General features: G+C 36.4%; 5 protein-coding genes and 1 long non-coding RNA gene across 11 annotated transcripts in view; 2 read left to right on the top strand and 4 right to left on the bottom strand.

Annotated features, from left to right (window-relative positions):
* Positions 1–20,863: 20,863 nt before the first annotated feature.
* LOC113335171 (classical arabinogalactan protein 5-like) lies at positions 20,864–21,648 on the top strand. The gene is made up of 2 exons (XM_026581302.1): positions 20,864–21,109; positions 21,146–21,648. The coding sequence occupies exons 1-2, from the start codon at positions 21,022–21,024 to the stop codon at positions 21,445–21,447; spliced, it is 390 nt and encodes a 129-aa protein (XP_026437087.1). The 5' UTR covers positions 20,864–21,021; the 3' UTR covers positions 21,448–21,648.
* A 6,493-nt stretch (positions 21,649–28,141) lies between these two features.
* Positions 28,142–29,118, bottom strand: LOC113311842 (blue copper protein-like). Its single transcript, XM_026560643.1, has 2 exons — positions 28,828–29,118; positions 28,142–28,707 (listed from the first exon to the last, which is right to left on the bottom strand). Exons 1-2 carry the CDS (start codon positions 28,994–28,996, stop codon positions 28,337–28,339), a joined length of 540 nt encoding a protein of 179 aa, XP_026416428.1. The 5' UTR covers positions 28,997–29,118; the 3' UTR covers positions 28,142–28,336.
* A 1,562-nt stretch (positions 29,119–30,680) lies between these two features.
* On the bottom strand, positions 30,681–32,888 carry LOC113311820. Of its 5 annotated transcripts, none has more exons than XM_026560626.1 (3): positions 31,596–32,066; positions 31,051–31,507; positions 30,681–30,925 (listed from the first exon to the last, which is right to left on the bottom strand). In XM_026560626.1, the coding sequence occupies exons 1-2, from the start codon at positions 31,730–31,732 to the stop codon at positions 31,054–31,056; spliced, it is 591 nt and encodes a 196-aa protein (XP_026416411.1). In that variant the 5' UTR covers positions 31,733–32,066; the 3' UTR covers positions 30,681–30,925; positions 31,051–31,053. The 5 variants fall into 5 exon arrangements, with proteins under 5 accessions (XP_026416411.1, XP_026416426.1, XP_026416421.1 ...); XM_026560641.1 differs by lacking the exon at positions 30,681–30,925 and adding an exon at positions 32,344–32,888 and having other exon boundaries at positions 30,952–31,507; positions 31,596–31,766; XM_026560636.1 differs by lacking the exon at positions 30,681–30,925 and having other exon boundaries at positions 30,952–31,507; positions 31,596–31,766; positions 32,056–32,324.
* Positions 32,889–33,961: 1,073 nt separating this feature from the next.
* On the bottom strand, positions 33,962–35,457 carry LOC113311807 (multiple RNA-binding domain-containing protein 1-like). Of its 2 annotated transcripts, none has more exons than XM_026560610.1 (4): positions 34,996–35,456; positions 34,737–34,835; positions 34,330–34,617; positions 33,962–34,249 (listed from the first exon to the last, which is right to left on the bottom strand). In XM_026560610.1, exons 1-4 carry the CDS (start codon positions 35,344–35,346, stop codon positions 34,139–34,141), a joined length of 849 nt encoding a protein of 282 aa, XP_026416395.1. In that variant the 5' UTR covers positions 35,347–35,456; the 3' UTR covers positions 33,962–34,138. The 2 variants fall into 2 exon arrangements, with proteins under 2 accessions (XP_026416395.1, XP_026416400.1); XM_026560615.1 differs by having other exon boundaries at positions 33,969–34,235; positions 34,996–35,457.
* Positions 35,458–47,293: 11,836 nt separating this feature from the next.
* LOC113335170 lies at positions 47,294–48,717 on the bottom strand. The gene is made up of 3 exons (XR_003353207.1): positions 48,689–48,717; positions 48,473–48,562; positions 47,294–47,505 (listed from the first exon to the last, which is right to left on the bottom strand). It is a non-coding gene; the product is annotated as an uncharacterized LOC113335170 (long non-coding RNA).
* A 22,493-nt stretch (positions 48,718–71,210) lies between these two features.
* Positions 71,211–72,089, top strand: part of LOC113335162 — a 3,522-nt gene continuing 2,643 nt past the window's right edge. The window contains exon 1 of the mRNA XM_026581286.1: positions 71,211–71,430. Coding sequence (XP_026437071.1) covers positions 71,236–71,430 — 195 coding nt within the window. The 5' untranslated portion in view covers positions 71,211–71,235. The remainder of the gene's footprint in view (positions 71,431–72,089) is intronic.

The raw sequence follows: 72,089 nt of genomic DNA, 5'->3' as shown, positions 1-72,089 counted from the left end.
CGAACTCGCAAGCTTTGCTATCTCAAGCTTGTTGCCAAGTTTAGTTTCCCAAACTATAAGTCTTGATTTCTAGTCTACTTTTAGCTAAGTCTCAGATTAGGATAGTAAGTGTAGTTTAGCATTAGACTTCACGGCGTTCATCGATTAAAGGCGAAGAACTACTAAGGGGAGCTTGTGTAACTTCATCAACAAAAGGTATGTGGAGACTTGAACTTATCTATCACTCAAAAGTATATCTACTCTATCTCCTATTCTGAGACAAAAGTCGTATAGCTATATAGACATCTATTATACACATTTGATATTTCGAGTTGAATTTAACTCGCTTACATATTTCTCGAAATATGTGTCGGTAAGCTTTGTCTTTAACCAATTTCATCTTATATTCTTGACAAAAGTCAAAAGATGATCATGTGAAAATCGCCTTGTAACATCTTACATGATTTCTGTGAGACAATAATTTGATGTAGACTCGGAATGTTTCGTATTGATCATTCGATCACTTGAAAATTGCTTTGAAGCTAATAGTTTGTGTGAGACAGTTGTTGTCGTCTTCTAAGAATGTTTAAATGATTGAAATGAGAGTTTAGAACAATTAACCATGATTGGATATATCACATTATGCGTACTTGTATGCCAATTATTGCAAGTTATTCCAAGTCCGGGAACCATAGTATGCATACTCGTATGCGTACTGGTTGGTTTAATGGAAGTCCGGGAACTTAGTATGCATACCCGTATGCAACTGGGTAAAGTTCCTGTCCAGAAATTCAACTGAGTTTGGAGGTATGCGTACCCGTTCGTACACTAGCGGACCCAAACTAAGTAGGTTATGTTCTAAAATAGGTTTGTTCATGAACTAATACATTTATATATTAAGGAATGCAAACTTTTTTTGCAAACCTTGGCTATAATGTTCATGAATTGATTCGAGTGAATAAAAATCGATTTTGCTTCAATTGTGTCTTGTATACTTCTATGAGAATATAAACAATTGAACAACTCTAGAACTAGTTTCATTTGAGTCATTTGAACTAGTTATGGTTAAGATGAGTAAGGTTGATATGAAAGTGTTCATATGGCTAACTTCGGTTAATTATTGTTGAGACAACAAGGTGTACACGTTTAGGTACGGTTACTCATATCTAAATTAAGTCACTTTTCATCTAACAGTGAATATTGAATGCTTAATTTGTTACAAGCTAAGTTCGATCTAACTCGGTTGAAAGATATTAGCTTGAGTCTAATCAGGTTTTCATATAACGGTGAATATTGAATGCTTAATTTGTTACCAAGGTAACATTGATTGCAAACCCTGATTTGAAGACTATATAAGGGAGAACACTAGCAACTGGGAAACTTAATCCCCACACCTCATGTGTGATACTAGTTGCGACTATAGTCGATTCTCCTTTAACCTTAGGTTATTTCCAAAACCCTGTAGGTTAGCCACTTGAAGACTTCATTGGGATTGTGAAGCCAGGCCCAACTATTTTCTCTATATTTTTATGTTCTGATCTTGTTGTATTCTATCGTAATGAGTACTATCTTCTCTAAGATTTGCTCGATATTTAATCTCCAATAGTCAAGATAAAAAGTAGTCACAAACATCTTCGTCTCATCGTTTGTGATTCCACAATATCTTGTTTCGCTACCATACAATTAAGATTATTCTGAGGTGATTGATATTACTAGGCTGTTCTTCGGGAATATAAGTCTGGTGTATCAATTGGTTCTTGTTCACCTTGATTTATCAAAAGATGAAACAAAACTTGTAGGTATTTCTGTGGGAGACAGATTTATCTATTCAACATACTTTTCAGTACGAGACAGATTGGTTTACCAAGTCTTCGACTTTGGGTCGTAGTAACTCTTAGTTGTGGGTGAAATCATCTAAGGGAATCAAGTGCGCAGAGTCTTGATGGGATTCATAGGCGTAAGGAACGCGACTGTACCTTGATCAATGTGAGATTGGTTATTGCTAAACTACATTCCAGTCCGAAGTTAACTTGGAGTAGGCTAGTGTCTGTAGCGGCTTAATACAGTGTGGTGTTCAAATTTGGACTAGGTCCGGGGGTTTTTATGCATTTGCGGTTTCCTCGTTAACAATACTTCTGGTGTCTGTGTTATTTCTTTTTCGCATTATATTTTCTATAAAATTGAAATATCACAGGTTTTGCATAAGCTCAATCAATTGTGAATCCACCCTTTGGTTGTTGATTAAAGTATTGATACTTGGATATTGGTTTTTGATACCGTCCAAGTTGTTTCTTATAATAATCAAGCTCACGGATCTTTATCTATTTAATTTGCTGATTATATTAAGAAACATAGATATAACTCCTGGATATATTTTTTGATTGAGATCGGTTTATTAATTGGTGCTCTCAGAATTATATTGGAGTTAGTCCTTACAGATTTCCTAAACGAAATATTGGTTGTGGTTGTTAGACCCCCGCCTTTTCAGTTGGTATCAAAGCAGGAAACACACGTTTAAGACCTCATAAGTCTGTGTTTGTAGAGATCTGACTTTATGGACAGTAGTGTTATCTCTGATAAATGCATCACCTGAGACAAAAGTTATGTTTCGATGAAATCTATTAAAGAGAAAGACTTGTCGATCTCACATATAGATGAACATTCTGTTCCTACGAAACAGACAAGTATTGATATGTGTTACCCTGATATTCTTACTGATGAATCTGATTCTGAAGTAAAAAGGGAAACCGCCCGAGAAAGTGCAGCGATTCTACATCTTGTTGGAATCCATGCAAGTGAAATCAATAGGCTGAAACACAAGGTTAATACAATGGTTGGTATGGTAAAAGATCGTGATTACCAACTAAAGGCTCTTCGTGAGGAAAATGTTGTAGTTTGTTCATCACGAACCTTACTCGAGGGTAAACTCAAAGAAGATGCCTGTGAAATTGAACGACTATTGAGTAGTCTCTCTATTCAAGATAAAAGTCGTTCTTGGGAGTCTGTCATACCAACTACTTCTGACTATGTTGTGAATACAGCTTCAGAAGCTAAACTGCAAACCCTTCCTACTGATAAAGAAGTGTGTGGTTCTTCCACTAATCATGGATTTACCACGTCTTACAGAAGGAAGAAATCTTGTAACGATTTTTCTAATGCTACACACTCTATTCACTTCGGTGATCAGAAATTATGTCTTTTTTGTGATTCAAGAGGACATGTTCAACAGAAGATCAAACTGAAGCCAAATGACAATTACTCTTTTCGACTTCAGCACACCTGTTAGAGAATAGCTCGGTTGAACCCACCAAGCGTTGGTATGTCAAGTTTGGTTGTCATATTTTAGTGAATCAAAACTCATTTAAAGAGTCGCTTGATTATATACTATAGTCAACTTCATATAGGTTAGCTTGAAAGTGTTAGGATATGAGACTTACAAGTATTACATGAAGACTTGAAGAATATGAAAAGTATGGAGATACAATGACAACATCATCCTTCCTCTTGAGGTTAGTAATATTTGACTTGAACTGTTTCATTCCCTAACGTATCTTTCAATTCGTGCGTATTAAAAACATAACTGCGAACCTGTGTATGATACTCTAGTTAAACATAATATTAAGGAATACAATACGAGGTTTATTGCTTAACCATTAAACTTTGTATATAAGACATCGACATGATCATATGAATGCTATTATGATTGTGTATGGGTATGAGTGAAGATTTAATCCTAGGAAACAATGTTTTGCATTCGTTTAAAGGAAGTAAGTTCATAAACTCGTTTTGTGAATCGAAAGGGAAATCACTAGGCTTATTGGTATTGTTATTCATTGCAAATCTACTTTGAATTACCAATATGTGTTTAGTATAACCGCTCATAAACTTGTTTATGTATCTTGGTAAAACTATTCACAAGGCCTGACTTATGTATTGGTATGACTTTTATTAGTGAAACCGATCTTAAGTAATCACTCAAGATGGTACGATCGATACCTTGTAAATAGAAACTTTTATCTAGTCATTGGGGAACCGATCCTAGTAAGAGGTGCAACAAATTTACAAGAGGGACCCGATCCTTGTAAGAGGTTCAACACGTTTTTAGTAGATGGGGAAACCGATCCTATGAACATGTGCAATAAGTTTGTAGTTTTGGGGGAACCGATCATATGGACATGTGCAACCGAATACAGGTAGTTACCATAAGTTGTGGGGAACCGATCCTTGGGAAAAAAGAAAAGACTCAACCGTGAACACCATTCATTTAATAAGCTTAGGGCTCATACTTGTGCTAATTAATCACAAGGTTAAAATCTCACTCACAAAAAAAATCCTGGTTGAGCGAGATATGGACAAGGTAACTTATTGGTAAAATTCTTTCTAATTAGTCGAGTTATTTTCTTAGTGTCCATAGCTAAACTATTTTCTACAGACAGCTTTGCCTAAGTATTGTTTGTGTCTCATGAATCTCTTCGTTGTTTGAAAAGTTTGTTGTTGTTTGTTTTTGCAACCAAGTTGCCTGCTACTCTTGTGCTCTGAATTTTCCTCTTTGTGGAAATATAAAATTTATTGAGCTAAATATTGTGAAAGAAAATCTTCACGTAGAAAAATTATACTGTTTTGTTTTACCTTGTAAAAAGGGTACCTTACGGGTTTTGTTTTGTTTTTATTTTAGGTTCGGGTTGTGTTCGTACGGGTATCCATGACTTACTTGTCACGAACTGTCTTTAGAAACCCTAAATGTTACCGTCACGCATACTGTAGGTTCTTTTTTTTGTCAAGAATGTCTTCACCTTCTCGCTTGTGTGATTTTGCAAAAGGTTTTCTTGATAAAGGTATTGGTTTCGAGTCCAAATGGAGGAAGAAAAGAACCTTAGTAGATGTTTATGGTCAAAATCCTGATGCCTCATGCTATTATGCCTATTCTCATCAAGATGTTGAGAATGGGGAGATGGTTTCGGCCGAAGTGGTTCATGATTTTATTAAATACTTTGAGGAAGCAAAACTGCTATGAAGGTTCTCGATGTGTTAAGAACTGAGTTGAAAAAGGTTAACTCTGACACATTTCTCATGAAAACACATGTTAAAGATCTTATCAATGAGAATATCTTATCTGAAGAAGAATTGGATGATGTCAATCACAAGCTCAAAAGTCTCAAGACTCGTGAGGGTTCCGGAAAAGCTCTTTGATTTCAGTTCATGAACGGTTTTGCTGGCTTAATTTTTTGATTTTTTTAGCTTGTTGATTTTTATTTTGTCTAGGAAACTTCTTATGAGAATTTATTCTTGTGTTTTAAGAAGAATACCTAGGGTCAATTACTGTGAGTACACATAGCTATTGCCAACGTTTTTCATCTTGCAATGTTTTTAGATTTAGTTATTTAGATTCTAAAGTTTATTTGGAAGATGATTTTGTAGTATAAATCTTTATTAGTTTCATATATTGCAAAAATTGTTATGGGATATGTGTGTTTGTGTTCGTGAACTATGAATATCACACACACATATACATATACATATATTGCAAAAATTGTTATGGGATATGTGTGTTTGCGTCCGTGAACTATGACTGTCACATATATATATATATATGTCAAAAGTTAAGCCTATTATGTCATTTTGAAAAAATTTATGGAAGATAGGATTAACCTTCTGATTACAAAGATTAAGTCTATGATATCAGTATGCAAATATTGATAAAAATAGAATGAATCTTTGAATATTCCGCAGTATTGATCTTTCCCTGATCCACTTCTATGAGAAAGTATTGTGCGGCTCCGTAAGTTCTCTTATGTTGAGCATTTCCGATTAAATTGATCATGGGTTCTCTTCTGGTTAATTTAATTGAGTTTTCTGGATATAAATTCATGTTTCATGTAATTTGTTAATGTCCAAAGTAATCCTTTTTTTCTTACAAAAGTAAGGTCGCTCTTGTTGTTCTTTCGGGAATGACATTTTATGGGGGAGAGTTCTTATTTGAACTTGTGCTTAATTGATAAATCCTTGCGGGGAGTGCGGCTTTGGAATATTGTAGGAGTTTTCTTGTATCTTTATAAACTTCTTGATGAATACACTAAGTTTAGACTATGTGTAATCATCGAACAAAGTTGATATGTTTTCTTTTAGTCATGAAGAATCTCTATGAGAATTTCATTGTGATCCCACTAGTTTTCGTACCTTTGCCAATTTATATTGACAAAAAAGGGGAGAATTAATGTGTAGTTCACACTACAAATACATATGGTTTACGGATCATTATGTAAGGGGGAGTGGTTTTCATGTGAGATGAAGTATTGACTAAAGGGGAGTGACACATATCACCATAGTATCATTGTCAAAGTTGTGATACAATTGAACTTTGACGTTGTGTAATAATACTATGACAGTGTATAATAATAATTGAGAATAATGGTTTTCTTATAGTTATGGATACGGATCTTGAACAACTATGATGTTGAGTTGAACACGTTCAGAATCACTGGAGTACTTGGAAGTGACGAAGATTTCGAGTAATGTTGAAGAACCAAGGAAATCTTGCATATTTCTCGAAGTATGTATTGGTAATCTTTCGCTTTAACCAAGTTCATCGTATATTCTTGACAAAAATAAAAAGATGATCATGTGAAAGTCGCCTGGTAACATCTTACATGATTTGTCTGAGACAGTCATTTGATGTAGACACAGAATGTTTCATATTGATCATTCGATCACTTGAAAATTTCTTTGAATCTAATAGTTTATGTGAGACAGCTGATGTCGTCTTCTAAGAATGTTTCAATGATGTAAATGAGAGTTTAGAACAATTAACCATGATTGGATATAACATAGTATGCGTACTTGTACGCTAACTGTTGCAAGTTATTCCAAGTCCGGGAACCATAGTATGCATACCCGTATGCGTACTGGTTGGTTTAATGAAAGTCCGGGAACTTAGTATGCATACCTGTATGCGTACTGGCGTAAAGTTCATGTCTGGAAATTCAACTGAGTTTGTAGGTATGCGTACCCGTTCGCATACTGGCGAACCCGAACTAAGTCCGGTCACTTAGGTATGCTTACCTGTTTGCATCCTTGAGTAGGTTATGTTCTAAAATCGGTTGTTGATGAACTAATACATTTATATATTAAGGAATGCAATCTTTTTCAAACCGTGGCTATAATGTTCATGAATTGATTCGAGTGAATCAAAATCGATTTTGCTTCAATTGTGTCTTGTATACTTCTATGAGAATATAAACAATTGAACAACTCTAGAACTAGTTTCATTTGAGTCATTTGAACTAGTTATGGTTAAGATGAGTAAGGTTGATATGAAAGTTTTCATATAGATAACTTCGGTTAACTATTGTGGATCCAACAAGGTGTACTCGATTAGGTAAGATTACTCATATCTAAATGAAGTCACTTTTCATTTGTGCGTAACAAGCTAAGTTCGATCCAACGGTTGAAAGTGTTAGAGCACTGCTCGGTCGAACTCGCAAGCGTTGTTATCTCAAGCTTGCTTGTCAAGTTTAGTTGCCAAAACTATAAGTCTTGATTTCTAATATACTTATAACTAAGTCTCGGACTAGGATCGAAAGTGTAGTTGAGCTCTAGACTCCACGGCGTTCATCACGCAAATACGAAGAACTACTTAACGAACTGGTGGATCTTCATCGACTAAAAGGTATGTGGAGACTTGAAATTATCTATCACTCAAAAGTCTATCTACTCTATCTCCTATCTTGAGACAAAAGTCGTATTTCTATATAGACTTCGATTATACACGTTTGATATTTCGAGCCGAGTTTATCTCACTTATTTATTTCTCGAAATATGTATTAGTAAGCTTTCGCTTTGGCCAAGTTCATCTTTACAAGTGACGAAAGTCATGTTGATTGTTTCAATCTCTTGAAAATCGCTTTGATGAAAAATGGAGTGTGAATAACCTCTATATAACATCCTCTAAGAATGTTTCAATGATTGAAATAAAGAGTTTAGAACATGTAACCATCTTTGCATATAAGCATATAGTGTGTTCGTACATTAGTGTATAAGTCCAAAACCGGGAACCAAATGTATGCATACTTGTGTGTGTACTAAATGGCTGATGGAGACTGGGTAAGTATGCGTACCCGTACGCATACTACTGGAAGTTCACGACCGTGAATTTTTGCTGAGTTTGGAAATGAAAACCAACTCAATCTGGTTACCTAAGTATGCGTACCCGTACTAGAGGAAAGTTCACGTCCTTGAATTTCTGCTGAGTTTAAAAACCAAAACAAACTCAAATCCGGTTACTTAAGACGCATACCCGTACACATACTTAAGTGTGTTAAAATCTAAAATTGGTTTGTTCATGAACTAAAACATTTATATAATAAGGAATGCAATTTGCAAACCGTGGCTATAATGTTCATGAATCGATTCGAGTGAATCAAAACCAATTTTGCTTCGATTGTTTCTTGTATACTTCTATAAGATCTAAGCAATTGAACAACTCTCGAACTAGTTCATTTGAGTCATTTGGACTAGTTATGGTGAAGATGAATAAGGTTGATATGTAAGTGCTCATATGGCTAACCATTTGGTTAACTACTGTTGAACCAACTAGGTGTACACATTTAGGTATGGTTACACAAACCTAAATGAACGTGCATTTTATTTGTGTATAACAAGCTAAGAGTCGATCTAACGGTTGAAATATATTAGCTTGAACCTAATCAGGTTTTAATCTAACGGTTGAAAGATATTGAATGCTTTGTTAGCAAGGTAGCATTGATTGCAAACCCTGATTTGAAAACTATATAAAGGAGAACTCTAGCAACTGGGAATCCTCATCCCCACACCTTTTGTGTGATACTAGTTGTATAAACTAGAGTCGATTCTCCTTTAACCTTAGGTTTCTATCCAGACCCTGTAGGTTAACGACTTGAAGACTTCATTGGGATTGTGAAGCCAGGCCCAACTATTATCTCTGTAGTTGCGTGATCTGATCTTGTTGTTTCTATCGTATTGAGTACAATTATAAAATTGGCTCGAGATTAATTTCTCTGATAGAAAATATGGAAAAGTAGTCACAAACGTCTTCGTCTCATCGTTTGTGATTCCACAATATCTTGTTTCACTAGTCGATTAAGATAATTGTGAGGTGATTGATATTTCTAGGTTATTCTTCGGGAATATAAGTCCGGTATATCAATTGGTTCCTGTTCACCTTGATATATCAAAAGACGGAACAAAACTCGTAGGTATTTCAGTGGGAGACAGATTTATCTATTCCTGTAGACTTTTATGTGTGATACAGATTTGTTTATTTAAGTCTTCGACTTTGGGTCGTATCAACTCTTAGTTGTGGGTGAGATCAGCTAAGGGAATCAAATGTGTAGTATTCTACTGGGATCAGAGACGTAAGGAGCGCAACTGTACCTTGGATCAGTGTGAGATTGATTGGGTTCAACTACAGTCCAAATCGAAGTTAGTTTGTAGTAGGCTAGTATCTGTAGAGGCTTAATACATTGTGTGTTCAATCTGGACTAGGTCCCGGGGCTTTTCTGCATTTGTGGTTTCCTCGTTAACAAAACTTCTAGTGTCTGTGTTATTTCTTTTCCGTATTATATTTTTTATATAATTGAAATATGACAGGTTGTGCGTTGTATCGATCAATTGGTAAATCCAACCTTTGGTTGTTGATTAAAATTGATTGATCCTTGAACATTGGTCTTTGGTACCGTTCAAGTGATTTCTCTTGTATTCAATTAGACTCGCAGATTGCTATTTTCTTGAGTAAGTATTGAATCGAGAAATTGAGATATAACTCATTGATGTACTTTTCTTAAGATTGAGTCTGACTGACTAGTTGATTCTCTTGAAAGTCTATTGGAGTTAGTCCATACAAATTGCTAAGCGAAATATTGGGTGAGGTTTTTAGACCCCCACTTTTTCAATTGGTATCAGAGCAGGAAAACACGTTTAAAGACCTTATAAGTCTGTGTTTGTAGCGATATGACTCTATGGACAGAAATTTTATTCCATAAACGTACCACCAGTCTTCGATGGCTCAAACTACTTATGGTGGAAAATCGCTATGCGTGCTTTTCTTCAAGCTCGTGATTTTCAAAAATGGGTACGTGTTGTTAATGGCTATGATCCTCCGGTTAATACATAAGGCGATGTATCTATACCTAAGGATATTGGTAGATATGGTCCAGAAGAAATCCTTGTTGCAAAGCAAAATTCTGACGGCTTAAATGCTATCATACATACCATTACCCCAGATCTTCAGCACCATGTGACTACGTGCACAAAGTCTAAAGAAGCCTGGGATATCTTAGAAACCGTATTTGAAGGGAATACCTGTGAAAAGGAAGCTAGGCTTCAAAACCTAAATTCTGATTGGGAAAACCTTTGTATGAAAGATGAAGATTCATTTGATGAGTTTAATCACAAAGTGTCTGAAATTGTTAATGCATCTTTTGCATTGGGTAAGACCATTCCTGAAAAGGACATTGTGATTCTCAGATCTCTGCCATCTAGATACGATTCTAAGAAGCATGCCATCGTTGAAGGAAATAACCTTGATGAGCTTTCCAGAAATACTCTAATTGGAAAGTTAAAAATTCTTGATCTTAATAAAAACACAGTCATGACATCTGCGTTCAATGTTGTGACCAACGCAAGTGAATCTTCTAACTTGTCTTGGGCTGATGAATGTTGTTCCAATCACGTTGATTTTGATAAATCACTGATAACAGAAAAGATCAAGGATTTTGTAAAAAAAAGTAAAGGATGTGATAAACATCTTTCTCCAGTAAATGCTTCAGATGATTCAATACCAGAAAAATCCTCCTTGGGTGTCAACATCTTGGATGCGTCTGATGTGTGCAATGAACTCTCAACTCTTGCAGCAGAAACCTCCATCTACTCAATTTCAGATTCAGAACTTGAGTCTGACACAGAGATTTGTGAATTATTGAATAAAAGTAGAGAGATTCACCAAGAACATCTTCAACTAAAGGCTTTGTTGAAGAAACTTGAATCATCGCTCTAGGTGAAAAATCTTGAGATAGATTTTCTTAATGATGAATTCACCAGAACTGTGTCTCTAAAGGAAAAAGAGATTTATATTCTTAAGAATGACCTGCAAAGGTTATCCGGAAGTTCCGACGAAATCTCAGCAATGTTGTTTGGTCAGAAGTCCTGTGGAAACACAAATGGTTTTGGGTTTAAAAGCAAAATTGTAAACACAAACAACACTCTTGTTCCGACTAATGCTGGAACAGTGTACGAAGAATGTTGTGATAAACATAAGTCAATTCAACAAAACAAAAAATCTTAATTGATTTGTTCGTTTTGTGGAAATGCAAATCATGTTCAAAGTATGTGTTGGAGATTCAAAAGGAACAACAAAAGAATTGCCAAACTTCAGGAGAATATGCAGAGGATGAATCTGGCACTGGATGATCAACAAGGATTTCATAAAAAATCCAGAAATTCCAAATTCAGACGAGGTAAGAAATCTGTTTATACAACAAACCTTGGTATGCCACTAGTTGGTAAAAGATATGAGCGTTTGACTCACTCCGTTACTGTCTAATACCAGTGACGTCTGCATCCTCATCTTTAGCTTGAGAAAATGAGGCTTGCATCAAAAGTGGCTCAAGTCCTTGTATTTTTGTATTCCTTTCTTATTTTTGTTAAGAAAATATTCTCCTAATGACTTAGATAAACCATGAAAGACTTTTTCAAAGTTCTTCTAGCTAGGGTTTTGGTGGCCATAAGTCTATTCGTATTGTTTGTGATCAAGTCCTTCATCTCCTTTCCCCTTGAAAGATACAGTTTCATGGCTCCTGTAACTAGAGGTACCACAAAAAGGGATGCAGTCGAAGCAGTTAATGTGTAAATGTGTGAAGGAATCACTTCCTCAAGGAAGAAGAAAGTGAGATCTACAAATGATGGAGAAGGTTCTTCCTCTAACTGCCTCTTGTCTGTTTGTCATTTTGATAAGGATTTTAGAGGTATGGTGAAAGACTTCATCAACAAAAGAAATAATTTAAAATCTCAAATTGTTTCGTATTTAGAAAAGATAACACACTATGAGCAAATGTTGTCTCTAACAAAGAAAACCTTGGGTGAGCTAAAAAGAGAACTTAGTGAGTTGACTGATATTTCTGAAGATTTACAGGAATTGAACGATCCCATAATCAATGGGTTCTTCAATAATGAGAAGGAATTCTCAGTAGATGCTCCGAGAAAGCTCTATAATGTCTAGGAAATCTTCTTATGAGAATTTTATTCTTGTGTTTTTAGGAAGAATAACTAGAGTTTGGAATAGCCATTATTGTGATTACACATAGCTATGTCCAACGATGTTCATTTTCAATGTTTTTACATTTATTTGTTTATATTATAAAGTTTGTTTGGAAAATGATTTTTGCAATATTAATATTTATGGTTTTATATATTGCAAATTGTTATGGGATATGTATGTTTGCATCCGTGAACTATGACTGTCCCATACATACTCAAAATTTAAGTCTGTCGTATGTCGATATGCAAGTATTGATAAAAGATTGCATGAACTTTTGACAAACAAAAGTTAAGCCTTTTATGTCATTATGCAAATATTGATGGAAGAAAGGATGAGATTTTTTTTACAAAGATTAAATCTATTGTATGTCATTGTGCAAATAGTGATGAAGGATAGAATAAATCTTTGTTTATTCCACAGTATTGATCTTCCCTAATCCATATTTTATGTATATATTGTGCGGCTCCGTAAGTTTTCTTTTGTTGAGCATTTCCGATTAAATTAATTATGGGTTCTCTTGTGATTATTATAATTAAGTACTTTGGATAAAAATTCATGTTTCATGTGATTTGTAATGTCCAAAGAAATCCTTCTTTTCTTGTGAAAGTAAGGTCGCTCTTGTTGTTCTTTCGGGAATGACATTTTATGGGGGGGAGTTCTTAATTAAACTTGTTCTTAATTGCCAAATCTCTGTGGGGGGTGCGACTGTGGAATATTAAAGGGGTTATCTTGTATCTTTATAAACTCCTTGATGAATGCATTTAGTTTCGGCTATATGATTGCATCTAAAAAGTTGATATGTGCTTCCTTTTGGTCATGAAGTGTCTCTATGGAAATTTCATTAGGATCCCACTAGTTTTCGTACCTTTGCTAATTTTATTGACAAAAAGGGGGAGAATTAATGTGTAGTTCACACTACAAATACATATGGTTTTCGGATCATTATGTAAGGGGGAGTGGTTTCCATGTGAGATGAAGTATTGACTACGGGGGAGTGATACATATCACCATAGTATTGTTGTCAAAGTTGTGATACAATTGAACTTTGATGTTGTGTAATAATACTACGACACTGTGTAACAATGATTGAGAGCTTTTGTTTTCTCATTGTTATGGCTACGGATCTTCAACAACGATGATGCTGCATTGAATATATTTGGAATCATTGGAGTACTTGGAAGTGACGAAGATTTCGAGTAATGTTGAAGAACCAAGGAAATCATGGATGTGGAAGAGAAGCTGCAAAGTTTTGTTTTTTTTGTTTTCCATATGTATTGATAGTTTTGTCACTAAAATTGAAAAAGGGGGAGATTGTTAGAGAACTGCTCGGTCGAACTCGCAACGTTGCTATCTCAAGCTTTTTTGTCAATTTAGTTGCCAAAACTATAAGTCTTAATTTCTAGTCTACTTATAGCTAAGTTTCGGACTAGGATAGAAAGTTTAGTTGAGCTCTTGACTCCACGGCGTTCATCATGCAAAGACGAAGAACTACTTAACGAACTGGTGGATCTTCATCGACTAAAAGGTATGTGGAGACTTGAACTTATCTATCACTCAAAACTCTATCTACTTTATCTCTTATCTTGAGACAAAAGTCGTATTGCTATATAGACTTCGATTATACACGTTTGATATTTCGAGCCGAGTTTATCTCACTTATCTATTTCTCGAAATATGTGTTAGTAAGCTTTCGCTTTGGCCAAGTTCATCTTTACAAGTGACGAAAGTCATGTTGATTGTTTCAATCTCTTGAAAATCGCTTTGATGAAAAATGGAGTGTGAATAACCTCTATATAACATCCTCTAAGAATGTTTCAATGATTGAAATAAAGAGTTTAGAACATGTAACCATCTTTGGATATAAGCATATAGTGTGTTCGTACATTAGTGTATAAGTCCAATACCGGGAACCAAATGTATGCATACTTATGTGTGTACTAAATGGTTGATGGAGACTGGGTAAGTAGCGTACCCGTACGCATATTGGCGGAAGTTCACGACCGTGAATTTCTGCTGAGTTTGGAAATCAAAACCAACTCAATCCGGTTACCTAAGTATGCGTAACCGTACACATACTAGCGGAAAGTTCACGTTCGTGAATTTCTGCTGAGTTTGAAAACCAAAACAAACTCAAATCCGGTTAATTAAGTACGCATACCCGTACGCATACTTAAGTGTGTTACTTTCTAAAATTGGTTTGTTCATGAACTAAAACATTTATATAATAAGGAATGTAATTTGAAAACCGTGGCTATAATGTTCATGAATCGATTCGAGTGAACCAAAACCAATTTTGCTTCGATTGTGTCTTGTATACTTCAATAAGATCTAAGCAATTGAACAACTCCGGAACTAGTTCATTTGAGTCATTTGGACTAGTTACTGTGAAGATGAAGGTTGATATGAAAGCGGTCATATGGATAACCATTTGGTTAATTACTGTTGAACCAACTAGGTGCACACGTTTAGGTACGGTCACACAAACCTAAATGAACGTGCATTTCATTTGTGTATAACAAGTTAAGATTCGATATAACGGTTGAAAGATATTAGCTTGAATCTAATCAAGTTTTCATCTAACGGTTGAAAGATATTGAATGCTTTGTTACCAAGGTAGCATTGATTGCAAACCCTGATTTGAAGACTATATAAAGGATAACTCTAGCAACTGGGAAAACGAATCCCCACACCTCCTGTGTGATACTAGTTGTATAAGCTAGAGTCGATTCTCCTTTAACCTTAGGTTTCTATCGAGACCCTGTAAGTTAACGACTTGAAGACTTCATTGGGATTGTGAATCCACAACCAACTACTTTCTCTGTAGTTGCGTGATCTGATCTTGCAGTTTCTATCGTATTGAGTACAATTGTAAAATTGGCTCGAGATTAATTTCTCCGATTTAAAATACAGAAAAGTAGTCACAAACATCTTTGTTTCATCGTTTGTAATTCCTCAATATCTTTTTTCGCTAGTCGATTAAGATTATTGTGAGGTGATTGATATTTCTAGGAGGTTCTTCGGGAATATAAGTCAGGTATATCAATTGGTTCCTGTTCACCTTGATTTATCAAAAGACGGAACAAAACTCGTAGGTATTTCTGTGGGAGACAGATTTATCTATTCCTGTAGACTTTTCTGTGTGATACAGATTTGTTTACTAAAGTCTTCGACTTTGGGTAGTAGCAACTCTTAGTTTTGGGTGAGATCAGCTAAGAGAATCAAGTGTGTAGTATCCTGATGGGATCAGAGACGTAAGGAGCGCAACTACACCTTGGATCAGTGTGAGATTGATTGGGGTTCAACTACAGTCCAGACCGAAGTTAGCTTGTAGTAGGCTAGTGTCTGTAGCGGCTTAATACAGTGTGTTCAATCTGGAAAAGGTCCCGGGGTTTTTTTGCATTTGCGGTTTCCTCGTTAACAAAACTTCTGGTGTTTGTGTTATTTCTTTTCGGCATTATATTTTGTTATATAATTGAAATATGACAGGTTGTGCGTTGTATCGATCAATTGGTAATTCCAACCTTTGGTTGTTGATTGGAATTGATTGATCCTTGAACATTGGTCTTTTGTACCGTTCAAGTGATTTATCTTGTATTCAATTAGACTCGCAAATTGCTATTTGCTTGAGTAAGTATTGAATCGAGAAATTGAGATATAACTCATTGATATACTTTTCTTAAGATTGAGCCTGACTCTCTAGTTGATTCTCTTGAAAGTATATTGGAGTTAGTCCATACAGATTGCTAAGCGAAATATTGGGTGAGGTTGTTAGACCCCCACTTTTTCAGAAAGATATTAGCTTGAATCTAATCAGTTTTTCATCTAGCGGTGAATATTGAATTCTTTGTTACCAAGGTAACATTGATTGAAAACCCTGATTTGAAGACTATAAGGGAGAACTCTATCAACTTGGAAACATAATCCTCAAACCTCTTGTGTGATACTAGTTGTGACTAGAGTCGATTCTCCTTTAACCTTACGTATTTTCCAAAACCATGTAGGTTAACGACTTGAAGACTTCATTGGGATTGTGAAGCCAGACTCAACTATTTGCTTTGTAGTTGCGTGTTCTTATCTTGTTGTATTCTATCGTATTTAGTACCATCTTCTCTAAGATTTGCTCAAGATTTAATCTCTGGTAGGCAAGATAAAAAGGTAGTCACAAACATCTTCGTCTCATCGTTTGTGATTCCACAATATCTTGTTTCGCTACCATACGATTAAAATTATTGTGAGGTGATTGATATTACTAGGTTGTTCTTAGGGAATATAAGTCTGGTATATCAAATGGTTCCTGTTCACATTGATTTATCAAAAGACGGAACAAAACTTGTAGGTATTTCTGTGGGAGATAGAATTATCTATATTCAATAGACTTTTTTGTGTGAGACAGATTGGTTTATCAAGTCTTCGACTTAGGGTCGTAAAAGCTCTTAGTTGTGAGTGAGATCATCTAAGGGAATCAAGTGCGTAGAGTCCTGCTGGGATTCACTGGCGTAAGGAACATGATTGTACCTTGATTAGCGTGATATTGGTTAGGGCTCAACTATATTCCAGTCCGAAGTTAACTTGGAGTAGGCTAGTGTCTGTAGCAGCTTAATACAATGTGGTGTTCAAATCTGGACTAGGTCCCGGGGTTTTTCCGCATTTGCGGTTTCCTCGTTAACAAAACTTCTGGTGTCTGTGTTGATCGAATTGATTGACACTTAGATATTGGTTTTTGATAGCGTCCAAGTTGTTTGTTATAATAATCAAGCTCGCAGATTTCTATCTGTTTGATTTGCTGATTACATTAAGAAACCAAGATATAACTCTTGGATATATTTCTTGATTGAGCTCGCTTTATTAGTTGGTGCTCTCAGAATTATATTGGAGTTAGTCCATACAGATTGCGTAAACAAAATATTGGGTGTGGTTGTTAGACCCCCGCTTTTTCAGATACCAGATGGAACTCCACCTTTAAGATGCTTAAGGATGCAATTTTTTTGAGACAAGAATTTCTTAGGCTACCTGAATTGGATACTGACTTCATTATACTACCAAATTCTCAGGAGTGGCAACAAGGAATGCATATATGTGAATGTTTGGAATTATCAGATGTCATTTCAACCAAATTTGCAGGCATTAAGTACCCCATAGAAAACTTGTATTATAATGGGGTGCCAAGAGGTTAATAAATGCATTAAGGTATGGGAAACTAGTGAACATGAGTATATCAAAATCATGGGATTGAATATGAGGTCAAAGTTTGATAGATATTGGTAAGAAAGTAACATGTTGATGGGCATTGGAGTTGTTTTAGATCCTATGTATAAGGCTAGGTGGATAGAGTTTGTTCTTTAGATATCAAATTTCAGATATCAAATTTCAGATATCACTCAATGCACTTTTATATTCTTATGAAACCAACATTATAGCTCTAAATTATTTTTATAATTCAGCTAGTGGAATGAGTTCGTCTGGATTTGAGATTTCTAGAATTACAACAATAAGAAGTGATTTTGGTTATGATGAGTTTATGATGGAAAATAATCTGTTTGAGGTTCAGAAATCAGAGTTGGAGAGATACTTTGATGAACCAGTTCTTCTTAAAGGTACATCCACTGAAGAATTGAGATTTGATATGTTGAGTTGGTGAAAGAACTATGCTCCTAAGTTCCCAATTCTAGCAAAGATCGCAATAGATGTATTGGATGTTCTAGTGACAAGTGTAGCATCAGAATCGATGTTCAGTACTAGTGGTTGGGTTCTTACAACTCACAGGAATTTATTAGCTCCAGAATGTGTTCAAGCATTACTTTGCTTGAGTGATTGGCTTCCAGGTCTCAATGGTAGTAATAGTTGTATTACTGGTTGGTAACTTTCCTTTGATCCTTTCTTTTATATTTATTGCACTGCCATTGCCAACTAATGCATATCATTTTCTTTCAAAATGCAGATGCATAAGGACTAAGGAGTAAGGAAGGACTAAGGTCTAAGGAGGAATGCATTTGCAGTTGCACTGCAGTCTGCAGCAAGCTATGAAAATTCACATCTCAGTCCAAGAATCCAACTATTTTTGAGTTTCTTTATCTTTTGACTCTATCCTTTTGCAAGAACTGTTTTTAGAACATTTGTATGTATGTCTTTACTTTGTGTGGCATGGTTTGAAATGAAAAATGTCTATTTTGAGATGGATTTGGACTTGTATTTTTGTGTTAGGTAACATACCAAAAATTATCAAAAAATTATCCAATAGCCGATAACTCCAACGTAACGAAATCGGAATTGAATTTTACATTTCCGTCGGAAATTATATGATATCGGATATCCGATAAATCTTATGGTAACAGAAGCGGTTGCGCCACTATCCGTTACAATAAGTGTCGTTGACAACCCTACCGATTGTGGTTGATGTTCATCACATCAACCCAGAATCGGTTTATGTAGATGTACCATATCTACCGGTTCTGGGGAACATCAACAACAATCGGTTTATGTTCATGCTTATATCAGCCGATTTAGGTTTGGTTTCAGAAAAGTTTGATTCATAAATTTCAGAGTTTCATGGTTAAATCATTGATGAATCTCTCTTAATAGGAACAAATTAAAAGTATTTAACTGTTAAATCATTGATGAATCCCTTTTAATAGGAACGAATTAAAAGTATTTAACTCAATCACTCGAATATTTGTTTGTCACCAAAATATTGTTCGAAAACTAATTCCTCTTAAAAGGAACGAATTAAAACTCCATCACTCGAATTTGTTTGTCGCCGAAATATTGTTCGAAAACTAGAAAAAAAAAAAGAGTTGAATTGTTGTTTGTGAATAGGTTTTAGTTTTTGATTTTGATGGATGGGTTTTAATTTTCTAATTGAAGATTGTTAACAAAAATAATTTAGGTTTTATTATTTGTCTTATATGGTTGGAATTATTAAATTTCTATAAGAGTAACTTAGTATTTTAATGCACTCCAGACATTTCTTATCATTCTCTATTAGGTGGATGAGAAAATCCATGGGCCCCAAATTGATACGGTTAGAACCCAGAAGATTTCTTTTTCATCCTATAAAGGTCAAAAAAGTGTTGGACAATAGTTACACGCAACAAAACAATAGATCAGATGACCATTCCTATCATGAGTGCGTCCAGGGAGGTGGCTTAGGAGTGCTCCAGCCACCCCCAAATCACTAGAAATGACCAAAAAAACATTTTTTTCATGTGTGTTTTTTGAAAAAATAAAATAATAGCCTCCTAGAACTTTAAGGGTTAGCCCATAGTGTCATATTAGCCCACCTAGATTTGCAATCATGTTTCCGTAGCTGAGTGCGTCTATGAACATTCAACCGTCAGATTTTCTATGATATAGTACTACTTAACGGTTTAGTGTACATGCTCATTGTGTTATTTTGCACCCGACTGGTCGATAGCAAATGGTGGATGCAAAATATAATATTTCTGCCACTCCCTTGTATGTTCCTTCGCCGTTGTTTCGCAACTGCTGTGCATTAAGGAAACTTGCCGGCGCCCATAGAATACCGTGAACATGAGTAGTCTAGTCAAACTTATAAATTTTTAGTCTTTCAAGTTTTCCCCAAAATGGGATTTCATCCAGAGACGCGTAGTCAAAAGAATACCTAAAGCGGGAAGCTAGCCAGCTAGTCTAGCTGTTGCGGTGTCGGCGTGTGGCCAATCTCAGTTTTTCCCTTTCCCCCACATTCACACGTTTTTCTCTATACGGAAACATTCGGGGATGTATATTCTCAACCATAATGGCCTGTCTCTTGCTCATGGAACGAATGTGTGGGGGTTGATTTTATTTTTAAATGTCTTCTTCCTTATGAATTTTTAAATGCATGAATCATTTTATATGCTGACCGTATACTTTAATCATGGTCTTGGGTTTTGGGTCATGATGTTTTAAAGTTTTCAATCCATCCAACGGTTATTTTTGTGGTAAAAATATCGAGATAAGATTATGAACAGCAGACACACACTATCATGTTCGACCTTAGCAATGTTTTGTGCCGGTCTCGATTTTGCACCGGTTTGATCTTTGGAGAACCCAATACAAGAAGAGTTTAGGTTCGAAGGACAACCATAGGAAAAAGAGAATCTAGAGAAACACGGTTTTGTCTTCCCCAAATCTCGATGAATCCAAATCTCGAGGACTCTACGAACGGACTAGTTTTGATAAAATGCAAACACTCCAACGGTTATAATCTTTTTCTTCCGAAGTTTCTCACACACCCACGTTCCCCAAAATCCCTTATTTTCCTTAAACCTCTTCCTAATGATCCGGTACTTTCCCACTTACCCAAATCATCCAGCACCGTGACTTCATACCCGTACACGTAACGAAAACACGGTAAATCCCACACTTTCCAGACCATCTCATAACTTTACCGCGTGAAGATTTATACTCCGAGATATATTGGATCATAATCCGACGCATTAACTTTGTTATTAAGAAAAAGATCAGTAAAAACAAAATATATTTTGTGCCGAATAATGCGTGATAGTAAATATTTTCCCATACTTGGAATATTAGAATATCAAACGGTCTAAAATTCTGCCCCTCTAGTCTCCCTATATAAACTCAACCAATCCCCACAGCCATATCACACTTCATCACCGAACCTAAGAAATCTCTGAATTCTCAACCTCTTCTTCTCCACTTTCCCAACAACAAATCTCAGTTCTCTCTCAATTTTCTCAGTTTTTCTTCAGATTTCTCAGTTTTTCTCTTTAGGATCCTTGATTGATTTAGCAATGGCGTTCTCATCTAAAGTTGTGATCACAATGTTGTTGTTAGCTATGGTTATCGGATCAACAATAGCACAAGGTCCAGCATCATCACCATCAAAAGCACCAGCAGCATCACCAAAAGCATCACCATCAAAATCACCAGTTTCTGCACCAACACCATCTAAATCAGCAGTAGCACCAACTCCTTCATCATCAAAAGCTCCATCACCAACTCCTGCTGCAACAACACCTTCTCCATCACCAGCAACATCTTCACCACCTGCACCACCAACTGACGCTCCTGCTCCATCAGCACCAACCGGAGTTGTTGTTCCTCCTGTTTCATCACCTGTTTCACCTCCTGCTGAAGCTCCAGCAAACGGTGCTGCTAGCCATGGTGCTGTTCTTCTGGTTGCATCATCTGCTCTCCTTGCCTCTTTATTGTTCTAGATCTGAGAGGTTTACACTTTTAATTATTTAGATTTTTAGTTTTTTTTTCTGGGTATGGTATATTTATTTGATTAATTGGGGGTTTTACTTACCATTATTATTATTATTCATATTTGGGATGAATGAGTGATGATTCTGCTACATTGTGCTCATCTTCTCAATTTATTATCTAATCGATGGATTCTTTCTTATACAACTACATTATTTTGCTTCTTAAGTCTCTTTAAATTTCATAGAATTTGATTCACAGTGAATTTTGTGTTGTTTACTTCAGTTAGTCCAAAATCCAAACCATCTAAATGGAATTTGAGGTTGTTGTTTTGGGAACTCAGTGATTCTTCCCCAACACATCTGATCAGCTCTGTTCCGTGTGTTTGCTGTATAATTCTTCTTTTTCTTTGTTAAAGTACAGAACAAAGTGGTTTTGTTCAAAGTAAAAACTCAGTCAAAACTCAAAAGAGGTCGAGGGGAGGAGGTTAGAGTGAATTTAGGGTTTTTCAGTACTGCTGGGTTTTAAACCGTTGGTTGGTCAAAGAGACTTGTTGATTTTACTAGGTTTTAAACCTTTGCTCGGTCAAGTCAAAGACTGAGGGGGTTCCTATGACCTTAACAACGAGACACGTAGCAATTTCAAAAAAGATCGAGGAGGAAATTCAGAAGACCATTCCAGTTAATCTGTTTATGGGAGCTAGACAAGGGATAGTTTAAGGGGAAAAAGTAACTTTTTTATCCTTAACCAAAATAATTATGGAAATCCAACATTATCTGACAAAAAAAGTCACCTCTTAAACCGAGGTTGTGAATTGGGCTTGGATTATTAATACAAAAATCTAAAATCAGTTTTCTAAAAAATCAAAATTAGTTTTCCTTACCATCTCTTCTTCTTCCTTTCCCTTTAACGAACTCTTCCCCCTCCTGTAAAAAAAAAAAAATTCATCATCGTGATTAATTGTCGATTCGTAAAAATTTGATCGTCGATTAAACTCAACCGCATAATGAGGCAAACCAAATCGTCTTCTAATCCATCAATTGAAGAAGAAGAACCAATTGAAGATGAATGTGTGGAAACTGAAAATCAATCACCAATTGAACCAACTGCATCTCCAACTCCGGAAATGAGGATAAGAAAGCAAGTTTTACAAACCCAATCTCCTATTTGCTGTTTTTCATCGATTAAATGACGGTCACAGTATTGGGTTCGGCTCAAAATTGAGTTGCGTTTTTAGCCGAACTGTTCTTCACAAAAGCTTCCTGTAAGTGTATATGAACAGTTCGGCATGAAATTTCATGAAATTTCAAGCCGAACCTAGTCACTGATGGAGATGCATAGGGGTTCGGCGTATTTGATAATCATAATATGTGCCGAACCAATAACAATATTTTAACCCAAAAAATAACAAATTGATTTTCGGCTCATACGATTTTCGAAATATAAGCCGAACCAGTAATTATTTTTTTTCCTAGCTATTCAGGATGTTGTTCGGCTTATTATGAAGCTTTCATATAAGCCGAACTAGTGTCTAGCAAAAGGGTTGGAATTGAAAATTATTGGTTCGGCCCATGCAGTAAACAGATTCAGTGAGCCGAACCGTTCATCAATTGGTAGATTCGGCTCATAGATGTGAGCCGAACCTCAACCTGTTTCGCCGAACCATGATCCAAAAAATCATCTAAACAATCTTTATAATTCTGAAAATTAGCTTAATCACTAAACAAAATATTTAATCACTAATCAATATTACTAACACTAATACGTAGAGGGCAGATTAGAATTAAAAAAAAATGGGTTAAGGGGTAATCTAATTTTGCTATTTCACAACCTTTTTTTGTCTTTATGCAGTATGCCTAGTAAGATTTCAGTATGCCCAAAATCAGGGTTCGAAAGGAAAGGGGGAAATTTGGGGTAGGCCCAAAAAAATAATATTCTCATTGTCAGGCCCATAATTAATTTTAGGTACTGTGACACCCATAATTACTTCCGTGACACCCGTAATTGTATGAAATTATTAAAAATGTCTGCATGACGGATTATGCATGGGCTTTTTAATAAAGTGGCCACCTTTTCGACACATAATTAAGAAAGTGGCCGTTTTCTTGAATCTTTTTATAAAATAGCCGAGATTGAATTTTTCCGTCCCGTTTTAAAAAAAAAAACAGTAATGGCAGTTAAGTTAACACGAGTCAAGGGTATTTTAGACCTTTTATAACCTAGTCAATTCGCGACTCGGCCGTGTTAGAGAAAAGCACTCATCTTCTTCTGTTCTTCTCCTGTAATTTTTCATTTCCATGAAACGCTAGCAAATCATTGAAATCAAACCAAATTGAACAGAAATCCAATGAATGATTACCCAAAATTTGTCTACGAATCTCCCGAATTAACCTATCTTAATTGAAAAAAAAAATCATCTAAGAAATGAACAATTATGAACCCTTACTCGAAACCAACAAGAACCCATCTCTAAATTCTTCAAAAGCCATCAATTCATCTCTTTTAATTTGTCTCTGGATTTAATTCATTTCATAATCTCAAATCAACATCATCCCATCTGTTCTTCTTTTTATAAGAATTGCAGCAGAGCTTCTTCCCAAACCCGTGACCATATTCATCATCATGACCTCAATCTTCTTCTTAATCTTGATTCACTAGAGCATTGAATCCCTATATTCAGAATCTCTCCATCAAATCCTTCGATTCCCCAAGATATGAGATCGATTCGACAGCAGAAACAACAATTCTTTACTTTTTTCTCGAACTAACAGCAACCCAAGCTTAAATCGGAAGTTTAGAGACCACCAGACCCGATCGACTTCACTTACTCCTCTCCCAATTCTCTGTCGGTTCCTCGATCTGGTTTGGGGTAATAATAGCAGCAGCTGCCTGTTCTTTCTTTTCATCTCATTTTAAGGGAACTGGAACAATGAATGAATGAATGAATGAGATTAACACATCTCTCGATTTAGGATATGATAGTAATTTCAGCACAAAAATGGACTAAGTCCACTTGTTGGACCATTTTGGTGGGACCAGGTGAAAAACTTAACGAAAATGCCAGTTTATAAAAGTTTTAAATTTTTTGACCGGTTTATTAAATATATGGATGGAAGCTGGTCAATTTATTAATTTGCCCATTATGCATCCGCATGACGGGTTATGCATTAGGGGTATAATTGGCAACACAGCTTGGATATAACATATCTAAAAATCCGCGCCAGCTACGCAATGAGTACAAACAATAATATCAAATTTTTGTTTTTCACGAAAAAATCGGAGGTGATCATCATTTGAGGAAATTTTTTTGAAAACTTGATACATAACTATTATGCAGCCACAAAAAAAGATGCATAACACATTCTGCAGACGCATAAGGAATTATGCAACCATTTTCTCCACTGCATAACAAATATGCATTTGGATAACAAAGTTATGCATCTATAACAAGTTATGTAACCATTGTTTTGGTTGATATTAGTGCGTCCATAAAAAAATTGATGCATAATGCAATATGCATCCCATATTTACGGATGCATATCAGGTTATGCATTTATTTTCTCGATGCATAAAAGGTTGTGCAACAAATTTCTCGATGCATAATGCATTATGCAGTCATATTTTCGGATGCATGACAAGTTATGCATCCATTTTCACGACTGCATAACATGTTATGCATATATAATTATAGGTGCATGACAAGTTATGCAGTCTTTGTTTTTGTTAGTTTCAATAGTAATAAAACAATTGATGCATAACGTGTCATGCAACTGTTTTCTCGAACACCACATTAGGTTATATCCAATCTCCTTGGTTGTCTTTTCTCATCGTCGGTAACATATGCGTTTTTTTTTTTTTTTTTTAAGTTGTTAGCAGAAAAGGGAGATTCCAAGCATGTAAGAAAGTTGGTATCACACTATAAACAACAATCGCCGGCCTACTTATCCTAGAATCCCTCTAAAGCTAATTTTCTATTAATTGACTGAGAAATTTATTCATCTAAAACTGTTTTTAACTCGAAATGGCACTAGTTATCTCTAACTCTGCCCCACCTTGCCTGCACAGGCCAAGGTATTTTATGATGCATGCAAAACAGAACTACTTCAAACAAAACACACAACATTAACCTGTTGAGTAGTTTTCCGTTCTCCAGTACTGATTACGCACATTGCTTCTGCTACAAAAAAGTTAGCAACCACAGCCAATCCAGTTGTTGAAGCACCAAGGATGATACAAGTCATTCTTTGAATGTCTAGTAAGTTTTCTTTCCAACCACTTTGGTTTTAAGTGTCATTATTCAATGATCATATACCAGTAATATTGACGTGAATGCCTCCAAACAACAACCCATAAATTGCATCACATATTCGAAAGGTAAGAAAATAAGTATCTTATTTGAATTTGCAGCAGCATGCTGATATTTCCAAACCCTCGTTTTGACTCCTTGGTTCAGGCAATTCTACGAACACCATATGAGCAGAACTGATGGTGCTGATGTGAGTCAACAATTCCCCATCTGCGGCTCTCCAATTCCTGCATATTCCAATTCATACACAACCCATTCTCCTATTTTTTTCAAGACTTGTAAACTAGCATCAATCATCACCATTTACTGCCACATTCAACCACGGCAACGACTCAACTCCATCTACACAATTGTTCGTCTCATTAAGCTAATTTCCTGGCTGTTAACTCGATCCTGAATTAAACCCACTCTTCCAAGCCCTTAAAAACTTTAAAAACTCCATTAATCGTCTCCCCAAATCAGCAACATCAGATCCCGTTCCTTCAACTGATTCAGTCTTGAATCTCCACCAAACTGTCTAACGAAAGTATGGGTTTGAACAGATCTAACGAAAGTCAAATCGAACAGTAGAGTGGAGAGGAAGAAGAAAAGGAATCAAAGAAGAACGAAAAAAAAGACCCAAACCTAATTTTAGAAGATATGAGTTTGGGAGTAATTTTTTCCCAAAAAATGGAGGCAGCGTTTGAAATTTTCTGTCCGTGGATTTTTCACTGAAAAAATCTGGAAAAGTGGGTCTCACTGTAATTTTCACAAAGGAATAAGGACAGTGAAACAATCTTAGGCCCAACTAGTCAAATTTTAGAGTTGCAGGTTGGTTGCACTTACATGGTTGTAGGTGATGTGTTCACCATCTGATCAAGGGGAAAAAAACCAATTGCCAGTGATGTGTTGTTCACCATCTGGTTTCCCATATCGACAGATGAAGAGGGCTAAGAATACATTGAAAAGATTGGGGCCCAAGTGTGTTTCTATGGAAAAAAAACAAAGACGACCTAACTAAAGTCTGATTACGGGGAATGAGAAGAAAAGCACCTAATGATTTTGGTGAGTAGATAACCACTATGCGTTAAAATTAAAAAAGTTTCTTTTATTATTGGGATCTTACTTTTCCCTTCCATTTTTTACTTTCGGAAAATGGCTCGTTTGTCCAAATTTTTTTAAATCACGATTCATATAAACGAGTAAAAAGTAATTTGGGTGAAATGACCAAAACAAAAATAGCAATGATAAAATTGGATACATAAATTAAAAATAAGAAAAAATATTTGAAAATGGTAACGATGAAACTGATTATATCCTGCCTATTTTTACATTTTTGTCCATTTAAACAGTATCAAAATCTAACTATCTATTTGACCCAAAAATTTGTTAATTTTGATCTTTTTAAACAATTTTGTGTTTTGCATTAGCCAGTGCGTTGACGTGGCTTGGTAACTTGGTTGGCTTACCTTGAGAATGATAAGAGTATAAGACCCAGTCATACAAGGTATCATCATGAGTAGTTGAGGATTAAAGTCATTTCAAGGAATATAATTAGTTTTTACAAAGTCTGGATGACCAAATTGGTAGAGAAGTAATTGACACATCATTTTCAAGTCATATGCAACAACTACAGGATTCCATTTACATGGTCCATAATATATGTCCTAAACTCTAGACTTCATAATAATCCTATTGCAAGTTCCAACAACCCTATAGGTCGCATCACATCACATATGCAGCATAGCTGTAGTTTCTTCATAACAAAGCAAAAGCCCACAAAACACAGTTTCAAAAATCAACAAGAAAACACATGAAAGAAGAAATTTTTGAAAAGCATAATGAAATAGACAACAAGAGGTTTAAAGACTTGGTTCAGCAACATAATGTTTGAATATAGACTTCTAACAACTTAGATTCCTCCAACTCTGTATCTGCATTTCACCTAAACCACCTTTTTGAAAATTTTCTTTATAGATGGCCAGTTGAAGTTTTCAATGTAAGTGGTTGCTAATTACACTGTAGAGTTTCAGAAAATGTTAAGCTTAATTTCCAACAAGGAAATACTAATTAGATGAAAAAATGTGAAGATTTTCAGTGAAATTCGAATGGATTTTAGACCGTTCGAATCCAATGTTATGCATATTATCTAACGAGTGTTCACGTGATATTTTGTTACCCTCTTGACAAAAGAGCCTAACTTTGCTTTTCGTTTAAGCTAGCAACTATAGCAATTGACATGCCCAATTGTTGAGCCCATTGCTAGCAAGAAGGGATATGCCCAGTGGTGCTGAGGGAGGTAAAGGACTGGGGTAATTTTTCATTGTAGCACCTCCAATTCTTTTTCTTTTCTTTTTTTGGTTGGAAAATGTATATGGGTTCTACTTGGAAAATGTAATCCATCAAATTTGTCACAAATATGTTTCACAATAAATAACATGACATTAATCAATCTACTAATCCGTCATTACAAATTTTAAATATAAAACTAAACTCCTCAAATTCATCAGTGGAAGTAAAAATCATCAACACAGCAGCCCCTTTTCTCTCATTTCATTATCTACTATGACATATTCATACAAAAAAGCTAGAGAGATGGAAAGAGCACTACTGCCTCAAAGCATAAGAAATGACATCAAGGTGAAAAAAAGCATAGTCACTGAAGGAACAAGGACAAATGATGAAGATGGGGAGCTGGTGGTGGGAGTAGTAGTAGTGGGTGTTGTGGTTGTTGGTGTAGGTGTAGGTGTAGTGGTGCTTCCTCCTGTTCCGGTACCTCCTGCTGCTCCAACAGTAACTGCTAACTTCATTCCATTGGAACAATGTCCAGGGATTCCACAAATGAAATAACGAGTTCCTGCTTTGTTTAAGGTAATTGTTGTTGCACCATCACTCTCTGAAGCCAATGCGTTTGCTGATGAGCAACCCTCGTAATCACTTTTACTCACTTCAGCAACTGAATGTGCACCTGATCCATAGTTAAACACTGCAATAACAACAGTACATCATAGTTTTAGTTAGAAATTCATCATCGGAAAAAAAAAAATCTGTTTATTAGAGTTACGGCCAAGGGGCGCAAGAGATTTAAGAGAGGGAGATTAATTACCCAAGGTGTCACCAACAGCAAAGGTTTTACCAGTAAGCCAAGTATCATAGTTCACACCTGAAGCCCAACCAGCTGTATCTCCTACTGTGTAGTCTGTTGCTAAGCTCAACATGAAACAACTAAAAAATACACTGATTGCACATAAAACTACTACTCCAGCTTTGGCCATTGTTTAGATAGAGAATGAAGAAGAAAGGAAGAAAGAAAGATATGTGAGATGTGATAACAATGAGAGGAGGGGGTGGTCCTTATATAATGGAGGGAGCAGTGACTAACTTGGGTTATAATATAACAACTCTAGATAATAAACTAATTGTTGTTCAATGGGGATGACTTGATTAAGATTTTATACCTAGAAATAAAGTAAAGATAAGATTTGATGTGTCCCAAAAATATGTCAATTTCAAAGCTCTTTCTCATGTACGTTCAATGGGATAAAGTCCCAATAGGCAAGTAGTTGGAACAAGGTATAAATTTTCTAACAGGAGATGCAACCCAAAACACTTGCACTGTATATCCGTCCAATAAAAATATGATTTGTATTAAGCAGTTCTATTAGGGAATGGCCTATCAGTATTTTTGCAATGCAATAGCATCAGTTGATTACGGGGCATCATCAAAAGAGCAGGCCAAACATTCTTGGAATTATGCTTTGGCCAAACCATGTGGCAGTTAGAGTATGAAAACATCAAAATTTTGATCTATGTCTATAAACATCAACAAACACATCTAGAAGTAAGTTGGTGACCTTCTTTTGGATTCAACTGTTCTCTTCATACTACTTTTTTAGCACTTTATGAGAATGATTCACAAGAGAGAACTAGCAGAGGTAAAAGTGGGTCAAATTTTGTCAACAAAACATATTATAAAAATGGTTCAAGTTTTGTCAAAAAAGCAACTCATTAGCATAAAATGTTGGACCTAAAACATGCAAATGCGTTTATAATAAGCAAAGTTTGTTAGTCAAAAGATGATCTTAGTCTCTTGGTTTTAACTTAACCTTGATTAAGACAAACAAGAACATTACAAACAAACTAAGTACGTGGCATTTTCTAAGAAGACATTGAAAGTAAGACATACCAGCACAAAATATGGAATAGAATACCTAACTTGAAACCTACTCCAATGTTTTGGAGGGATGAAACTAGAGACTTTTTAAGGTGTTCTATTTTGATTGGCCTCATCTATGTGGACATTGCAATAACCAATTTTCTTCGATTAAATTACCATAACCTACATGTTCAATGCAAAAAAAATATGATAGGAAACATTATGTTTGCTTGTTGGTGGCGAGGTAATAAGTTTTTAGCTTTTAATCTAGCGATCTTTCAGTTGAGGAACAACATCAAAATAATGACTATTACCCATGGCAAGTGTTAAAACAAAGACCGTATTATGAAATTATGAATCATATTCTAATCATTTTCATTTGATAAATAATTTTTGATCATAGCTAAGCTCCCTTGTAAAAGGAATTTATTTTGATCATTTCACTTTTTCAAAAAGAAATGTATTTTGATCATTTCTTACTTTCTTAGTACCATCCATACGCACAAAATAAAATCATGACCAAAGGAGGAGCCAACAACCAACCTAACTTCCCAATGCAAAAATGTCGACAGCTAGTACTACTACCAGTCATGCAGATTGAACCAAAGGGGATCGATGTTGCCATCAAAATTATGAGATGGTGACTTCCCACATTTTCTCCGGTTGCAGAAACGAAAAAAAGAGCAAAGTATGATTTCATTCAATTATGCATATGTGGGTTTTAGGTATGATGATTTCATTTGTGCATATGCATGTGGGTTTTAGGTATGATGATTTCATTTGTGGAGCCTCTGTTTAATTAGTTGGTGCATAAAAGATAACAACTTTATTTTTAATGATACTTTTTCGTAGCTAACTCATTCAATTTCATTTTTGAAGGTCACAACTGGTTCCAACTCTTCTGAGTAGATCGAGACAGTTTGGTTAGTCCCCTAGAGATTGGTGAAAATTGGTGATTCAATCCTCCCTTACCACAGCTTTCAAAGGTATCATCTCCAAGAATTTGGATCATTTCTCGATTTATGCTTGTCATCCTTGAACCCCGTCACTGAAATTTTTCCGGTGTTGCACCAATTTTATGCATAAATGCCCAATTTTTGTTAGCATATACTCAAAAGAGGATATCACATTTGTTAGCATATACTCAAAATGTGAGAGAGATGAAGAAAAAACCTCTCAAATAATGTAGTAGTATCTGCACCCAAAAACAAATCCTACACCAGCAAATCCAAAACATAAAGCTAAAGCCATATACCATGTCACGTTTCCTACTAGACTTCCGTCATCTTCATTTCCTACTTCCTCTTCCTCTGATGATGAGGCAGAATCAATCTCTTTAGCCGTTTCGCAACTGCGCCGAGGCAATTTATGTTCATCTTCATTTTGTGATTGCAATTGCGAGACTTCAAATTCAAGCAGTTTTACCCATTGTTTGTAAGCAAACATTCTCAAGGATTCTCTAAGAAATGAATTAGCAAGATTATCCCTCTCTTGGGTTACAACTTTGGCTTTCTTCTCCGCTTCCCTCGCTCGCGTTTGCGATAATTGCAAAGCTCTCAACAAATTCATCTTTTCGATTTCAGACAGTTCTTTTGGGATTGCAAATTCATCTTCTTTTCCACAATTCTTACTGCAGAAAATAAAAAATCACAATTAACAAACAAAATCATGTTTTAAAAGTACTAATGCGAATCTAATTACCTTACGATGAGACATACCTGTGATAAGGTGGAGTGTTGGTGGTGGAGTTGATCACAGATTTATCAGCTCTGGCAAAGACTTTCTGCGGCGGAGGAAGATCACAATTCTGCATAAGAGCGACATATGTCCTCTGTGAGAACAAGTTATTCATCATCTATCCCTTCTTTTCCCAAACCCCCAATTTTTTTCTGAAATCAGAAGAAGAAAATGTAAATCGAAAGCAAACAAAGATCCGGGTTTTGAAGAAATAGCTTAGTTGAGTAAAGGGTTTGTGAATTGGTTGCAAACAAGACAAGAAACAAGAACTTCCTGATTTTGGTTATTGAGTTGTGAAACGTACGAAGAAGAAGAAGAATCTTGAGTTTTAGAGAACCATTACTGGCGTATATGACAATCAATCAAAAGTCTTTAATAAAAAGAAAAACAGTTCTTATCAGATTTAGATTCTCATGCAAGGAATCAAGAAAAGAATTTCACATTTGTTTTATGTATGCTCCATCGAATGAGTCAACTCTGGTATATAATATTTGGCGATTATGATGTTAATCCGAGGATTTAGAGTGCTGTAATTGGTGTTTTTAGGTTTTGGTTTAGTGGGTTTTATCTTGTTTATGGAAGAAGAGACAGACGTGCACACAAGGTTAAACTCTTAATTAGGTAAGATTTGTTTGGCAAAAGTATATGCGATTGTGCACTAATAAGTAACAGAATCTAAAAATATGGATTTTTTCTGCAATGGGATTTTGGCATTTGGTGCAAACTCACTCTTTTTAGCTTTGCTTGCTTCGATAGATTGGCATATTCAATAGTGACCTTTCTTCGGAAAAAGGAGCATTTCAGCCTTACCTGCTGTGCAACATAAACATGGTTAGCCAAGATGTCTATGCTCATGGGTAAGAAATCCGGAAGTCTGCAGAAAAAAGGAGATGAATTGCAGAAGGGATAGAAGGTTGGAGCGATGAAACAATCGCGTATCTAGTCAACTAGGTGGAATGTCCAAATCAGGACCATCAATATGTAACATTCAGAAAGGCATACTTTACCAACCTATTTTTCGTACAGAATACTAGATACTGTATGAGAATCCACTGTCTACTAGGGGTTGGAGAAGGCAAAATACATCATCAAACACAATTTGCCTCTCCTGGGATGCTAAACAGTAAAACAGCCAAAACTATGTGAATCATGAATGTCGTAAAATAAAGAAAAATAAAATCTGTAACTAAAAGCCTGAATGAGGTTTAGGAAATCAAATGTTGAATCTGAGTTAGATTGATGGAGAAACAGAAACAATCTTGAAGCAAGTCATAGGCATGGCAAATAAGTGAACTCAGACAAGTCATAAGCATGGCAAATAAGTGGAAAAACCGAATTAAAAATAATTCCTGCTAGAAGGAGAAACAGAAACATCTTAAAGCAAGTTAACTCGGACTAGTCATAAGCATGCCAAATAATTTGCAAAACAGAATGAGAAAAAGTGAACTCAGACAAGTCATAAGCATGGCAAATAAGCGGAAAAACCGAATTAGAAATAAATTTCCTGCTAGATGGAGAAGCAGAAACAATCTTAAAGCAAGTTAACTCGGACAAGATGGCAAATAAGTTACAAAACCAAAAGTAAATTTCCTGCTAAATTGCACAGAACTTTCAGACTTTGAGAAGGTCAAACTCTATAAGTTTCTGAAGGTTTTCTCCCACCACTACACTACACCAAGCCAACCTAATAAAAAACGATCCTTAAGTGAAAATTTAAGGCAGTAGAACCTGGGAAGAAAACCTTAAGGGTGCTCAATAAGATTTTGTATGTGATAGTGATCAGGTTTATGCAGTTCCAAGCACCAAAAATGAAAGCATTAAAAATACTTGTAATCGGTGAGTAAGCATAAAGTAATCAATCAACGTTAGACATTTACATTATGAAGTTAAAGTTAGGGAAGGCACATAAACATCAACCACGGTTTGCCTCTTTATGGATGCTACACTGTGCGAAGCATGAATATTGTAAACTAAAGACAATACAATCTGTAACTAAAAGGCTTAATGAGGTTTAGGAAATCAAATATTAAACTAGAGTTAGAATTATGGAGCAAGATAAACAATCTTAAAGCAAGTTATCTTAGACAAGTCATAAGCATCGCAAATAGGTGATAGAACCGGATTAGAAATAAGTTTCCATCTTAATTGTATCGACCTATCAGATTTCGTGAAAGTTCAATAGAAACTCTATATGTTTCTAAAAGGTTTTTCGCGCACCACCATACCACACCGTGCCAACCTAAAAGAACGATCCCTACCGGAAAACTTAAAAGCAGTACAACTTGGAAAGAAACCTCTAGGGTGTCTACATTAAGATTTTGTATGTGATAGTGACCAAGTTTATGCAGTTCTAAGTACAAAACGAAAGCATTGAGAACACTTGTAACCAGTGAGTAAGCAACCAATCAACGTTATACATATTACATTATGAAATTTCTACAAAATTTTACCTCACCCAATAGACAAGGATGTATGAAGGACTAGAAACAGTGCATGGTTAACAGTTACATTACACTTCTTCGGCCTAATCCTCGTTCACCTCACTGGATGTTCCTCCGAATGCTGTACCCACCTTCACTTCTTCTTTCAACTTTCTTCTGCTACGTGCGAGTCGAAGTGGTCTTCCCATCAATATTTGCAGCACTCACCAAAATCAGAACTTTTGTAACCGTGAAGAAGTAATCAAATAGAAACTAAAGAACCCAGATAGTTTACCTTCCCCTTGAAAGCAGTAATAGCTGCTTCCGCTTCCTCTTTGGAACCAAATGAAACAAAACCATATCCACTTGGCTTTCTTAATTCAGTAGTCTGGTAAATAACTTCTGCTGATACAACATTATCATTCAAAGAACTAAAGAACTCTCTCAGGCCCGAAGATGTTACATCCCATGACAAATTACCCACAAAAACATTAAACTTCGTCGGTGCTGGAGGTGCTTCACGAATTTCCTTCTTTTTCTTTGGATGCGCATACGCAATTTTCAATATTCGACCATCGAAATCCTAACATCAATTTAAACCAAACACATTCTGAATCGATTAACATAACCAGAAACTTAAAATGCAGCAATTACAGAAAATAACCACTGAACTAGTAGTTGTGAAGAATGACAAATGCTTACATATGCTTCAAGATTGGTCATGGCAGCAACAGCTTCTTCTTCTGAGCCCATTGTTACAAATGCCAATCCTCTATTTTTAGTCTTGCTGTGCATTGAGAGCTGATAAAATCATCCAAACAAAATCACCAGAAACCCCAATTTGTAGATAAGCACCATGTTCAAAATTCAACACACAACAAATTCACAAAAAACCCAAATTATAAACAAGAAAAAAATACAATCTGTACACAGAAAAAAACAAAAAATTAGAGAAATTTACCTCAACATCTAGAACAGTCCCATACTTCTCAAAGAGAACTTTAATATCTTGATCAGTACAAGTCCATGGAACATTCTGAGCAAGTAATCTAGTTTTAGGTCCTGATTCATCTGTTGGGGTTTCAACAGCTTTGGCTGCAGAAGTTTCTAATTGCTGTTGTGTTGGAAAAGAGTATTGAATGATAAAAGGGTTCTTCTTCTGTTTTCTAATTGTTGTAGAAGAAGAAGAGTTGGAGAAGCAAAGAGAAGATAGAGAATTAAGGGTTTGAGAAGGTTTGTGTAGTGTGAGATTTGGAGGGTTTCTTTCTTTTTTACAGATTGTTGATGGAACCCAGAGAAGATGAAGTGCCATTTTTGAAGAAAATGCTGTTCTTGTTCTACTACTATCTACTACTATGTCTGGTTTTTGCTTCTTTGGATAAGGGTTTTTCAGGGTGCTCCTGGGTGTTAATGGGAGACCTGCTTCGGCTAAGAGATGGACTATGGTATGTTGCTATGGGCCTATTAATCTAAGTCAGTTGCTTCGGTCCATGTTTAAACATATTTACAAGTAAGCGACAAGGTTACGCCTGTTCCTGTTCACGTGGCCTATGCACCCATTAATCCATTATGAATATGAGAAAGTGACAAACATAACTGCCTAAGTGGCATTGAAAGTCTCAATAGGTGATGGGGTCGTCTTTTATAATGGTGTGGCATAACCAGCGACAGAATCAGAATTTTATGTTCCGGATTAAAAAAAATATATTCTCAACTCTTGCATCATTAGCTTCATCGCGTATTTTTCTTTTGTACTTCTTCAACATGATGTATGTCCATTGCCAACCCTACGACCACCAGGCACAATTTTAATTGGTACAAAATTATCAATGTTAAACAATGAAGAAGAAAAAGTACTTTTCAATGGTAAAATAAATAAATATATTCTTCGATTTTTCAGGCGTTGTATGTTGGCTCATTATATCCTGAAAATTCAAAGATATACACTCATTACAATCCGTTGTTCCTAATTGAAAATTTTTAGTCCACCCTAATTACCAAAAATAAAACCAGAAAAATAATTAACAACTGAAAATGATATTGGCTTATGGTTGCGATAAAATTAACATTTTATCTGCGACAACAATCAATCGAGAGCTTGGGTGTTTGAGATTCCAAGTCATAACCTGGCAATTTAAAAAATGTAGTTGCAGGAAATCCTACAACCACACCCTACTAATAACTTATGAAAGATCCTAAAAAATCATAATGAAATACTTAAAATCTCTTTTCTAAAATTAGAACAAGTATAAAGAAGTTATGAGAAAACCATAACTTGGAAAACAAATAACTTTCTGTCTCCTAAATATCTTATCTCAGCTCACTTAAAAAGATCTTTCTCTGCTACAAAGGTATTTGGTCCCTTTTATAGGGATTACTTAGTGGAGGACAACAAATAAGCCCCTAATTTCGGATCTGGGGCGCGTCAATATCGCCTAGACTTTTACATTACCGCACGGATTCTTCACTGCCGCGTAGATCTTCACACTTTTGGTGTGACTTAGTGACGTCATCAAATTCGTCATCTAGGATATGTTGTATGCGTTCGTGTTCGCTTGATAATAAAATGATTATTTCGCATGATAGCCGAGTGTGCGATATTTTGCACCCACATTTCGCCTCTTCTCGTATCATTCTTTTGGAAGAAAGAGCGGTAAGAGAAACTCTAGCCAACCATTTAGCCGCACCTACTCATCTTTTCATATTCCTTTAACTGACGTTTTTCCGGAATCTCGGCATGGACATTCCCACGCGTTGAATTCACCATTCACCACTCGACACGTCCCTAGTAGAATCTGATAACCGTCTCTTCGTGTCTATCTCATCATTAATGCGTCTGTAAGGAGAGATGTCTTGGAAAAGGAAATGAAATCCTTTATATACTCAAGTACATTTTCTTGCTCCTCTTTTTGTTCTTTCTCTTCTTCTTTCTCTTCTCTGTGACTTGCATTGTCTGCAGCTGTTCTTCCGCTATGTTTCTGTTCAATCTTTGATTAATCATCATTTTCTACTTCGCATTATCTTTCCATTGTTCCTTCTATTTTCTTCTCACTTTTTCATACTTTCGAGCTCTGTTTTTCATCATCATCTTCTCTTATTCCCATTCTATAATTGGACCCTAAACCCGGCTGGAAAAATGCTAAGGAGTTCGAAAGATTGAAGGACGAATTTGAACGTGGGGGTTTCATATTATCAGTTCCTCCTGGATCAGAACCTGCTTCTGTGCTCGGACCTGAATGGTTTTCGCTTGATCAATGGGGTGATCATAAAGTCATCATTTCGCTTTGTCAACTTTCTGCTGGTCTTCCCATTCCCCTTTACGACCCTCAAATTCCTCTTTGTTAGGAGCTTCTGTCTGATGCGAGATTTTCACGCGGCATATTTCAATTGAGTGGCGATTGTATTAGAATAATAGTTGAATACGCTCGTCGTTCGGCTAGATTGGAATCTTCCTATCCCTACTGGAAGAAACCTTTTAACAAGGAAGATTATACGGTGGAGAACTTCTTTATTCATTACGATGTTGTCATCGTAAAAAACGATCAATACCGCTGGGGGTTCGTTTGTCGAGAGCGGGCGGTATCGCAGAGAACAAAATAATCATGCGGGACGTTGATTTTCACAACCCGAATAATAACTCTGCGTGTCATTCAAAGGATATTCGTTGGGTAGAGTATCCCGTTATTCTGGAGGGTCCGTACATTACTGGTAAGGGTGATGATGGGTCAGTTTCTTCTGCTTCCTGAGAAGTTTTCCGCTTACAAATACCTCTTAAGAAAATCTTTTTTTCAGATCTGTCAAGTTGTGCCTCGAAAGTAAACTTATAATCCTTAGGATTACTCCATAGATTCGAAATCAGCAAATGCTCAAGAACAAACTTATGAACTTATTTGTTTTGTAAACCGAAACTCAGCGAAAACAATCATAAATCTTTCACAAAAATAAGAATATAAGAAATTTTTGAAAAATCAGTTTAAGGATTTCACAAACAGGTGTAATCTCTTCCCCTGGCTATTTCTAGCGCCAAAATGTAGTAGTGGAAAATCCCACAACTACACCCCTTAGATAATCTATATAACAAACTAGGAAATCATCATGAAGAACATTTATAAGAATTTTATTAAGTTTAGAAATCAATACAAGGAAAGAAGAAGATAGAACCCTAACTTGGGGAGCAAATAACATTCTCTCTCCTAAAGTTCTACCTTGACTCTCAAAAAGATCTCTCTCAATACAATGGTAGTTGGTCCTATATATAGGAGTTTACATAGTGGATGACAGCTAATAAATCCCCTATTTTCGGATCTGGCGTGTGATGTCTTCGCATCTGTATATTGAGTCTTCTCGCACGTATTCTTTAACTTCGTACAAATTTCACACTTTATTCATGACCTTATGACGTCATCAGCTTCGTCATCCGGAATCTGCTACGTGCGAGTAGGTTCTCCCCTTTATATTAGTACCGCTTCGCGTGATATCTACGTATGTCATATTTAACCCCTACAAGGGTTTACTATGTTAAACAGAACAACATAAAAGAAAAAACCTAGTATAACCTAACCCTAACTACCATCAAACATAAAATCAGACACTAACCATCAGTCTACCAAAATACACCATTAATCGATTTAAACAAAATACAAAAAACCTTAACAATCAATCTACCAAACCCGAACTATCAAACCCTAACAGAAATAGCATCATCAATCGATTTAAACAAAGAAATAATAAATGACATCATAAAACCCCAATAATCATCATCCATACATAACTTTCTTCAAGATGTAAGAGCCTCAATGACGGGAGGGATTTTATTCAGATCTGTTTCTGAGAGAGCGAGAGAGAGAACACGAGTGGTTAGAATGACCGATTTTTTTTTTCTCAGGATAAAATCGTATATGGCACACGAGAAACTTGCTTTCCTGAAAAATTGAAAACTGTTTGCAGGTGTTTTCTACCACAAGCATAACTGGCATGCATGAAACAATAACAATTACGAATAGAAACTGAGGAACAACTGTTGCGAATATTTAGCAACTGAGAATTCGCAATAGCTATATTTCCGTTGCGAATCTCAGTTGCTAAAACCCGAATTTGGTGTAGTGGCCATAGTCTTGCGCACCCTGTCAACAACCAATTCTTTATTGAATTGAGTATCAAGGCTAACTGAGCCACCCAGTAATTTCACGCCCTTAGACGGTCTGCTGATATTGGGAGGAAAAACACATGTTATCAAAGCTCTAGGATCCGAAGTAGGCCAGAACAACTCCGTTTTAGCTATATGCAAATGCAACCCTCTGACAACCCCCTCATCATGGATAATCTTCAAAGCCTTGGAGACCATAAGAGTGTCTCCTATCAAGGTGCCATCATCTAGTACCATGCTTGGTACGTATGATCTCTGTACCTTGGTAGTTATTACTATAAAGGACGAATTCAGTATAATAATAGACGAGAAACTTGGAAAAACACATAACACAAGTAGTAATTCGAAGAAAGATGTCTTCTCTAGATTATGAACAAGAAAACGATTACAATTCTCTATTTGTTACGCTCACAATCTCTCTAAACAGTGGTTCAACCTTAAACTGTTTTCTAGGTTTTCTGTGCCTAGAATCTGTGTGTTTTAGCTATCATCTAAAGCCCTCTATTTATATACTTCATCGTACTCAGCCGACCAAACTAAGAGTATTGCCTAAAACAAAACTCTTTCCCAACTAGGAATTCTGCCTAAACAAGGATTCCTTCCTATAATAGGATTCTTCCCTCAACTTAGCTTGAGGTTAACTAAGTTACCTAAAGGAGTACGGATACACCTGTATCATGGGTCCCCTTTTTAAGAACTTGAACTCCTGTGAGAGTTAAAAATGAAGGTTAGGGAACTCGAAAGTCCCTTTTTCCTTGTTAAACCACTTGGCCTTGCTAGGAACTTGACCTTGATATCCAATCAGAAAAGCTTCTTTCTCTCCTTGTCGTGTTTTAGTCACTCTTCGCTCCAATATGCAATCTTCCTTGAGTGGTTCCTCTCTATCAAACCATAAGTCTTCTACTCTTGGTAAGATCATAGTGTCGTCGCCGTCATCATCAAGTAATGGTGGTTCAAATAACTTCAAGTATTCGGCATTGATAATCGAGTACATTCCTAGATAAGGTGGTAAATCTAGATGAAAGGCATTGTCACCAATCTGATCGAGTATACGAAATGGTCCATACCTCAATGGCTTCAACTTCTTTCCTTCTCCCTTCAATCACTCCTTAACCAATTTTAACCATACCAAGTCACCAACACCGAAATTACAATGTACAAGATGCTTGTCATGCTTTGCTTTGTATTTGGCTTGAGACTTCTTTAGTTGTGCTTCAACATTCGCATGAATCTGAGATATCTTCTCCAAGAACTTTTGTGCCTTTTGACGTTCACTTCCTTTCTTTCCCCCCATTGAGGTGTCACTAGAAAATAATAGATCAAAAGGACTAGGTGGTAAGTAACCATAGCACGTCTCGAAAGGATATTTTCCCGAAGAACTGTGAACTGCTATATTGAAAGAAAACTGTAGATATGGTAAACTCTCATCCCAAGTTTTAGGATGCTTAGAATTATATCCCCTTAACATGTGAACCATAGTCCTGTTGACCACTTCTGTTTGTCCGTCTGTTTGTGGATGAAAAGCTGTACTCTTCTTCAACCTAGTGTCCATCATCTTCCATAAAAAATCCCAAAAGTGACTAAGGAACCGACTATCCCTATCAGAAATAATCGAAGTAGGTAAACCAAAATGCTTCCACACGTGCTCAAAGAAGAGCTTTGCTGCATCGGCCCCCGTAACCGTCTTTGTACATGGAATTAATGCGATCATCTTGCTGAATCGGTCGACCAAAACGAACAAGTAGTCATACCCAGACTGGTAATGGTACTTACACCCTCTAACTATCTTAGCCACATCATCTTGCATCTTAGGCCAAAAGACATAACGCCGGAGGTTAAGAAGAGTTTTATTCATCGCAAAGTGTCCAGAAACTCGAGATGTGTGTGTCTCTCTTAACCATTGTAAACGATCTCCATCTTCTGAAATGCAAAGTAACTGACCCTTGTATAACAATCCATCCCGAAGTTCAAAATCGCCTTTGAAACCACTTTTTAAACCTTCCAACACCTTCTTGAAGTCTTTGCTGCATGCGTATGACTCCGCATACTCTTGAGGAACAGTTGGCTGAATTCTCATGGCCACCATTAATGCTCGAACTGGAGGTCGAGATAACATATCTGCCAACTTGTTTTTTACTCCCTTCTTGTACCTAATTAGAATGTTGAAACTCATCAAGTAAGACATCCACTTCATGTGCCGGGCTTGTTGTAGTTTAGTCTGTGCGTGTAGATACTCCAATGGTTTGTGATCTGAATGTACCACTACTTCTTTACCTAAAAGGTACACTCGCTAATGCTTGATACATTGATATAAAGCATAAAATTCTTTGTCATAAGGTGCGTAGTTCTTAATAACACCTGAGAACAATTCTGAATGGTACTCCACTGGTTTACCATCCTGTAACAACACTCCTCCCAATGCATAGTTAGAAGCGTCGGTCTCAACTTCAAAAGTACGTTGTAAGTTAGGCAATGCCAACACTGGTGCTTCTGAAATCTTCCTCTTTAGTAACTGAAAAGAGTCTTCATGAGTTTGCTGCCATTCAAACTTTTCCTTAGCTCCCGTCAAACCATGTAATGGTCCTGGAATATTTGAAAAATACCGGACAAACTTACGCAAGTAGGTGCAAGCCCCTAAGAAACTCCTGATTTCAGTTACAATACTAAGTCTAGGCCACTTAGTGATCACTTCAACCTTCTTTGGATCAATCTTCCGTTGTCCTCCACCAACAATGAATCCAAGGTACACCAACTCTTCCTTTCCAAACTCACACTTCTTTACTTTCAACTTCAGCTGGCCTTCATGTAACACTTTAAACACCTTCTCAACGTGAACAAGATGCTCTTCCCAAGTTCTGTTGTATATAAGGATATCATCCAAATACACAATCACAAAATCTTCTATAAAAGGTCGTAACAAATCATTCATCAAACGCATAAACGTCGCTGGAGCATTACACAAACCAAAAGGCATCACCAACCATTCGAATAAGCCTTGTTTGGTTTTGAAAGTAGTCTTCCATGTGTCATCTTCTCGAACTCTCATCTGGTGGTATCCGAATTTGAAATCCAACTTTGTAAAGACTCGATCTTTCTCCAACTGATCCATCATATCATCTATCCTAGGTAAAGGGTAATGATTCTTGATAGTGATCTTGTTCAGTGATCTATAATAAATACACATACACCAGCCTCCATCTTTCTTTGGTACCAACAATACAGGTGATCCACAAGGTGAAGTACTTGGCACTATCATTCCTAATTCTAGGAGTTCTTGAAATTGTTTCTTGATCTCATCAGATTCCTCTATGGTCGTGCGATAAAGACCAACATTAGGCAGAAAACTCTCCCCTGTCAACATGATTTCATGCTCCACACTCCTCTTTGGCGGTAATCCTGTGACATCAGAAAACAAATCCTTGTATTTCAACTTCAATCTTTCTAGGTCACCTTTTTGTTGAGCAGTTGATAAGCACGTATGTGCTACATTTTGTACCCATATTTAAATTACCCAGGACTCGATATTGTTGCTAATAATACTATTTTAATGCTTTTGTAGAAAGTAGAAGTAAATCCAATCATCCAAGAATAAATGGCGAAATGTGAAGCTAAAACAGTGCTTTCCACAAAAAAAACCCAGCAAGGTTACTCGAGACACCAAAGCCAGACAGAGAAGGGATGATACACAAGGGGGACGGTCTAATTGAAAACAAGGAGGTCAAGCACGTACACATGCTTTCCCCTGAATCATGGTTTTGTGGGGCTCAAAAGAACAGTCGTGTGATTTTCATGCAAGCAGAAAACATTATAGGGGTTACTATGCCATGTGTCGTTGCATATATGCATAGTTTTGGGAAGTTGGAAAGGAAAGCCTGTTAGGTAGTGGAATATTGGAACAAATAAATGGGTCCACGTGAATATCTTGTTGGAGGGAGAAAAATGAATTAAAAAGATTTTGCTTTCCCACCAGTGGGATTCTTTTTAAGTCTACCAAATATGCATGCAAGCAAAATGAAGAAGAATATATATATGGGGAGATCACATTGATGACCACCATGCAAGTTTCAATTAAGGCTAATTAAGAGAATGACGACACACCTTTATTTGGTATATATTTTCTGTATTGTGAAGAAGAAAAGGGGGGGTTCTGAGGCCGATTTTGGGAGACGAATAGAAGGGAGGCGGCTACAGAGCCGTGAAGGAGAGACGGAGAAGGGTTTGCGTTCTTCCGTTTTTCCAATTTCATTTCGATTAGCTAGTGAATATCTAATATATTTATTTATGGCTTTTGAGAAAGCGATGGATTGCTAATTATTTTGTAACTAGGGTTTTTATGGTTGAAACTACATGGGTATTAGGCCATTTTTGATTGATTGGATTATATTGCAATTGACCATTTTGAATTGAATAAATAATTCCATGATTTTATATATTGATTTAATGATAATATGAGTTGTTGCTTCACCGGTTTCGTATAACATTTGTGCACAATTGTTAGGATCGAAAATATATTTGTCTACTTATTTGATATTTCATGATTGGGTTAAATCCTTTGATGGGGTATGCTTAGAATAGCCAGGTATTATTTGAGAACTTGTATTTAGTTTCTTATAAATTTCTCGCTAATGCAATTTGATGGTGCATGCTTTGGTTTAGTCTTTTGATGTGCCATGCTTAGGGCGTCCCAGTGATATTTGCGACTCTAATATATATAATAGGTGATGTCAATAGAAAGAACAATAAATAATTCATGAATTATGTTTCATTTCAGTATTTGAATAGAAATAGTGGTGGATACATTAAACCCTGGTTACCAACTCTCCCATTGTCTTTATTCTTTCAAAAATCCAAAAACATCTTTATTTGTTAGTCCATTAGAGATATTGATTACGTATTTCCACCGCTCCTCGTGGGAACGACCTGTACTTGACATTGTTCTACTAGTTAGACACCATGCAATTGCGGTTTATATAAATAGGTATCTCCGGATCCTATCAATTTTTGGCACCGCTGCCGGGGAGCGGTTGTGGAATATTGTAATTAGTATTTTTGATTTTGTAAATAGTTAGGTTTTTATTTTATTTTTGTACAATATTTTTATTTTGTTTTAGGATTTCTTTTTCCTTTTGACTCTTTTTGTGTTTTAGAATTTTGTTTCAGGTACCTTTGTGAGGATGATGAATTCTTTGCACGAGATGTCATCTAAGGTGACACTTGCAGAATATATGCGTAGAAGTTCACATTCTCAGGAGACGTCTTCTGATATGACTCTTGGGGAATATATGTAGAGGCAATGATATGGAGTTTTTGCCCCACCTATGGTAAGTGAAGAATCACCTTTGAAAATATATGAGAAGTATTATAAACATACACCGCCTAATTTGGAGCAAAGGTTGAGAGTTCTAGCATGCCAAGAGTTATATGCAGCTGATGATTTAGAGGAACATGTTTGTACAGAAGATACTATTGTTGAGTCTAACGACTTAGAGACAGTAGACATTCATACTGAGGTACCTTCTAGTCATTTGAATAGTGAGATTTCTATAAATCACTTAGTAGATGAGGCGATTATTCATGATATTGTTGCTCCATTGAGCTCCTTCTTTGCTGACTCATCTTGTGATTTCCTGATTGCTGATGTGAATGTGGAGGTGATTGGTACTAGTCAGGTAACTACTGATTTTGAACCAATCTCAGTTTGTTTAGCGCACTTTGCAGATTTTGATGATCCTATGCTTATTGACATTGTCAATTCATTGTGCCCTCCAATGGTTAATCAAAGTAACTCAACAACGGAAGTTATTTCCGCAGACTTAGAACCAGATTTAGGAGTTACCGATTTTGATAAACTTGAACCATTAGATACAGGTTTAAACTATTGTGCTGAGTTTGATAATTCTTCGCCCTTTCACATTGTCAATACATTGCTTCCTATGGTTTCTAGTGAAGATAATGTGTCGACCGAATGTATTTCAGCTGATTTAGAACCCGATTTACAGTGTGCTTCCCAAATAGAAACTAATATACATTCTATGTTTACTGTCCATGTAAATGATTTATTTATCTCGACCAAGGACTGTTTTCAATTGGGAATGGATTTACATATCTTTTTGGAGGTTTATAGTGTTTGCAGGTTCATATTCGCAGCTGACCTGATTTGTTGGACTGGTCCCCAACTTTTCAGACTTTATATATATGCTTTGCTGATTATTTTGGTGCAACCTCACCTTATCCGGGGTTCTTTATGTGCGCAAACATGGATACGAAGTTTATGCTTTATGGGAGTCAACCCATACGATTTCGCTTCATGGGAGTCAACCCATCAAATTTGTTTTCTTTCCTCTATCTTTTATTTGTTTGCTTGAATTTCCCATCTTAATAAATTTCTACGTTGGTTGACTCAATTACATTGAGGACAATGTAACGTTAAGTGTGGGGGAGTGGCATTTTCGTTAGGCTTTAAAAAAAAGAAAAAAGAAAAATTGCATATTAGGACCAACTGTGTAGCGGGTCTAAAATAAAATAAAATGATAAGCTGTGTAGCGGGTCTTAAAAAAATAAAAAAATAAATTATCATTATGATTTTAGGGGTTATGACCAGCTGTGTAGCGGGTCTTTTGTAGGGTATTTTCTATGACCAGTTGTGTAGCAGGTCTTGTGTATGGTATTTTAAAATTTCATTTTATGACCAGCTGTGTAGCGGGTCTAACTCTCTCTTATGATATGACCAGCTGTGTAGCGGGTCAATTCTTTGTTTTGCTCGAGGACTAGCAAAATATAAGTGTGGGGGTGTTGATAAGCACGTATGTGCTACATTTTGTACCCATATTTATATTAGCTAGGACTCGATATTGTTGCTAATAATACTATTTTAATGCTTTTGTAGAAAGTAGAAGTAAATCCAATCATCCAAGAATAAATGGCGAAATGTGAAGCTAAAACAGTGCTTGCCACAAAAAAAACCCAGCAAGGTTACTCGAGACACCAAAGCCAGGCAGAGAAGGGATGATACACAAGGGGGACGGTCTAATTGAAAACAAGGAGGTCAAGCACGTACACATGCTTTCCCCTGAATCATGGTTTTGTGGGGCTCAAAAGAACAGTCGTGTGATTTTCATGCAAGCAGAAAACATTATAGGGGTTACTATGCCATGTGTCGTTGCATATATGCATAGTTTTGGGAAGTTGGAAAGGAAAGCCTATTAGGTAGTGGAATATTGGAACAAATAAATAGGTCCACGTGAATACACTAGTACAAACCTTCACATAAGCCACGTTTTTTGGTTTACAGCCTAGCCACGTTTCAGGTTATTTGCATGGCTATTGGTCATAGGTACAACTATAGCCACGTTTTGTATTACCCCGTAGCCATAGTGCACAATTTGGTCATGAGTTTAAACCTAGACCCATCAATTGTATCCATAAGCACCTTTTGGTCATGGGTTTAAGTCTAAACCCATTACCTGTAGCCATAGGTGAGAATATGGTCACATTAAGCAATTAAGTACGTGTCAAATGTATAGGTTGGCTTTAGACACACCTATTAACTCGTGACAGAAAGGAATATGATTAAGCCACTTTAATTTGTTTGTGTCCAAATGGTTGGGCTCATTAGACACATCTTGTGACTGAGACAAAAGGCTCTCCATGGCCATCAGCCATGTTTGGCTTTTGTTGAATCTCAACTATAGTCAGGTGTATAAATATGCGTCCGGCTAAGTAATGGAACCAGGTCAAGAACTCTAAGACCTGAACAATAGCCAATTTTTTTTCTCCATTTTTTTTCTCCCTCTAAGCGTTACTGGGTCATGGCACTTTTGCTGGAACGATGGACACTCCGGAGACCTCAAATCAAAACTAGCATGGGACGGTTAATAATGACTGGCAGTTAAAATAACCCTACTCGACATAGCAGTTTGCAGCTGCATTAAATTTGTCTGTACAGTTCACACTGATGGTGTAAGCTATGACTTGATCCAACACCTTAAAATGTGGTTGTCAACGATCACAACCATTAGAGAAGACCCAACACCACATTGAGAAAATGATATAAATATTGATAACTAGCACTACAAGTAACAATTAGACTGTTTCAAAGTATTAAGACCAGTGAATGCCTCTTTAATGATTGGTAAAACTAGGTATACATTGTACTTGCATATGATGGGTTCGTCTGAAGGTCGTCAAATAATGTTTCTGCAATGCTTGGGAATTGGTTTTGGCAACTTGACAGCCACAACAGAAAGTACACCTGGCTGGGGAGAACCTCAGTTACCATAGCTTGTTGCAGATGCATATTGATGTGTGCATGACCTCTGCATTCTCCTAAATATGCAATTGACCAGCTTAGATTTCATAAAGAATGGAAGAACAAAACAAGCATCTTACACAACACAATGACTCACTCCAAAATACATCAGATTAATTTTATCAAAAATTATATTTACGTACAATTACTACGATCCCGAGACAGTTGTGATTGTACATGGGTCATTAACAACAAAACAGCCGTACAATTCTATCAGTCTATAATCCAAGAACACCCTAGTCCCCTTTTATGTATTATCCTATGTCGAATCTCTATCACATGTTAGATTCTTATGTTTCTTATTTATGCATATAACTGCTGCATTTTAAACACAATATACCATCACTAAGTTATCTGTCTGCAATCTAAATAAGTGTTGGTAGAGACGTATCCTGCCTATATAGATTATGAAAGTGAACGATTTTGACCTTGTGCAGCTGTAAATCTTTGAAACCACTAACAAATGTAAACATGCTTATGACACAAATGGAAACAAGTTTTTGCCATCAGTTCCAAACATGCATTAGAGGGTCCCGAACCTTGTGATCGAAAGCTTGTATATTTTCTAGACAAGCTGAATAATGGCGATGGACTTGTAGAAAATAACGGAACCTGCCAGGAGGGAACGACTGTACCCGAGCTGACTTTTAACCAGCTCTGGCTATAGTTGCCATGGGGTTTGCAGTGGGATTTTGGGGTTTGTTATTTTTCTTGCTTGTAAAGGAACAGAAATGGTGGTTTCTGTATTGGAGAACTATAGATTCTGATTCAGTTAAAATAGTTGAAGGATGTATTCATAAAAATTGATAGTTCTAAAAATGATTTTTTTTTTCTACATCAATGAGAAAGATTACTATAGTTGTGATCTAAATAGGTTTCTATATCATTATCTAAAGCAGTGACAACTGACAATTCAAGTTCACCATATTTTCTAATAAATTCAATCATATCATAACCCAAAACAACAAAAAAGATTAGGTTTACCTCTTGAAGCTTTCCTTTAATTATCAAAAAACGGATCACAGTATTATAGCAGCAGCTTTCATAGTGACGCTTTCTTTGGCTATTTAGTTCCTGTCAAGCAATTTATCAAACATTTAGCATTTACCGAACTTGATAAGAATGAATAATTGTTGACTGTAAATCACCCTCAAATAATCTTATAAACAGTATCACAATCTTGAGTTTGTAAAACCCTACCACATCCAGTCAGTACTCAATAATGCCTATACATGATGCAGAATCAAGAGAATATCCCCATAGCAGAGAAGAGCAGAAGTTCCGCGGATAAGGTCCTCGCTGCAGCAATCCAAGAAAAAAGGTCGGGCAACAAAATAAAACAAGCCTTTTTCTCTGAACCGGACACCCTACTACACCTTCATTTGACTGTTCATCCACAACAAAGGGTAGAAGAAGAAATGAGAGTTAAAAGAAACAATCCTGTCATATACAACATGTAATTCTAAGTAGTACAAGCGAATATTTTCGTGTTTTCCCAACTTTAGAAGCAACAATTCCCTTCTGGGGTGGCTTAGAAATTGCAACAAAAACTCAAATTAAAATCACAGTCCACGGATATAGAATCTTAGAATAGAGGGAGAATAGAGCCTAATAGTTTTTGCGATAGAACATGTCAGCCAAGTTATCATTTGTTGAGTACAACATCGTCTGTGTAAGTCGTTTCTTCAAAATTGGTCAAAGGATTCTTATCTCAAATTGTCACTAGTCAATAATGGGAGTATGGGACCTAATGCAATGAATCTTTAACCTTGGTCCTGCAGGCTATGAAAAAGAGCTAAATTTTAATTTTCAAGTCAATTCACATTAATACTAGTCAATGAAGAAAAGTTCAAATCAATTAAACAAGTTGGCAGGTGTTAGAGTTTAATGCTAAAGTTAAATCTATAAATAGTAGTCTGTAGTTGAGCCATTCTGCATATTTAATACAGTTGTTTAGTTAACCATGAATACATTCAATAAGACAACTAAAGTACCAGCATTTCCAGCGTATCTTGCTTATCTTCATTTCTTGCTCTTTTTATTGATCGGCATCACTCAATGCCCATTGGCCTCACATGGATGCCATGAACAGGTATGAAGGGCTCTCCTGGATATCAAATCTTCTTTAGAAGACCCTTATCGCTTTTCTTCATGGAAAGCTTCCTTAATATCCAGAAGCTCCAGCACCAACTACAACTACAAATATAACAAAATTCACTCAAAGTTTGAAATTCTAAGAAAAATATATATGACAAAATGGGTGCTCAAAAGTTAAATTCATGCTAGCTCCACTATAATAGAAAAATAGTATCTGATAGGCCTGCAATCCATAAATCACTATGATGCGAACTACTTCAACTAATCTTAACAACAAAATATGACTAAACCCACAAATCTTAATATATAACAAAAGCAATTACTCAAGCAAAAGGATAAAAACATACCCACTGCTATTGTCTTGGATCTCTATTTAAAAGTAATGAGAGTAGCAAGTTTTCAAGTACAACAGTAGACAGACCCGCCAGAAAGTTGGGACAGTCTGAACATTCTATAAACTTTGCGCGCTCAAGTATTGCCACAGATCATTGGAGAAGGCATTGCAAGAATAAACTAGCCTACCTGTTTCTAAGATTTCAAATTGAATGGTAACAGTTCGATCCTAAGTTTCTAAGCTGTCGACATAAACTGCGAGTCAACCAAATCTAATTTTTCAACTAGACACTAGTGACACATTGCTACTTGGACCATCCCCTGACAATGTACTCACACCATTCCAATAATTAAGATTCCAAAACATGTTATTGAAGTACCCTCTCCAATTCACCCTCTTTATTGAAGTACCCTCTCCAACTCAAAGCCAAAAATCTCTAAATAACAAATACTCCTAACAATCACAACATTTCACACAGTCCAGGTAGTCTTAATTATGAACCATTGAAAGTTTGATGTACCTTCATTCTAGGTTCAATCTATGTAGGGATTTCGTTAAACCCTGGCTAACTCGACTTGGGAGAGCTATCATCCTTACTGTCTGCTTCTTATTTTCCTCTCCTCATGCTTTTAAACCTATCCTGCCAATCCTGCTTTCAGGTCAGTCATAGCTCCAATACTCCCTAACTGCACACCATATTCAAAAATTCAACGATTCACTAATTGCACACAACAATTCTACAGGAGTTCAACCAACTACCAACTTATACTTTTAGCTACAAGAACTTAGAACTTCAACACTGCACAAACCCTGTTAATTATAATCGAACCATCATGACACTTGAAATCAGGTGTACTCGACAAGTTTGTAAATAAGAAAAAGTGATTCATCTCTTGAAACATTGAACACGGAAGAAACTTTTCAATAACTAAACAAATTTTAAATCAAATCATACCCATAATCTGAAAATTCCAATAATCAAATCTATAATCAGCCATGAACAATATGAGAATAATAAAGAGACCTAGTTTTTATTGATTTTGAACCGATTCACATGAATTCAATCAAATAATAATTCACATAATTAATAATGAAAAACAGATCTCCATACCTCCGAAATCAGTGTACGATTATACGAAAAAAGATAAATCGATATATCATCTTTTTCTCCATCTTCAAAATCTCTGAAAAATCAATAATTAATAAGATAAAATCTCAATTTACCAGATAGCTTTTGATTTATGGTTGATTAACCACTCAGAGAGGTGTTGTTTTCAGATTTTGATGAGAAAAAATACTCTGCTTCTTGTTTATTGATATTTTGGTGGTGAACGATGGAAGTGGTGGTGTTCTGTCTGTCCATGGGTTTTCTCGGAGGGTTGGAGCTTGCAAAGAGAAAAGGCGCAACCAAAGAGGGAGGAATACGATAGGATGTGGTTAGGGTTTTGAGGGGAAAGAAAAATTACTCAAATTTTAGGGGGAAATAGTGCGCCAAAACTTCGTTGTTCCCGCCATGGAGATCGCAATTTTCCCTCCTTTGTATAAGATGGTAAGTTGGTGATCCATATGAGTTTTTATGTTTGCATTTATATTCGTTCAATTAAAAGATTTTAATTTTCTATTGGTCGAATATACACCATATAGATTGTACTTTGTAATGTTCAAGTTCTTTGCTCTGTAATTGACCCATGTTTTCTTTTGTAAAGAAATACTACCTCCGTTTCAAAATAATAGGTAGGTTTGTGTGCAAATTTGCCTATTATTTAGAAACAGAAAAAGTAAAAAATAATAAAAAAATCCATAGATGACCAAATCGATAATTATATGATCTGAGGTAGGGTTGCACATGGGTCGGGTTGGGTCGGGTTTGGCCTTACCCATCACCCAACCCACTGCTGGTGGGTAATTGATCTTGTTACCCGCACCCAACCCACCATAACCGTGGGTCGGTTTTCACCCGATCCACCATATGCGGGTTGGGTCGGGTCGAGTGGCGGGTTATCCTCCATAAATTGCACAATATTTGTATCATATATAATTCAAAATTTCAAGTGTAGAAAATTAAACATCATACTGAAGTTAGTCTCTTCAAGTTACTTAAAAATGTTTACAAAACAAAGATGAAAGTGAAACAGAGAAACGGAAGATTAAACATCAAGCTACTGACAATGAGTCCCTTGAATGGAGAAAAATCAATCATCTATGAATCTATATGAGTACCTTGTCTAAGCCAATAAGAATCAATCATCTATGAATCTATGATGATGGAAGAAGCATCAAAAAAGGGAAAATTTCAATAAAAAGGAACAAAAGAGAAAGAGAGGGAGCAGTAGATTATCCTGTCAAGTGCTAAATGTGATATTTTACAAAGAAATCCGTAAATGGAATGATAGTGTTAACCTAGAAACTAAGTACTAAAAATATTAACCACAGAAACTAAGAAACTAAGGCTAAATTAAGCTATAAGTAAGTTACATATAAAAGAATAATGTAAGTTCCCACCTCAAACCGCTACTCAAACCTCAATCTTCGCAAATCGCAATCCGCCAACTGAATTCAGAGACACCTAGTCAGATAGTAAAACCTGCACACACAATGAAGATTGATTAAGTCACTTCATTTTCAACCTCTAACACCCTTGTAAACAGCACAAGGGTCTAAGTTACAGGGTATAAAATGCACTGAAATGTCAAATGTCTGTAAAGAAATTAATAAATTAAAAAAAAAATGCCATCTCTAGTGCAAAATAAAATACTGGAAGTAAGGCTTCAGCTCAATAGAAGTAAGGCTTCAGCTCAAAATGATACTACCACCAGCACAACAAATATGGATATGTTCTTATCTTTTATAAACCTCCTTATTATTCCGCACACTCCTATCCTTCTATGCACTATTTGATTGAACCAAATGTATAAGAAAATGTATTTCTTCTTTTTTTCCAAATTGTACACGTTGAAAATTGTTACTCGAGGATGTTAAGGTTGAGCGTAGGAGTGTATTACTTCTTAATGATGTTCATCTTGTTGTCTATTCTTTCTGAACCAAAATGTAAATACCAAAATGTTTTCTTTATTGAGGTATGTAATTAATCTTGCTTTACAAATCGAATGAACCATACTACTTGATTTTCTGCTAGCAGAAAAATTACCTTGAAATCGTCTTAAACCGTCGGGCTTACGTTAAGGGTCGTAAACCTACAATATCATACCAAAAAAAAGTGTGAATACCTGTACCTTTATATAAATGTCATAATATAACATATCATATTTACAGTCGCAAAAAAGGGGTTCACAAACTGTTCTTTTCCTACTCTCACAGTCCTCACTATTATCTCGTAAGTGGCGAGTTTATAAACGGTTCTCCGTCAATTTTGCTGGAGGAACTTGCATATGCTCAAATCTAATAAGGAAAAAATTTCCCCTTTTCCTATAATGGATTTTTTTTTTGCTGATCAAATTAAAAAATTATAAGGAAAATTGAAACACGAACTTACTATAACGAAGGATGGGTTAGTTGGTCGAGCACCATAACTGCATAACTGATATCCCTTCTGTTTGCGAACTTCTTCAAGGCTATCTATGAACAAACGTAGATACATGAAAAAAATCAATTTACACAAGACAAAAAGTTAAATACATTTCTGGATAAACATTTAATTGCAAGAGACAAGAGACAGAGGAGATTAGGATTTTTCCACTACAAAACTAACAAGAATATACATACTTCGTTCATGTAGGCATAAGGGTTTTTTACACTTGCCACTATTGTTTCTCAGTAAAACCACATAGATAGAAAATTCACAAATTAGAACAATCTTAACAATTGAAGTACCCAAACCAGGAACAAGAAAAATTTTAAGTTGATTCATACCTTCAATTCATTAATCAAGATTCAAGAACAATTAACTTCCTTTGTCAGCGGACGAACGGACCGACGAAACAAAAAGTTAGAAGAGTCTCTGAGAAGAAGACTAGAAGAGGCCAATGGGCGACGATGTGCAGCGATTGCTTAGGGTTAGGTTTTTTATATCGTCAATCAATGGCTGAGATTCATTCTAGGATAGATAATCTAAGGGCTAAAAAATACTAGGGAATATTGGGCGGGTGGGTGGGTCGGTTCGGGTGAAAAAAGTTTCTACCCGCAACCGACCCAACATACGGTGGGTTTTCAAGCGTCTCACCCATAATCAACCCATGCCTAAGTGGGTCGGGTCGGGTGTGGGTTTTTTTGGTCGGGTGTGGGTCGGGACGGCTGGTCGAGTCGGTTTTGTTCAGTCCTAATCTAAGGTTGTCATTTCTTACAGGTAGATGAATGACTAATGACACCTAGTGGGATCAAACAAAGTCTGTCGATGAATTCTAATAAATCATTAAGATTGGGTGAGACCATGCGAAGTTCGTAATGAAGTTTGTACTTGAATAAAATATAAATATTTAGACATCAAATGAGACTGGGCGAGTTGAAACAAAATCCAAAGTCCAAAGTTGATAAATAGTGATTTAATTGAGTGAGGTCGAAGTGAAATAGATACTGCGAAATTGAGTAAAATTAGATTCAATTGGAGGGAGTCTAATTCCGACCTAACTCGTATTATGTGGTTGTTTTTTAGTTTCTATACCAAAAGAAATATATTCAAATTAAACAATACTTGCAGAAGTTGTTCAATGACTGTGAGATAAAAAGGAGTACGATTCGGTTAAACTAAGTATTGTCTATTGATTTCGGGTATAATTTGATGGACAGATGTAAAGTTGAGTAAACTTGGATCAAATTTATGGATAACCAAGAAAAGTAAGCGTTATCTTGTGATTGTGGAAGAAAGTTGAGTATAATTGGAATTAATTGAAATGGAGTTAGGTGGATAATCGGTTATATTGAGTATGATCTAGTGATTTTGAATATGCTTTGAGATTAAATTGGTGGATAATCAGTCAAGGAAAGCGCTATCTAATGATAAAGAGAGAAATTCGAGCGTACTTGAATTAAATTAGATGGAATTGGGTTGATGATCGGTCATATACTGAATATCATCTAGTGATTTTGAGTATGATTTGATGGAATGAAGTAAAATTGAATAACAATGGATTTAATTTGTAGAGAATCCGTTAAGTAAGAGTTATCTAGTAATCTTGAAAGAAAGTTGAGTTTAATTGGAGTGAATTGGATGAAATTACATAGGTGATCAATTATAATAAATACGATGTAGCGACGTTGAATATGATATGATGGAATAAATCATAATCGAGTAGGATGCAACATTAAAATTATAAAGGTAAAATATGAATGCAAATCGAAAAACATTGAGAAACTTGAACATGAATTGGTACGCCGAGAAAAAAATGTCAATTCTTAATAAAAACTATTCGTAAAATTATGACCCCAACGAAATAATGTCTCATGTTGGAAAAAAAATCAACAACAACGTACCCATTAAATAAATAGTCACTAAAAAGACTAAGCTAAAGATCGTGATCTGTAATTGGGTTATTACATTAAGTTATGTGGCGTCCAATACGGTCGCATGGGATAGGAAGAAATCCAGAATCATATAAACAATTTTTGATTTTTTTTTTACGCATAGAATAACTTTCTTAGACAAGAAAAAAATTATACACGAGTATGGTGTGCGTAAGGAGTCTACTAATACAGTTTGGTCCAAAAAAATTGGACAATATGGTTTTTTATTGTTGTCGAGAATGAACCTGGCTGGCTAAATCTACACAATGTCTGATTTTTCTCTCGGTGGTTGTGGTTTAGTGCTAAGTGTGAAACTAGTCTTATCCGATAGCTGTGGTATAGTGTTCGCTTTTGAAATATATCAAGACACATTTTGGTCTATTGTTTTTTTTAAGCATGGATTTTGGTCTATTGTTTTTTTAAGCTTCTATCTGTCAAATAATGAGGGACTATTACACAAGGGTATATAATACCCCGACATTCATCGGTTACTATAAGATTGGAAAGACAAGAATCTCTATATCAACATGATCCTGGGGTAGGAAATCAATCTTCAGATCGGAGTTGCACCGCTAGAGATGTTGGAGTTGAAGATCGAAAGGCCTTCAATCAATGCTTTACGACTTAAATTATAAAAAAAAAGAAAAAAGAGAACCAACTTAAAAATAAAATAAGAAAATAATAAGAAATAAAAAATGTATTTAAATTATACTTTAATATTTGTGTCAACTAACTCAAATTCTGATGAAAAATACCCACAACATTACAATGTTGCTAATGGGGGACCGAAATTAGCAGGGGATTACCGTTTGATTGATCCGACGATCTGGATCAGATATAATTTTTTTGTCTCATATGAATCAATACCCATGGTAATTTCGGTCCCCCATTAGCAGCCTTGCAACATTAGGCGCAAAACATTAGGTTATCTAGAGATGCGCTTTTGCAATCCAGCATTTTCGTAATTTTCAGTTTTCATTCTTATTAGGTTTATCTGTGCTTATTGCTCTGTTTTCTCCTCCTCCGGCAACCCTAGAGAACCTATTGGAAAAAAAAAATCGTATGCAGCGGCCCAAGATCCATCTCTAACTTTCTCCCTGTGTTCTCTCTCTCGACTGGAAACCTCTCCTTTCTCTTCAAATCAAATCTGAAAACACTGTTAACTAATGAGACCGAGAGGAAAATTTATCGACAAAGCTATTTACGAAACAAAAAGAAAAGTCGATGGGTTGATCGAATTAGAAGAAGATGGTGTTCTTCATCTACTGTAACTCAAATAAGCGGGGTATAGGTAGTCCCTCTCGATCTGCTGTTCTTCACATACCCTATAACTCTCTTTAGAATTATTATTATTGTTTTCTCTCTGTAGATTTATAAGATTGTTTGAAGCTTCATCAACTAAAGAAGAAGAAGAGATGAAACCCTAACCTCCATTTCCTAAATGGGTTCCTATTGTTCCATCATGAAGTCATTTTTTTCATCCGGGTTCTGTTGATTTAGGGTTAGTATTTCTTAAATTCCTATTTTTTACGTTACCTAATTAAAATTTTGTTTTGATTTTGGTGGTGTTGAAGGATGCAGAGCTTCCCAAGTATTGGAAGACTTAGGAAAGGAATTTGGTGAATATCTTCCACAGTTATCTTGTGGAGATATGCTTCTTATTTATATTAGGAAAAATATTAGATTTGTTACAGATTTAGAATATATCCTAACAAACATAAGAAGAATTCAAAACTGTTTAAAGTCCTAGTTTGTAGCCTATGGACTAGAGTTGTTGAGAGTCTTTGGGAAGACTTGGTGTGTTAACTAAGTCACGTACTAACACTGCCCCTCAAGTTATACTGGAGTTGACGGATGTGCAACTTGGACCGAAGAATTTGAAATCTTGGTGATGAAAGACCCTTCGTAAAAATATCCGCCAGTTGATCTCGAGAACTAATAAAACGAACACATAGCTTCTTGCTTGCAACACGTTCTCTGACAAAATGGTAATCGATTTCAATATGTTTAGTACGAGCATGAAAGACTGGATTCGCTGTCAAATAAGTAGCTCCCAAATTATCACACCATAGAATTGGCGCCGAAATTGAAAATCCCAGTTCCAGTAATAACGACTGAATCCAAACCAATTCCGACGTCGCAATGGCAACACCTCTATATTCCGCTTCTGTGCTGGATCTCGAAACCGTTTTCTGTTTTCTGGCACTCCAAGAAATTAGATTACCGCCAAAAAATACACAATAGCCGCTAGTAGATCTCCGATCATCTAAACTACCAGCCCAGTCAGCATCTGAATATGCCTGAAGAGAAAAGTCTGTGGACGGGCTAAGATGTAAACCATAGTCAATTGTGCTCTTCAGATAGCGAAGGATGCGTTTGACACTCTCCCAGTGTTCGACATAAGGATTATGCATATATTGACAAACTTTATTTACAGCAACAGAGATATCTGGCCGAGTAAGATGAAGATATTGTAAAGCACCAACAACGCTGCGATATAAAGTAGGATCAGACATTTTCTCAGTACCTTGTTGCCGCATCTTAGCACTTGACGACAATGGGGTAGAGACTGGTTTAACTCCATCCAGCTTCGTTCGCTTCAGCAGATCCGATACATATTTCCGTTGTGTGAGTGCTAGTTCACCATTTTTGCGCAACACCTCTATGCTCCCCCATATCTTTAATAGCAAATTCGGAACCAAGATCCCGTATGAGATTATTAATGGATTGTGGATCTGAGCCTGTGACTATAATGTCATCAACATAAACAAGTAAATATGTAATCGAAGACGATGTTTTTAAAACAAAAAGAGATGTATCCACCACAGAACTCTTGAACCCAAGAGCTAATAAATAAGTACTCAACCTTGAGAACCAGGCCCTCGGAGCTTGTTTAAGACCGTACAGATACTTATGAAATTTACACACATGAGTAGGACGATTCGGATCCACAAAGCCAGGGGGTTGCTTCATATAGACATCTTCATCTAATCGACCATGCAGAAATGTATTCTCAACATCCAGTTGCTTCAAAGACCAATTATGCATTACCGCAATCGAGACAACTAGTCTGATGGTGCATGGTTTTATAACCGGGCTGAAGGTCTCACTGTAATCAACACCCTCTTGTTGATTAAAACCCTTCGCAACAAGCCGATCTTTGTAGCGTTCAATGCTGCAATCCGAGTTTTGTTTTACACGAAAAACCCATTTGGAACCCATGATATTCATACCAGGCATTTGTTTTACAAGTGAGTACGTACCATTTCGGATAAGAGCATTGATCTGGTCGCCCATTGCTGCTCTACAATGTGGTAATTTACAAGCCTCCGTGTAGCAAGAAGGTTCCATAAAGTTTGAGTCCAACAGGGGATGTTTGGTGGCCAAGAGACTGAATTTTTGGACAGGCTTCACTATTCCAGACTTTGATCGTGTCTGCATGGAGTGAGTAGGTACAGCTGCACCGGCGTCGATGTCTTCTGGAGGTAGAGACGAAGAGAGTAATGAAGATGATGACGATGTTGACGCAGCAGCAGACAAAGTTGCAGAGGTCGGAACTGGAGAGCCGACAGGAAGTGACGCTTGGTGTGTCGTAGAAGCAGTTCCACTGGTAGAGGCATCAGCGGTAACAGGAGAACCATGACGTGAAGATTCAGCAACCGATGGTGTAGCACTTGTAGTTTGCTCAGCAGAAGTATCAATCGCAGTTACAGGTAAATTTTGGGAAGCACAGCCAAGAGTCGTATTTTGAAAAGGTGAATGAAGAAAGACACTTGTGTCAGATGGAATCATACCTTGCGATGACTGGGTTCCTTGCTGCTGCTTGGCCTTGAATGAGAATGTTTGTTCAACAAAACGAACGTGACGAGAAACATATATTCGTCCACTTTCTCGATGTAGACAAAGGTATCCTTTGTGTGCATTGTTATATCCTATAAGCACACACGACAAAGATCGAGGTTCTAGTTTATTGGAGTTGTAAGGACGTAAACACGGATATGCTAAACAGCCAAAGACCCTAAGAAAAGAGTAATCAGGTTTTTTGTTGAACAATAACTCTAATGGAGTTGTAGAGACAATTTTAGATTTTGGAAGATGATTTATCAGGAAGCAAGCCGTTGAAAAAGCGTCGGACCAATAAGAATATGGAATTGATGCTTGGAAAAGAAGTGCTAAACCAGACTCAGTGACATGTCTAATTCGCCTTTCAGCAATTCCGTTTTGTGCAGAGGTATGGGGACAATTGAATCTGTGCTGAATGCCAGAATCATTTAAATAAGATGTGAACTTTTTGTACTCTAAAGCATTGTCAGACTGAAAATTTTTTATCCTGTGATTTTTCAGATTTTCAACTTGCTTTCGAAAGAGAATAAATATATTTAAGGCTTCAGAACGTTGAACCATCGGAAAAATCCAAGTAAAATGGGAATAAACATCCATAATTAACATGTAATACCGAAAACCAGTTCTAAACAATTTTGGTGAAGTCCAAATGTCAGACACAACTAAACTCAAAGGAATATCATAAGAAGTACTAATGTGAGAGAAAGGTAATCTCTTACTCTTGCTTACATGACACGAATGGCAGTAATCAAAAGACTTATTCGAAATAGGTAAAAAGAATCTACGACAAATTCTTGAGACAGTTCTTATCATTGGGTGACCTAGACGCTGATGCCACACTGGCAGAGTTGAAGCAACATGAACTTGGGGTTTGATAATATGATCCAGCTTGTCCAAATCATCAAAGATGTAAAGACCATTCCTATTCAGGCCGCGCAGCAACAGCTCCCCCGTCATATTGTCCTTCACAAAAAATTGAGAAGAGTGAAACTCAAAGAACACATTATTGTCTTTACAAAATTGTGAAACAGACAGTAGGTTTCTGTTGATATTGGGAACATGGAATATGTGATTTAACGAAAACATCCTGGAATTAAGAGTAAATGTTGCATTGCAAACATGAGAAATAGGAACACTATTACCATTTCCAACTTGTACTTGTTCAGTCCCGTCATACTCATGAGGAATAGACATATTTCTGAAATCCGATGTCATATGATGTGTTGCGCCAGAGTCAGTCACCCAGTTGCTGGTTGTATCCGATCCTGGAAGAGCAATATAAGCGGCCGGAGTTCTTGGTTTAGGAGTAGAAGATTTATCATACCGAAACCAGCATCTAGGAGCCTGATGACCATCTTTTTTGCATATCTGACAGGGTTCCTCAGATGTTTTGGTTGACTGCTGTCCACGTTGTTGCATGTTGAAACGTTTCTGCTGGTTGTTGAATTGTTATTGTGGATTGTGATAACTGAGGTGATTCTGTGAACCACGGTTTTGCTGGTGCATCTTGGAACTGGATTTGAACTGTGGTGTGAGTCTTGAGACAGATACATTGACAGCCGGTTGTTGGATGGAGGACAGCTGCTGTTCGATTCTCATATCAAAAGTGAGAAGATGGGAGTAGAAAGTCTCCATATCCATGTCGTCTTTTGTACTCAGTGCCGTGACAATGGGATCATAGGATTGATTCAAACCATTACTTATTGACTGCATTTTTTCATCATTGGATACATCATATCCAGTTGCTGCAAGCTGTTCAAATAGATTTTTAGCATCAATTAAATATGTTTTGAGGGACTTGTTACCTTTGTTCATAAAATGGAGTTTTTTCTTAAGACTCATCATGTGAGCTCTTGTTTTTGGAGCAAAGTAGCTTTCTAGTTTATCCCATACCGCTCTGGCAGTATCCAGACCACGTACATGACACAGAACTTCCGGTGTTAGTGTTGAATTGAGCCAACCAACAATAAGAGAGTCTTGTGCTTCATATTCTGTATAGAGGGGATTTATTTCATCTGAATCAGGGAGAGTTCTAGGTGGGATTTCTTTGCTTCCATCTATAAAACCAGTTAAACAATATCCTTTTAAGATTGGTTTGAATTGGGTTTTCTAGAGAGAGTGATTTGTTTCTGTGAGTTTTAGGGTGACAAGGTGATGAATTTGGATATTTCTCATGCTGTTTGTGGTGGCTGCCATTGTTGTTCTTTTTCTTTTTTTTTTTGGTATTGGTTTCTTTGCGGAAGTGTGTGTTGGATCGACTCGTGATACCAACTTAGGAAAGGAATTTGGTGAATATCTTCCATAGTTATCTTGTGGAGATATGCTTCTTATTTATATTAGGAAAAACATTAGATTTGTTACAGATTTAGAATATATCCTAACAAACATAAGAAGAATTCAAAACTGTTTAAAATCCTAGTTTATAGCCTATGGACTAGAGTTGTTGAGAGTCTTTGGGAAGACTTGGTGTGTTAACTAAGTCACGTACTAACAGGAAGGATTAATTGATTATGATCAAATTACTCCTGAACGGGATCAAAGGGTATCTCCAATAATCCATGTGGATAGGAAGATCATTACGGTCTCTTGTTCAAAAGGGCTATTGCTCTTTGTAAACCAATGAATTCTGGCAGTTCAAAATTGAGTCAACCCTCCAGGGTAAGATTTTAATCGTCCTTAATCTTATGCTACATTTTTGTCGGGCTTCAGTGGTATCACAATATGCTTATTGTAATTTGGCTTGATTTGTCACCATTTAGTGGTTGTGAATAGAACTAGAATTAACTTTGATTTGTGTTCGTTGTCTATTTACCTACATTTTCCAAGTAGCTATGTTTGCTGATTCAAGATATTTTAATTGCTAAATACCTCGTTTTGACAGGTTACTACCGAGTGCCGTTGTTGTGGCTTGTATGTGTTCACAATTCTGCTCTCCAGGATACCACTCATGAAAAAAATGTTTTTTTTAGTTTAAGTCTCATTCATCTTCTTGCAGTGTTCTATACCGTGATGTTCACCTCATTTATTATATAGATTAAAATCTCAATACTACAATTGGTTTAATTTCTTCTTGATAATGCAGGGTATGTATAAGAACCAAAACAATCTTAAGCACAAAGTACAGGCTGAAGCTAATAGTTATTCTTGCAATATGAGTTTGAGAGCAGGAGCTAATCCGAGTGTACTTCAAAGGGGGATGAAGCTATTATCAACTCTATCAATGGTTCTTAGCGTAATGTTAAGTGGATTACCACTCCTATTAATAGTAGATTGTAAATTATAATTTAAGTCTTCATCGATTCTATGTTATAGGTTTCTTCATCGATCCTATTAATGTCATGGTCTATGTACTTGCCAAAACAGGTTCTATTTTATGCCAAGTCCCTGGTCCTGGATTAATGATCCAACTTGTGGCATTTTGCTTTCGTTAATGGTGGATGTAGTCAGTGTCCCAGTGTTTATTAAAAATAAACAAATAAAACGATTTGTTAAATTTTCTCTTTTTGTTTTCGTTGTTACAGTGGTACATTTCTTTTGGGGGATCGATATAGCTGTTCCTTAAATTCATATATCCGCTGCATAATTTCGAGGTTTAGGCCATGATAGTACTAAATATCACCCGTAATTATAAGTTGTCAATGGGCCACGTTAACATGTATTCTACCACCGTTGAAATGATTTCATGTGGCTATAGGGTACATACTATCCACGTTGAAGGTTTATTGTGTGTCCATAAGAAATTTATTGTCATGGTTTTACTGATTTTGTGTATCCACAAGGTATATAACAGCCACGTTGAAAAAGGATTGATGTGTCTTTATAAAGTTTTTCGCCAGGGTGCTATTAAGTTTAACGTGACTAAAAGTCATGAATTGGCCACTGTGAAACAAACTTCGCGTGTCGAATTGATAACGAAGGCCATGGTTAAAGCAAAATTCATGTGACTTTAAGGGAAACTTTAGCCGCGTTCAAACCAAATTGTGTGTCTAAGGAACTTATGGCCATGGTGATAACAAAAATGTGTAACTACAAAAAGCAAAACGAGTACCATATAGACACGGTCATAGAGGTATGGTCATGATAAATCATATTTTATAGTCATTCAAAGTTTATGTAGCCATAAAGGTATCTTTTTGTCATGACACCTGATGCCACATTCAGGGCCGGCCCTGAGGGGAAGTCAACGAAGGTTGACTTTGGGGAGCAGCGATCAAGGGGCAACAAAAAGGAATTGTGTAAGTGAGGTTTTATGTTACCAGAGAAAAATAAAGGAGTAAACAATGATTAGAAAGTAAATATTAGGACATATTTGAGAATAGGGGGATGGGATAAATATGGAGTTAGCTTAATGGTTCAGTGGTTTAGTTAATCCTGCTCAACATTCAGTTGCCTACTGAAGGTGATGACTTGTTTGAATGGATTCCTTCCAAATGGGGAGGGTACTCGGTTAAGTCCTGATATAATCAAATTGCTTCAAATGGTGTTGTCGATTTTGCTGTAGACAAGTTTACATTTTTATGGGATTAAAGGTTCCCCCTAAGATAATTTTCTTATCTTGGTGCCTTTGTCATCACAAGCTTTCTACAAGGGATTGTTTGATGAAATTCGAAATGGTATGGCAGTTCCGTCGTCTTGTCTTTTTTGTACTGCAGTCTGCAGATGAGGATTCTCAGCACTTGTTTCTCATTCTTCACTAAAGAATTGAACTGGTTTTTCACAACTCCATGCACAGTTGAAGCTTCTATTCTTTCTTGGCAGGGATTCATGGGTCGTCTAGAGATATTAACATTTGGAATCTTTTACCCCCAGCAATAGTGTGGTGCCTTTGGAAAGAACGTAGTGCCAGGATCTTTGGAACATCCAGCACCTCTTTCAAGGTTAGTGATTTCTTGAAGATATTGAAACATTTGGCAACTTAATATATACCTACAGACTTATATATGTCAGGAAATGATGTTAACGCAACTTATAGTCTGCCTTACGCTTCTAAAACAATACTTTATTATGCAAGGGGCAACTTATTTGGGTCTGTTTTGGGGCATCAAAATCTCAGGGCCGGCCCTGGTCATATTTTTGGAGCGAAAAAATTCCATGACCAAAATCCTATGGACACGGTGATCAAGTGTGACTTATGTGAAGATTTGTACTAGTGATATCTTGTTGGAGAGAGAAAAATGAATTAAGAAGATTTTGCTTTCCCATCAGTGGGATTCTTTTTAAGTCTACCAAATATGCATGCAAGCAAAATGAAGAAGAATATATATATGGGGAGATCACATTGATGACCACCATGCAAGTTTCAATTAAGGCTAATTAAGAGAATGACGACACACCTTTATTTGGTATATATTTTCTGTATTGTGAAGAAGAAAAATGGGGGGTTCTGAGGCCGGTTTTGGGAGACGAATAGAAGGGAGGCGGCTACAGAGCCGTGAAGGAGAGACGGCGAAGGGTTTTCATTCTTCCGTTTTTCCAATTCCATTTCGATTAGCTAGTGAATATCTAATATATTTATTTATGGCTTTTGAGAAAGCGATGGCTTCCTAATTATTTTGTAACTAGGGTTTTTATGGTTGAAACTGCATGGGTATTAGACCATTTTTGATTGATTGGATTATATAGCAATAGACCATTTTGAATTGAATAAATAATTTCATGATTTTATATATTGATTTAATGATAATATGAGTTGTTGCTTCACCGGTTTCGTATAATCTTTGTGCATAATTGTTAGGGTCGAAAATATATTTGTCTACTTATTTGATATTTCATGCGTGGGTTAAATCCTTTGATGGGGTAAGCTTAGAATAGCCAGGTATTATTTGAGAACCTGTATTTAGTTTCTTATAAATTTCTCGCTAATGCAATTTGATGGTGCATGCTTTGGTTTAGTCTTTTGATGTGCCATGCTTAAGGTGTCCCAGTGATATTTGCGACTCTAATATATAATAGGTGATGTCAATAGAACGAACAATAAATAATTCATGAATTATGTTTCATTTCAGTATTTGAATAGAAATAGTGGTGGATACATTAAACCCTGGTTACCAACTCTCCCATTTGATTCGTTTTTTTACTTGAGTTTATTCTTCTCATTGTCTTTATTCTTTCAAAAATCCAAAAACATCTTTATTTGTTAGTCCATTAGAGATGTTGATTACGTATTTCCACCGCTCCTAGTGGGAACGACCTGTACTTGCCATTGTTCTACTAGTTAGACACCGTGCAATTGCGGTTTATATAAATAGGTATCTCCGGATCCTATCAGCAGTCAAGGCTGCTAAACATACTCTACTCGGCACCTCTTCAAGAGAACATATCACAAGGAGAATGAAATTTGTGCTAGCATTCACCAACCGCTTAGCCTGAGTGGCTGTGATTAAGCTTGCTCCCTCAATAGGAGAATCAATAGTACGAATCACAAAACTTTCTCCATCTTTGGTAAAGGTGTACTTTTGTTCCCTCCTGTGTAGAGTTGCATCTCTATCCCATAGGTAAGGACTACCTAGTACCACCTGACAAACATCCAAAGGAACTACGTCGCATGTAACTTCGTCAATATATGACTCATCTAGAGAAAATTTGAACGTGCACTGCTGTGAAACTTGTAATCCCCCTTCCTTTTGAAGCCATCCTAATGGGTATGGTTTTGGATGTTTGAAAGTTTTCAATCCTAACTTCTGCACCAAAGAATTTGAAAGTAAATTCTTCTGACTTCCCGGGTCAATAACAACATCAACAAGTGTTGTTTTAACTTGCATCTTTACTGTGAAGAGTCGCTCCCTAAGATCATCTTTTGAAGGTCTTTCTTGTGCCCCTGTCATAAGACAAAGCTTTGAATTGGGTTTCGTTAGTCCGTGGACTTTTTTTGGAGTTTGAGCGACTAGTGCTGCCTTCTTGGCTTCTTTCCCCTGCAACCCTTTAGGCTTTAGATGAGGGTTCTTAACCCAACACTTGTCAATAACGTGACCTGTTTGCTTGCAATGGGTGCAAGTTAAACTTTCCTTGTCACTAAACTTCCCTTATTCTTTGCTCCTTTCACCTCCTTTCACAGTGGTACCTCCATATTTCACCTTAGTATTTCCCTTTGAATCCGATTTCTTAAGCCTGCCTTCAATGACATTAGCTTTTATACTTGCTTCGGAGATAGTATCCACCGAAAACATCTTCAACTCCTTCCGTATATACTCATGGAACCCGGAAATATACTTCATATAGATAGCATGATCTTCCAAGTCTAAATCCAAAATCATAGCTTGATTCTGAAATTCTGAAGTATATTCTTGCACGGTTTGGTTGTAAGTCTTCTTCAAGTTGTACCACTTGAACCATCTCTCCTCAAGGTGGCCAACCGGATAAAACTGTTTCCTTACAACTGCCTTGAATCTTTTCCACGACAATGCTCCCTTACCTAGGTTTTGTCTTTGATAAGCTTTCCACCAGGTTAGAGCATGCTTTTGTAGCTTCAATGCCGCGAAAGAAATATTTTCCTTTGAACCATATTCAAAGAAAGAAAAATACGTCTCTAGACGCTCAATCCAGTCATCCAATTTTTCTACATCGACACTTCCATCATAAAGTGTAATATCAACACGAAAATTAATTTTCAGACTCTTGCTATGAAGTTTAGTTGATGTAGGACTTTTTAGAAAATCACTTTTCTTCTTCTCATCCTCATCTTCTTCCTCTTCTTCTTCTTCTTCTTCATCCTCATCTTCTTATCCTCTTTTTCCGAAACTACAAGTAAAGGTATAATCTTTTTCTTCGCCTTCGGCTTGGGTGTATGAGAACGAATACATTCAGTCAATTCTGCAAGGGTGGTTTGAATAGACTTCATGTCTGTTTGCAGCATAACCACCTTTTCTTCCATAGTTTGTGGTTCGCTTTGCTTAGGATCATCATCTGACTTTGTCATCCTTGATCCCCTTGTTTTCTTAACGTCTTCTAGCTTCTCGAGTAACTCACCAAGCTTTATGTAGAGAGATCTAGTGAAAATCATAAACCACAAGGATTTACCCTAGAAATTAACCTTGCTCTTGATGCCAACTTGGTACGTATGATCTCTGTACCTTGGCAGCTATTACTATAAAGGCGGAATTCAGTATAATAATATACGAGAAACTTGGAAAAACACAGAACACAAGTAGTAATTCGAAGAAAGATATCTTCTCTAGATTATGAACAAGAAAACGATTACAATTCTCTCTTTGTTACGCTCACAATCTCTCTAAACAGTGGTTCAACCTTAAACTGTTTGCTAGGTTTTCTGTACCTAGAATCTGTGTGTTTTAGCTATCAGCTAAAGCCCTATATTTATAGACTTCATCGTACTCAGCCGACCAAGGACTTCTATTAGGATTATATTTCCTAAACTAAGAGTATTGCCTAAAACAAAACTCTTCCCTAACTAGGAATTCTGCCTAAACAAGGATTCCTGCCTATAATAGGATTCTTCCCTCAACTTAGCTTGAGGTTAACTAAGTTATCTAAAGGAGTACGGATACACCTGTATCAAGGCTTGTAAGTCAAGCTCGCATTGCATGGCAATTTTATTAACCAAAGGGTGCAAAGTAATAGCAAACAATAAAGGCCCTAAAGGGTCGCTTTGTTGTACTCTTTGCGAAGAGGAGGGAACATGATCTATGTAATATAAACGAGCAGGTGAAGTGTAACAAAATTCTACCCAGCGAGAAATCGAAGGGAATAATTTACGTACCTCAGAGAGCATTGTCGTGTGATCAATGAGATTAAACGCATTCGAAAAATCTACTAGTAACATGGACATGTTATCTGAACCCCTTTTCTCCTCTAGCACTCGGTTAAAAACGTGAAGAATCGCCTCCCCTCCATATTTAACCCCAACTCCAAACTGGTAGTCTCCTAAGTACGCATTGATCTTCTTGCCAACGTGTGTTGCAGCACATTCGGAGACGAGCCTTCTCCATATGGTTCCCACTGCTATAGGACGTAAACCGTCACCCGGCTTAATCAACGGAGTAAGAGGAGCACTCACAACAAATTCGCCCAAGGCGGGAGGACATGAATCAGAGAGCTAGAGGTTAACCACATCCGTGATAGATGCAATTAATTCTTCAGAAATTGCAGCTGCAGAACCGATAAGAGCATCTAGAAAGTGTTTTGCCCGAAGCCCGTCTCTCCCACAAGAAGTACCTTTCGGGAAACTTCTAAGTCTACCCAAAAAAAGTTCAGTTGAAGCCACCATAGCTTCATGAGTCACCGGGGAAGATGAGACCTGAGGAGGGGCCATAACAGGATGGTTTCCTTGTAATTCAATAAGGGTACCCTCATTGTTAGGTGCGACTCCACTGTAGGAGAGAGTACGAATCGCAGCAGCATAAAGCCCGACTCTCAACTTACCTCTGAAAAGCCGTAGGTTAGTTGCTTCTTGGCTCTCCGGATGTGTTTTTTTTCATCTTGTCTAAAAGCTGCTGTCTCATGTTATGTTCTTCCAATACTTTCTGCACTAACAACAAACACCCATTAGGATCATCCCATTGATTCAGAGCTGAGTTGATGGACTGAATCTGCAGCTTCCTTCTGTTACCAGCTTTCTCTTCCTGGATGCTTTGTGGTGCATAAGTATGGAGAGTATTGACCGAGAAAAGCAAGAGCTGAATCCAAGAAGCCTTTTCCCTGGGGAGAGCGACCACCTTTTGAAGCACTGCCTTGAAAGTGCGGGCAAAATGGAGTCTGCATTTATGGGGAATACTAGAAACTGTTGGAATTTGTGCTTTAAACACGATATTCAAAAGTTTCAGGCTTAAAGTGGGTAATGTAGGTTCACAGGGATTGGCAGTCGCAGCTGCAATGGGGATAGATCTAACAGGTGCATCTATGCCAGGCACTGTAATTGGAGCAAACACAATCTCACCGTGATGCTGTTTACATTGTTTACCCCAGGCGTTGATGTGCATACACTCGGGGCATAACCAGCTCTTCAGATGTTGCAGAGTAGAATCCCAAGCCTTAAAGACACTCTCCTGGCTGCGCAATCTTTCACGACACCGGTTTCTTCCTTCTCCCCCCTTGTAATGTTGGTCTTTCAAATGGTTGAACAGAGAAACCTTCAACAACCCCCTTCCCCCAACACCGTTTCTGCACCCGTCCAAACCACGATATGTGCATTGGTAAAAGTCATCACAACCTACGGAAACTGAGTTTCTCAGGCTAACATCTGGGGTAGCAGACGAAGAACATGGTTTGGGATCCGTGGAAGCTTTCCAAGGATCAGTTTGAAGCATCAGCAAAAACCCTAGGAAGTCTCGTGCAGAAAATCTTGGACTAAAGAGCAACACATGGATAAACTTCTGCGATGCAGTACCTTATTAGGTGTTCCTCATGGAGGAAAGGAAAACATCTATGAAGGAATCGTCGACAATTACAGGTCCTCAAGAACTGATAAGGAACGAGCAAGACTATCATGGAATGGGGAGATTAGTAACGAGTTGTTAGGCCGCGGCAAGAGAACCCCTGCAAAGAAAAAGTTCTAAGAGGCTAGAGACAGTGATTTAGTCAGTTGTTTTTGGCTTCTTGATGGTTGTTGCCTTAGTTTTATTTTCCTTTTCATGTTGAATTTTGGCTGTTATGCCATATCTTTGTAGCACTTTCAAGTGCACTCTTCTTTCTCTACTTCTTTTTTCCCTTTTTAATAAAGTTTTAACCTTTTAAGTCAAAAAAAAAAAACCCTAGGAGGAGAGAAAGGATCAGTGCAAGATGTCGAAAAAGATATCAGGTTGTAGCTTATCAGGAGGGGAATAATATGAGGAACCGAAAGCAACAAGGGGGAATCAAAAAGAGTTGGTTTGATCAGATGAAAACTCAAAAACATTGTGATCTCCCTCATATCGCTGGAAAACGTCCCTCCGTGGAAAACGGCCCTCAATTGTAGTTTGCACAACAATTATGGTTTGTGATGGTTTCTGTGATAATTGCTTTATCGTTTCTTGTAATAATTATGGTTTTCAGTAAATTGTGACCAAGGTGAAGTTTGATCTTTCACTTTGAAAATTCATGATATTTTGATTATTCACATGAGAACTTAGTGATTATTAGAGTTTTCACATGATATAAAAGTGAGAGTTTGATATTTCACCTTAGAAATTGATGAGAATTTGATTTTTCACCGGGTGATAGCTGGAATTCACAGAAGATTACAGTGGAGTTCTCATATTAAATGAAATTTAAATTTCTCATTGATCGGTGAAATCTAGAATTTCCATAAATCTATCATGGGTAATTGGAATTATGTAAGCATAAATGTACTAGAGATTTTTCAGGGAACAATTTTAGGGAAGTTAATTTATGAGTGATTTGTAGGGTTGGATACTTGGATTAGATTTTATCACAATTTTTGTCAACGTTTTTTATTTTACATAAAAGGTGTTTTTTTTAAACAAAACTTATTATAATTGAGTGTGGTTTTTTCATATATAGAATTTTGTTGATGGCTTTTGTACACATACAGAAAGATAAAATGGCTAGAAATTTTCTCGAAGCGGTTTCTATGTCTAAGAACAAAGATAAATTTTCAACGTAGAAGACAAAATTAAAATTAAAATTAAAATAAGAAAAATAAAATTCTTGTATAAACATTAACTTTATACGAAGGTTTGAGCCAATCAGGTGCGGATCCATATCTGAACAAAAAAGGGCGCAAAAATTCTATCTACTGATGCTACAATCTAAATAGGTAGCCAGGGGCGACAAAAATCATAAAGTATATGCCCATAAAGACTAAGTTTAAAATGGAAGATTATCAAAATCTAAAAATTAAGGAATCTTTTTTTTTGTTTTTAATTTTTGATCCTTAATAACCAAGGAATGTCATCATCCGATTACAATTAATCATAAATGCCTCCTACGTATGGAATCTAATCATAAATGACATGTTATCTTTCCAAGTTTAACAAAGTCAAACAAGTATAAACTCATCATCATCTAACCACCATTTGCAAACTTATAGTACTCCTTTGATAAAATTTTTTAAGTAGAATCGATGGCTGCACTCTCTGGTCTAAAAACAATGGGTAGCTTTCTACCACTTATAGTGGGATTGATTCTCGCATATCACCATGCAGTTATGATAGCGGAAGGAGGAAGAGCTATTGCTAGTAGATTATTAATGGAAGAGGATTTGGAGTTGGAAAGACAACTCAACATTCTGAACAAACCACCTATCAAAACAATGCATGTAAGTATGAGGTCTCGAATTATGTTGCCATGTCACAGATTCATCAATAATTTTGATAAATAGGAAATATTTCTTCACATGATTTACAATATAAGTCAACTAGTCTATGATAGATCAAATTCTATAGAATTATTTTATCACGTTCATTCACAAAATACAGTAAAATTTCTTTAAAATAATAACTTTGGGATCGAGAAAAATTATTATTTTAGGGACATTATTATTTTAGCGAGAAGAAATTTAACCTGTCCAAGCCTAATTGGGACTAATTTTTTTTATTATTCCCTCCATTTCACAAAGATAGTCCGTGTTGACTTTCTCAGAATATTAAGGAGACCATACTATTTTACTTGACTACCCTTAGTTACTTACCCATTTTATTTTAATAAAAATGCTAGTAATAAAGACTATCCAAAATTTTTGTGAGAATTATAAATACGAAATATAAAAGGAAAATTTAAAAGATATAGAATTTATGAAGTATAAACTTTATAAGGAATTTAATTTTTAGAGTTAAATGTATATTTTCTTAAAAGGAACGAATGATATATTTGTTTCCTCAATTATACTAATTTCTTTAATATTTTAGATTGGGTCACGTTAAAAATGGATTTATGATTATAAAGAATTCAAGGGTATATTAGAGAGTTCATTGAAAA

The sequence above is a fragment of the Papaver somniferum genome, chromosome 1, assembly GCF_003573695.1.
Source record: "Papaver somniferum cultivar HN1 chromosome 1, ASM357369v1, whole genome shotgun sequence".
In the NCBI taxonomy this organism is placed as follows: Eukaryota; Viridiplantae; Streptophyta; class Magnoliopsida; order Ranunculales; family Papaveraceae; genus Papaver; species Papaver somniferum.
The sequence above is the reverse complement of the archived record's forward strand: the minus strand, read 5'-3'. Positions and strand labels throughout refer to the sequence as shown.

Excerpts from the sequence above, each read along its gene's own strand:
- LOC113335171 (XM_026581302.1), top strand. The coding sequence starts at position 21,022 with ATGGCGTTCTCATCTAAAGTTGTGATCACAATGTTGTTGTTAGCTATG. Across the intron at positions 21,110-21,145 it reads ACAAGGTCCAGCATCATCAC|CATCAAAATCACCAGTTTCT; the intron begins CATCAAAAGCAC and ends CAAAAGCATCAC.
- LOC113311842 (XM_026560643.1), bottom strand. The coding sequence starts at position 28,996 with ATGGCCAAAGCTGGAGTAGTAGTTTTATGTGCAATCAGTGTATTTTTT. Across the intron at positions 28,708-28,827 it reads TGCTGTTGGTGACACCTTGG|TGTTTAACTATGGATCAGGT; the intron begins GTAATTAATCTC and ends TTGTTATTGCAG.
- LOC113311820 (XM_026560641.1), bottom strand. The coding sequence starts at position 31,732 with ATGATGAATAACTTGTTCTCACAGAGGACATATGTCGCTCTTATGCAG. Across the intron at positions 31,508-31,595 it reads AACACTCCACCTTATCACAG|TAAGAATTGTGGAAAAGAAG; the intron begins GTATGTCTCATC and ends TATTTTCTGCAG.
- LOC113311807 (XM_026560610.1), bottom strand. The coding sequence starts at position 35,346 with ATGGCACTTCATCTTCTCTGGGTTCCATCAACAATCTGTAAAAAAGAA. Across the intron at positions 34,836-34,995 it reads GGACTGTTCTAGATGTTGAG|CTCTCAATGCACAGCAAGAC; the intron begins GTAAATTTCTCT and ends TGATTTTATCAG. Across the intron at positions 34,250-34,329 it reads TTACTGCTTTCAAGGGGAAG|ATATTGATGGGAAGACCACT; the intron begins GTAAACTATCTG and ends TGAGTGCTGCAA.